The 68,692-nt window shown below is 38.7% G+C and overlaps 1 protein-coding gene across 1 annotated transcript; it reads left to right on the top strand.

Annotated features, from left to right (window-relative positions):
• Window positions 1-27,211: 27,211 nt before the first annotated feature.
• Window positions 27,212-62,483, top strand: ELP2 (elongator acetyltransferase complex subunit 2). Its single transcript, XM_048079584.2, has 22 exons — window positions 27,212-27,433; window positions 27,551-27,629; window positions 27,869-27,954; window positions 29,744-29,894; window positions 30,934-31,011; window positions 33,925-33,989; window positions 37,248-37,314; window positions 38,252-38,386; window positions 39,314-39,409; window positions 41,281-41,381; window positions 42,553-42,684; window positions 43,173-43,322; window positions 45,911-46,099; window positions 48,370-48,439; window positions 50,063-50,158; window positions 50,288-50,345; window positions 55,533-55,605; window positions 56,014-56,197; window positions 57,793-57,914; window positions 58,435-58,577; window positions 59,123-59,236; window positions 60,176-62,483. The coding sequence occupies exons 1-22, from the start codon at window positions 27,227-27,229 to the stop codon at window positions 60,330-60,332; spliced, it is 2,553 nt and encodes an 850-aa protein (XP_047935541.2). The 5' UTR covers window positions 27,212-27,226; the 3' UTR covers window positions 60,333-62,483.
• The last annotated feature ends 6,209 nt before the right edge of the window (window positions 62,484-68,692 follow it).

Below are 68,692 nucleotides of genomic sequence, written 5' to 3'. Positions count from 1 at the left end.
TAAAAAGCAAATTACCCTTTACAGCTTTTACAGGGCTACATCAGGTAGTTCCTACACTGATGCAGTGAAATGAAACAGCAAGTTTCAGCCCCCAGTGCCACAGACAGGTTTTGTGGTACAGGGCTGCATTTCTCAAAACCTCATTTGTTCCCTTTGAATGCATGAGGCTGGCACCTCCAGGCTATTAAGAGCTGAGGACTGTGTCTCAAATTTAATATGACTTCAAGGAGTTTGAGAAATCTCTATCTGCCCATTCCTTGAGCAGGCATATCCACTACTCTGTCTAGGTGCTTAATAAGTAACAGCCTCCTTATCGGGCTTACTTTCCTGAAACAAATTTTTGAAGGCAGACTCGTCTCTTCTGCTAATCTGTGCTGCCCTGTTCACAGGCCTGGAGGGTTACCAACCCTCTCTGATCATATGTTAATGAGTCATTAGTAGTGACTGTCTGTTAACGTGAATAAATCACCCCTTCTTAGTCACTCTCTGTCCAAATAAAGAAATCTGCTCTGATAACAAAAACGTTACAACTAGCCAAGAACCAACGTGATAAAATTAGAACAGTTCATTCTCAGGCCTGCCACAAAAACAACGCTTAGCTTGTTCTGACTGATCTTCCCTACAGCCTTTTTGTTTTTTTCTCCTTGTTTCATTTAAGTATACCTATTCAATTCCCAACACTTTATGTCTAAGACTGCATAATTGCATTTTGGTAAGGTTTTAATGTACGTGGATGGCTAGGAACAAAAGGTCGACACTTGTTAGCTGCGTAGCTTTACTGAACTGTGACTTTCCACCAGAAAACCGGCACACGTTGTTTTAAATTTATTTTATTTATTTATTTATTTACAGTTTCATTACCGAGGGGGAATTACCTCCACTTCTGGGCAAGGTTAAATAGCTGACAACAGCTACAGGTTAAATATTAAGCCGTTAGTCCTTCATTTCAAGTAAGAAATTGCAGTTGTTTTCAAAACCACTTGAAACTTCAGGCAGCATCTTGGCACCAGTGCAAGGAAAGACCACTTTTAATCAGCACGGGGGACCATACATGGCTTGAGCCAGACCCTACTTTCTTGCACCTTCACATAACCTTGCAAGAGTAGGAAAGGCAGCTTTCTGCCTGCCATATATTGTGGTCTGAAAACTCAGCATAATTTTTTACCAGTGTTTGTGTGTGTTACATTCAGCAGGACTAACAATGCAATCACATGAGATGACTGAGCTGACTTCACAGTCTGTTATTGCTAAAAAAATAGGTCTTTTTCTTTTTTGTAAGTTAATTTCTGTCATTTCCATACATTCAGCTATCTCTTTAAAGGTCATATATTGCCATGTTTGCTCAGAGAAGATATTGGGACCATTGGGGTGAGATGGAGGGCATCAGTGACAAAAAAAGAGGAGGAGGAGAGGAAGAAGTACTGCTCCTTTCATTATCCTTGAGCTGTGGGATCAGCATAGTCTGTATGATCAGCCTGGACCCTTGGTGCTCTGCACTTGATTGACAACAGACCAAAGTCTCCATAGCTAAGACATTTAGACCCAGACTTACAAAACATGTGAGCTCCTGTTATTTTATTAAACTTTTAACTTCCTGCTGATTTAATTGCTTTTTTGAATTTGGTAATGGTTAGGATCTACACCTTATTGAGTTTGGGTCTATGGGATTGCTGTTATGGTGGTAACCTTGACGATATGAACCAAGTTTATGTCACCCATTTGCTTCCAGCTTGCAATAATAGATACCATAGGGGGGTAAAAAAGTCATCTGCATTTCAAACAGGAACTATGCACTTCTGGAGTGCATGATTTTGACTTATTTATTTATTTATTTATTCTAAGATAATACTGAACTCAGTATTTGTACCCTAAAACCCACCAGGTTGTTGCATTTGGCCACCAGCCATTTCTCACCCCTTTGTGTATCCAGGACGTGCTTGCAGCTGAGTTTCCCTTCCTGGTTTTCCTCACATGGCATTTTGGGCTGCCTGAATTACAGCACATGACTCCTGAACTGCTAAACCTTTACTTGAGTGAAAGCACGTGCCCTAATTGACTGCCCAGCCACACCACCAGCCCTGGACTGTAGCTCGCTCTGGCTTAGCTCTTGAAATGCCCTTGGGGATACGGTTCAGAGCAGAGGCAAGAGACGCAGCCAGCATTTCTATAGGTGGCCACGAACCACATTCTGCATGCTGCGTGGCTGGAATGAGCAAGTCATGCAAGCATGGAGGCTACAAAGCCGTGGTCAGTAGCTGTGAAGAGTGAGGGTTTTTTTTTTTTTTTTTAACTGCACTGAACTCATGAAAGCTCCTAATTCACATCATCTCAAAGTTGCATACATTACCTTACTACAGTTGTGTTCAGTTTTACCTTCTAAAGGACTGGAAAAGTTTAAGTGGCCTGGGGAGGCCAAGAGGAAATTTAAGAAGGCGAAACGCCTCAGCTCATTTACATGGCCTCCCAAAACAAATGTGATATGGACATTATAAGTCCTTCTAGTGTCTTTTAGCTCGAACTGAAAAAGATGCTTTCCACACACGCGCTTCAAACTTGTGCTGAGAAGGAGAACTTCCAAGAGATGTGGTGACTGTGCAAAGACAGTTCGCAAGCTTTCCCCAGTGGCACATCCCATGTTAGTGGTGTTGGCTGAGGAGTACCTGCCTGCACGTTGATGTGGCTGGAGCATTGTGGTGAGGCAGCACATGGGGAGAAGCTCTGGTCCAGACCTGTCCAGTGCTGCTGCAGACTTCGTGTAGTGGGGAAAAAAACACTGAAAATTCATTCTTGTAATGTTTTATAAAAAACATCCACCGTAGCTTTGATTTTGGTAGCAGGTCCTTGGATATTAATGTTAAATTCCTATTGAGGCCTCCCTTATACTGTGTTTTATAGACTCCAGCGCAAGTCTGATGAACCATGAGAGATGAGGATGCACTTCTTTCCAAACTGTGAGGTACCTGTAACGTTTGCCAGCTGCATCAGCCTAGGTTCTGGGGTGGCGATCACAGCTATGTGGCTGCTTTTTACTAAGTAATACTCTAATTCATTTAATACTGCAAATGCAGTCCCAGCAGTGCAGCTTTATTGCATAATGACTAATCTCTGCCACAGCAGGGTGCCGAGAATGAGTTTCTCTGGGAAGATGTGGGTATGCATAATGAGCAGCTATCCCCAGTAAAGTCTTTTTTAATCAGGAGTCCTTCTCAGATCAATTCAGTTAAATGAGTTTGCACTTTGTAAACACAATGGTTCAAGTCTTTGACTTGGGTAAAACACCACGTATACTCTCAAGTCAGTCAACATTGAAACAAGATGACGTCCTGGCCCTAAGAGTTAACTTTTCTCCTCATATGCTTGACAAGGAAGCCCGTATAAATCTAAAGTGCCCCCTGTTAATGTACTTAGAATATGTGGTATTGCTTCATGTCTGTTTCATTTTCCCTATAGCAACTTCTGAACACAAGTCACAGCCAAGGTCAACATATCTGTATGGATATTTCAACCAAATTTGAAAAAGCAAAAAGACAAATGTTTCAGAGAGGTGTGTTTCCTACAGGTTTGAAGAAATCAGGTGAGAAAGGAGAGACGCTGTATATACGGAGAGCATTCTGACCGCACTTTTGAAGAAAATTTCCCAGTTGCCCGCTCTTGCTGTGTGCCATTTCATGTCATGGAGTGGTCTCTGTGTACGAACAGGATTCCTCTCAGATGCAACTCAACTGGGAGATGCTCTCCAGAATGGTTTTTAATGCACTTCAGTCTCATATGGGCATATAGTCTGTGGGACTAGGCAAGCCATGCTCAAAGCTCCCTGAAATGTTGATAGCAGAGACTGTGATATCCTGTTGCTCTCTACAGACCCAGCACTATTTGTCTGCAGTTCCTTGCTAATACAGACATGGTCATCAGTGCCCCCACCTTATTAGATGCTGGGGAATCTAGCCTGCTGCCAGTGTGTCTTTGAAAACTGCACCTCAGCGGGGAGATCAGATGGCTCCCAGTGCAAATTCAGGCAAAAACATTGGTCAGACCAACAACTGTTCACAGGACTATGTGTTTAATAGAAACAGATCCGCTTCCAATGTTGTATTTATATAAGTACTACTGCTAGAACACTCTGGCCTAGGAGAATGGACCTTTGCAGTTGTTCTTATGCATTAAAAGTCAATTCAGCAATATATTTTTGTGTTTGGGAGCCTATATTCCCTCAGGGATTTGCAATTGATTGTTGTAGCATTATAATTAGACATGTAAATCAGTAAGTAAAAATGACAAATTTGCCTTTGAAGGCCATCCTGAATGTCAAGACCCATCCCATAACCTTTTAGAAATACAGGTTTAATTCAGGTATAATAGACTAATCTTTTATTCATAAGATCCAAGGAAATAAATTTGTGTATCCTAATATGGCCAACTGACTTGACAAGATTTTGCAGGCTTATCCTGCATGTAGGTGTATCTTTTTCTTATTTTTCTTGTTAAGGACAAGGTAAGTTTCCAGCAAGAATAATCATCTAAATTCCGAGTACAGACAGACATGGGAGAGTAAGGTATTTTTTTCCTTGACTGTTTCTATGTAGGTTATAGAGGTCAGAGCAGCCAGTCACAAAAATTTGGATACTATTGTGGTTAAAGTCACTTTGTAAAAGAGGCTGGTGGCATCTTCTCACATTTTTTACCTTTTTAAAAAAAAAAACACTGCATATTTAATGAAGTAAAAAAGATAAACTATTTTTATGCCAAAGATGCAAAGTAGATAAGCAGAATCTGCTAATAATTTCTGCCTACTTCTAGCACCATTTGCAAATACTATCTCCCTAGAATTTCATACCAAACAGGTTTTGTAAAAATCTAAGTCTCTAAATCTCATCTCTTCATTTTTTTATCAAATGCTATGTGTCTGGGAGAGGGAAACCCCACAGTGGAATATCACACAGGTTGTGCAGTTCTACTGTACATGCACAGATCCCACTTTGGTGTGGAAACATTCCAATCTTGTCATGAAAATCAAGCATAGAAAATTTAATTATTCTGTTAAAAACATTTTTTTTTTTGCCTTTATGTTATGGCTATAACGATGTTATTCATTTTTTCTCACATACCAGTCCAGTTAAAATTTTAATTATCATAAAACCATATCTGGGTCCCCTGGCCCTGGAGTTCCATAGAGCAAGTCACCACTAGGATGGGAAAAATAAGATGGTCTGTTGAAGAGGTAATAAAAAGTTGCCTAAATTTTGTAACACACAAATTCATAAAAGAAAAACAAAGGGAACCCTCCTGGTTTACCTTCTGGATTTCTTCTTCTGATGCTTGGTGGCAAACAGAAACCTGGGGACTGTTTCAGAAGGCCAGACCTTTTTGCCTGAAGTTTTGACCAAGCCATCTGGAACTAGACTTCCTTCCTGTCATGTTATATGAGAATGTATATGAGAACCACAGTGATGCGTCACTAAATATAATGTGGTGTCAGTGGGCAGCAAGAAAATCTGTGAGGGACTACAGGATAATACTAAGAGAAGAATTAACCATAGATTATAAACCTTTTTTTTTTTTTTGGCTATAAACCCTTTTTTTTTTTTTGGCTTACTATAAAATCAAACGTGGGATATTCACGATAGGGAAAATTAGCTCATGAATAGCATTAGTTTTTGTATCTAAGAAAAACTGTTATCCATTTATTTAAATGTGGAAAAAAATATGAGAGAGAGATAAAGGGAAATTATTTCTAGTTTCCTCATTCAATCTTTCCGCCTACCTAATCTGAGAGACTTTCAAGGGAAAATAGACTTAAAATTGCTATTCTGTGAATGTGATAATTGATAAACTGGTCTCAATTTAATAACCATTCTTAGCTATCTGAAAATGAAATAGGGTGTAAGGGATATTTCTCATAAAGAGATCACATGAATTTTGCCACTGGAGTTAAGAGAGCTAAATTAATTTGTTTGGAAAAGTGTCAGCCAGTGCAGAATCATTTGTAAGTTGCTATTTTTCTGTTCACAAACCTATACAAACCTACCATCCATGTAGCTTAAATTGTCACTGCAGCATAAATCAAAGGCATTAGTATATTTCTGCTGAGGGTAGTGTATATGTCAAATGTCTCTGCTCAAGCACATTTGGGCTTTTTCATCTTCCAGGGCCTATCCCTTCTGCAGGTTCTCTAAAATAATCTCTTTTACGTAATCTGTTCTCTAAAGTGATCTGAAAACCATTGGCCAAAGGCTGTATAAAGAAGACAGCACAAGCACAGTAGTCCTGCACATCGATTAGTAAAATGAGAAAAGAGACCTACATTGTTAAAGCGTTCACATTATTTTAAAAATTGTCCCCAAAGTACATTAATCTCAAGAATTATAACATGGCTGTTCCATTTAACCCTAAACTACCATGAAGTAGTATCATACCCGACCCACCTGTATCACGTGTCTCTCCATTATGGACACAGAAATGTGAATATTTTCAAATTGCCACACCCCAACAAAGTGAACACAGTCTGTCTTAACTTTTATCAAATCCCAGGAATAGCATGTGTTTGCTGCATGCAATAGAGTCCTAGGTTTTAAATTAAGTGTACCCACTATGTGACAGAACGCATAACAATGGGCAATAGTTCTAGGTGGGAAATGGTGTTTGCCTTTGAAATACTCCAGACTTGGTATAGCTTTTTCAAATTCTATCACGAAAGCAAATAAATGTTAGCACTCTAAAATAGCTTCACTGTTTTACTGCCATAACTCATTCTTACCGTATTCTTTTTTGTTGGATATGAATTGTATGTTTTATATAGAAAGCCATGCTCCTCAGGAGAGGAAGCAATTTCCAATTACATATTTCTCATAAGGAAAACATTAGAGTGATAATGGTTCCTGTGTTTAAACTGTCAAGTAATTTTCACTGTGAGATTAAAAAAAAAAAAGAAACTGTCTGTAAAACTGGGGGGATGCTAATACTTGACACTGACCTCAGGCTGGGATGTGTAAGACTTCGCTTAAGAAGAAGGGCTAGTGATGAACTTGAATATGTGTGCTCTTTGTTTCCAGTTCTCTCCATGTTGTAGAGGATTGAGCGCTTGGAGTGGCACTCTCCCTTTTTTATACAGTTGCACCCAAAATGTTCTGCAAAGTCTGCAAAGCTTAACACTTTGAAAACTCAGTTCATCTCACATGTCGTGGGCAGTGAGTGAGTTACATGCTACAGGCTCAACTACAACCACACACTCCTGTGTCTCTATAGAGCTGATTTGGCCACTCTGTTCCTCATCAGGGAAGGACTTGGCAAGAGCATTGTACTGTTTCTTACAAATGGGAAACCAGACAAATCTTACAAAAATAATGGGAGATTTATTTCAGGTAATAATATTAGGAATGGATAAAGATAAAGCGTTTGAAGTTCTTCTGGTTTTCCACGTGTTTATAGTAGCAGATGGTGTAAATCAATTTGCCATTAATTTACTTTCATGTCAAACACTCAACATAATTAAGCAAAGTGTCATCTAAACTCCGATTACTTACTTTCAAATTAAAATTATGTGTAAAACAGACTCCTAATTATCATGCTAATACCTGTGAAATTCTGTTTTCGGTTTCAAAGCTTCACAGCCTTTATAGTATCAGACTTCAAAGGCTCCTGACAGGAATTATGGGTAGGAAGGTTAGGACTTAAATCTAGATTTGTTTAATATTATTCTTCATGTGGGAGCACTTGTTTCAGTTGTTAATGCCCTTTTCTAAATTTCACGTGTGCAATGAAGCATGACTATCAATGTTATACCCAAGGGTACCATTTGTTCCACCTGCACCCATAAATAAAAAGCGGTATTCTCCCTAACACTAAAAGAAATTGTCCAGATGAATCATTGACATGATTTAAAACCTCAGTCCAGTATACATCTTTGGTTTTATTCTGAAACAAAACAAACCAACAACACCACAAACCAAAAAATCCAACACCTATTTGTGTTAGTATTAATTACAGGCAAATTAGAACAGAAGAACAAATCTGACTGAGGAAAACACAATGCATGCCACTTGCTTTGTAACTGTGCCCACACCTAATTGCCCTTCCATAGATGTGAGACATCAGAAAGGACTTTCAAGCCATTTTGTTTATTACCTGCATTGCCACAACATTCTTCCTCTATAAGCTATTGCATCCAACCTTGTTTTCAACATTTCAAGCCACTGGCAAGCTTTTGTTGTTGTTGTTGTTCTTTTTATTTTTTTTTCCTGGAGAAAATGTTGTTTAATCTTTTACAGATGTTGTGGTTTTACCCAGCTGGGCAGCTGAGCTCCACCACAACCGCTCTCTCACTCCCCTGCCTCAAAGGGAACGGGGGGGGGGAGGAAAATACGATGGAAAGGGCTCAAGGGTTGAGATGAAGACAGGAAGATCACTCAACAATTATTGTCCCAGGCTCAGCATAGGGAGATTAATGTAATTTATTACCTATTACTAACAAGCTAGAGCAATGAGAAACTAAAAGCAAACTAAAAGCACCTGCCTCCCTTCCACCCTCATCCACCTCCTCCCCCTGAGCAGCACAAGGGAACGGGGGAATGGGGGCTGTGGTCAGTCCCTAGCGCTTCGTCTCCACCGCTCCTTCACAGTCACTCCCTGCCCCTGCTCCACGTGGGGTCCCTCCCACAGGATGCCGTCCTTCCCGAACTGATCCGGCATGGGCTTCCCACAGGCAGCAGCTCTTCAAGGACTGCTCCCACACGGCTCCGTACCACGGGCTCCATCCATCCCCCAGGAGCAAACTGCTCCAGCATGGGTCCCCCACGGGCGGCAGCTCCCCCCAGACCCCTGCTCCTGCGTGGGCTCCTCTCCACGGGCTGCAGCTCCGGCCTGGGGCCTGCTCCTGCGGGGGCTCTCCATGGGCCGCAGCCTCCTCCAGGCCACCTCCACCTGCTCCAGCGGGGGCTCCTCCACGGGCTGCAGCGTGGAGATCTGCTCCGTGTGGGACCCATGGGCTGCAGGGGGACAGCCTGCTCCACCAGGGGCCTCTGCACAGGCCGCAGGGGAACTGCTGCTGCGTGCCTGGAGCACCTCCTGCCCTCCTGCTGCACTGACCTTGGGGTCTGCAGGGCTGTTCTCACTCCCCTCTCCTAGCTGCTGTTGTGCAGCAGTTTTGTTTGTTTGTTTGTTTGTTTTGTTTTTCCCCTTTCTTAAATCAGCTCTCACAGAGGCACAAACAACATTGCTTATTGCCTTGGCTCTGGCCAGCAGCAGGTCCCTTTTGGAACAGGCTGGAGCTGGCTCTGATCTGACATGGGGCAGCTGCTGGGTGCTGCTCACAGAGGCCACCCCTGCAGCCTCCTGCTACCTAAACCTTGCCGTGTAAACCCAATACAACAGACTGACCAAGAAAAGGTTTCCTGATACACGCACAGCCTTTTAAATCTGAGTCATCCAACCACTCCTGTTTCTGCTGCTGGACTTCAAAGTACTGACCTCAGAGACTCATTTGTGGCTTACTGACTGCAAGCTGGACATAGGATTAGTGATTTTAGCTTGATCCCACCTGATAAACTGGGAAAAAACAACAGTATGAGAAGATAAGATTTTCCAGGTAATATTGTTTCCATGTAAGTAATGTCTCTTTAGAAATACTGGTGCCTCAAATAACAGGAGAAAATGGTAACAACCACTGTGAGTGGGAGGGAGGATAAGCCATGCAAAAATTCTTTCTCATTAAATTTTTTTTCAAAAGATTTTAAAATCCTTGCCTCAGTTGAAGACTAAGGAAGAAAATCAAGGAGTAGTGCAAAGAACAGCAAGGCTATCATACTTCATTAGCAGAAAATGTGTGCCTTTGTAGCACAGCAAAAAGCAACCACCAGGCTCAGCTTAAGGCTCATCACCAGGCTCATCACCACCAGAAGCTCATCTTAATGGGAATAAATAAGGAGATCCACATGCCAAATTTTAAGAAAATAGCCCACATAAGGTTTTGACCAGCCTGTCAGTGGGAGGCCAAAGACAGCCTGTGTAGACTGTACAGAAGAAGCTCTGGAAAGTTTCTAGAATGTGTCATAGAGAGTTGGGTGATCTGCATTTTATGTAGCTGACAACACTGAGGACTGGCTCTGCAATTCCTGAAACCCCAACTTTTAAACAAGTGAAAGGATTTAGGTTCTACTTTGGAGACTAAATGCAGTTAAGCTTTGTCATTAGCAAAGTTACAACCTCAGTATACTACCATGCTGAAGGCTACACAGCTAGTGCCATACACACAAGGTATATAGTGTAGCTTACACAGTGGCCATACCCCCAGATGTAGGGCTCAATGTATAACACATTCAGATATCTTTATTGCCTCCTTCCAGGCCTGTATAAATGATGCTCAGCTAAACAAACCAAGTGTATTTTAAACCAAACTACATATATAAAACCTGCACTTCTTAGGTGCTACCAATACGATTTGTATCATTGACAGTGTTTTTTATTAGAGATGCAAATGTTAAATGTAAAAATATTTGCTGGACCCTGGAATGGGACCAAAATACTTTCATGTCGGAGCAGTAGGTGTCCAGGTAATGCAGATCAGAACTGTATCTTTCACTTGCATTTTTGTAGGAGGGCAGTTGCTCAAACAGATCAAACATCTCAGTACTTAAAATAGAGGAGAACATTGGTGTCACAGTTATTACCTAAATGACGCAGAATGACAGAAATCAACCACTGCTTGAAAACAAGTGATGTTGAAAGGATGGAGCTACTTTTGAGAGTTAGGCATGCTGGTGCAAATGTGTGTTACGTGTGAGAAGCTACATAGACTCTGAGACACAGGGGCCCTGCAGTACCATTCTGTGAGTAGTACTCAAATACCTGGACCACTGAATGCAAACCAGACCAAAAATACATTATATCTTCTTCACTTCCAACAATGAAAACAAATGTATGATGTTGTGCTTTAATGGAAAACATAACTACATCTTGCCTCAAAGGAACTCTGTTACTTACGTCTTGCTTACTAGATGTAGGAATAGCACAATAATTCATGATAAAAGATGCCAGTTCTGAAACTCTGGATCTTATTATGAGGCTGCTGAAGAAAAAAACAGTACAAAAAATAACAACATTTCTGACAGATAAGAAGCTTGACATTTAAGAATCTTGTGGCTTGGCCTGATTCTTATATTAGCTTTTGGGGCTTAGGGGATTGATCAAAAAAATCAGGCAAAACTTTCTGCAGCAATTTAAGAAATAACAAAATGTACCAACCCGCTGTACAGCTACAGGCAACAGTTCTCACATGCAGAGCTGACAGGGAAGAAATGTTTGCTCAGAAATTTGGTGCAAAGCCTGCCATCTTAAGCTGCATTTAAGTTATAAGACTTCGGGTCACTTTCAGACTCATGGGTTAGTGTGCAAAACCCTGACTACACATCAGGACAGCCTTGTAGAACTGGGGAAGGCAGAAATGTATTATCTTCCATTGTGATCCCAGTGCTACAGAAAGGAAATTTGGATGTGCAAGTAATACGGCAGGGATGGGGCATCTACAGCTTCTCTGGGCAACCTCTTCCAGTGCCTCAGCATCCTCATAGGAAAGAATTTCTTCCTTGTATCTAATCTAAATCTGTCCTCTTTTATTTTAAAAAAGGAACATTAAGACCTTTTAAGGGTTAAAAATGTTGGTTTCTCAGAAAAACAAAATGGAGAACCCCAGTTTCACTGGTAAGAGCTGGAGGCTATCCGAAGAAGGTAGATCTGATTAATGCTGCCACCATGAGATGCTGGGGTGTTAAGCAGCACACAGTTCAGTGGAGTATTCCTTGCTTTCAAAATACTTTAGAGTGAGCTTTTGTTTTCTTGCTAACTACAAGATGTAGTTTAGTTTAAGAATGCTGATGGTCACCAACTTGTCACTGACACCATAAGAGAAGGACTGCAAATGACCAAACTCAATCAGATTTACAGGATGGAGAGCATTTGTCATGGATTGACACAGGCAAGTGCTTAATCAAGTATTTGCTTAGACAAAAAAGTATGATAGTCTGGAATAAATAATTGTCTGTAAAGAAGTCAAAATGGAAAATCTTTTTATAGAAAGAGAATAATGTAAATCTCTACAAAGGATATGTGAGGGGGAAATAAATAATACACCATGGAAAAAAAATTGAGATTATGGGAGGACAGACTATGAAGTCATGGTTATGTTTTACTATGGTCATGGTTATATTTTACTTGCTGGCTTGACTTTTAAAATTCTGCATGGAATTTAAAATGATATATAAGGATACCGAGAGTTTTGCTGAAAGATTTTAAGGAGAAGAGAGGTTTGGGGTCAAAAATTGAGGGAAGAGAATCCAGTGAGAGAATGGATGAGCAGAGAAGACATGCCACACGTAATACAGAGCAAAGAGAACAAGACATGAGGATTTTTGTGGGACAGCGTGATGAAGAAATTGTCCTGAAGAGCACAAGGCTCCAACACCTGAGTAGAAACATCTTATGTCCACACAGGCTAGGAGTTAGCACCTTTACAAGGGAGGTCACCTCTGTTTTATGGGGATTAACTTGGATTTGGAGCCCAGCTTCACCCTCCAAAGATGCAAAAACTTAAATGTCTTTAACCTGCCTGTCCTATACCTCAAAAAGACAGTTTATCTTCAGACAGAGACCTTCTTGTCAAGAGAAACATAAACCAACAACCAACAACCGAGCAATGCACAAAGTGTAAATCCTAAAACAGATTAACTCAGACTTGAAGATCCAAGAGGACTGTTGAGTTAAAATGTGATTCTCCTTTTATGACTAAATGATTGCCATATTACTCAATTATGTAGGTTAATATATTTTGTAACAGTGCGTATGATTTGGTTTGCCACTAGATGTTATTTAGAATTCAGTCATACTCAGAATGAAGCAGATTGTCAGTAAAGCAAAATGCACATTAACATATTTAATCCCCTTAGACACAAAAGTAATTTATAAAGTTTTGAAATGCCAAAGTATACACAAGCTAAAAGCAAAGGATATTCATGTACTGAAAAATAAAATATTCACATGAAAAAGTGCTTATAAGAATCAAGGTAGGACATAAAATAGCTAGAAAGAAAGGAAACTACTATATAAGAAAATATGGACAAAAACACAAATGTTAGCCCTACTCTGCTTATTTGAACAAGCCAATAGGCTGTTCGTACAAATAACTTCCATAATATTTTCACTTGGAAGATAACAGTGATATGAAATAATGGTAAAAGCCCTGTTAGTCATCTTTTATTTACTAAAGCTTCTTCCAACATATTGTCAAATTGTATCTGATAATCCCTCTTGAAATAAAGAAGAATGTTCTGGACAAAAGCAAATAGCAGTATCTAGAATAATATTGATGCAGAAAGCAGGAAAAAAACAAGTATTTTACACAGATACATGAAGATGAGATATTTTTTTCGTATTTAGAAAGATTTGGATGCAATTATTTGTCACAAAATAGGTAAGGCAGATCCTGTTTTTATGTCTTAAAAAAATATGATTAAAAAAACCAAACCAAAAAAAGCACACACACACACATTAAAAAAATTAAAAAATCAGCCAGTAATAGAAAGGAAAAACACAGCCCACGAGGCCTCTGATCCATTTTTCCTACTTCATGAACACCCACCTAAAATATATGTCAATATGCCAATTGTTTTTAAACTGCAGCACTGAAAAAGGTAGCTCATACTCCCAGAACTCATTAGACGTTTTTATAATATAATCTGGCTACAGCAAGATATCAAAACTGGATGATGTCATATTTTACCAGGAATACCGAACACTTACTAAAACTAAGAATACAATGCCATTTTCTTTTCACGGTTCTAGAGGCAAGCCCTCAGAAGATGTATGCAATTAAAGATTTGCTCCAATGCAAGTATAACAATTTATATCAACTCTTATATGCCTTGCATGTCTAGAGAGAGATTAGGTTTATTTTAGGAATTCTCTGAGTCATGAATTGATTGAATAAGGGAAAATAACATTTTCCCATATGTGATGGAAACAGCGAGAAAGAAAACATATTCTCTTCACAGATCTCAGAAAAAAAAATATTTAAAACATTCTTTGGCATTTTCTAGAACATCTCTCGTATGGTATGAGAAAATCTGTTTGCTTCCTATCAGAAGTTACGTATTTAAAAGGGAATCAGCAAACACTGTTTAGATACAATGTTTGATATAGGAACTGGCAAACATAAAAAACAGAGATCACAATGACTCTTATCTATGCTAATCACCACCTCACACCATAATTTTTTATTCACACTGATGCCTTTTATCAGGAAAACTTGGGGCAGGTTATGATAACCATTCCATTGGTATAAATGTGGACAAAAAAAACTAAGCATGACAGAATGATGACAGATTATGTCATTCAAACACAATGAGAATCTGGCTCTATGGTTTTATAAATTACCTGCTAGTATTTTAGTTGTTTTTATACCATATTACAAAGTAAGTTTGTTGTATTTTTTTATAATTATATTAGTCATTCCTTTTACTAAAAGCTCGATAAAGATGACTAATCTTTGATGCAGTTGAATGCAAGCTGTAATAAAGTCCAAGTAAATAACACAAAATGTTTTTTGGCTCCAGTAAGAATGTGCCTGTTCCTTTTTCACTTTCCCTTGAGGCTAAAGTTTTATCCTTTATTGCTCTCCTTGGTATTACGCCCCGGTGTTCACAAGGCAGAATTGTGCTACAGGTGACAAGACAGTCTATTAAGCCCACAGTGTGTGCAGACTGTTACAGACTACCCAAGGGGCTGTGCTTTTCCTTTTTCCCAATATGCTGCCATACCTCGGTGACCTTGGGTTCCCCTCAGTCCTGCAGAGCATTCCTTTGCTGAAGAGCTGTGGTTAAATAAATAAATAAATAAAATCCTCATTAAGAATAAGGTTTTACCATCTGTTGCAAGTCTTGTGGAAACAGCTGAACTAAAATGCCTTGGCTTCCTGGGGTTCTGAATGCTTCCAATACAAGTCAGGTAATGACTAATGACAGGCAAAAAATTAGGCAAAAGGCCTTTGGAAGCAGAAGAATGTAAAGCCATTCTCACAAAGTGCAAAAAAAAGAAGCAGAAAAGAGGGCGGATAAAAGTAATCTCAGCAGCTCCCTGTTGTTTCTTGCTTTATATATGCTTTGGGGTGACTTGACATCATTTATCAAGCACATGTACTACTCCTAGTCTGGGAAAAATATACAGCTCCCCAGCTCAGTATAGCTGATATTTGTGTGAAGAACCCATGCAACTTGTCAGCTCAGATCTCCCAACTTCTGTAAGTTTTTTTTTTTTTTTCTCCCTCCAGTATAAATACTACTAATTCACAGCATTTTGGGAAGATGGTACTATCTGAGAAATGTAAATGCAACGAATGCTTCTTGAAGTGGGTCATGGGCTCTTTCAGCCCATGGTTCGTAGGTCAATTCCATGCTGGGTCATGAGCAGCTTTACAGTCTGCACTAGCTCTTTGGGCTGTGGCATGGAGCCTGAACTAAGTATGTGTAAATGTGGAGGGCTGAGAAGGCAGGGCTGAGGAATCTGTCATTTGGGATGAGGAAAACAGAGGAGGCTGTTCTGCACCAGGATAGAAGAGATAGATGTAGATGAAGAGGGATGGAGAAGGGCTTTTCCTGAATGTCTGTGAGAAAGGCCCAACAATAAACGGATTAATAAAAAAGCTGTTTTAGGAAAATAGAGTAAGAAGAAGCATATAGACTGTGAGTAAATCTTCTGGGGAAAACCCCTTATTCATGCAGCAACAGATGGAGCCTGGATGGATTTACCCACTGCAAGCTGTTCAGATCCCATCCATGGAGAAATCCTCCTTTTTGGTCATTTGAACTATTATGTGTTGTTCTTACAACACAAAAGCTCTGTTCATCATTTCTAACATCAGACAGAAAGGACGTGCATGTGGGAACTCCTTGCTATGTTGTCAGATAAAGGCAAGGCCACGCAGGTGGCATCACCACCAGCACTGCATGGGAGCTGCCTGCAGGCTCCCCTGTTAGGAGAGCTGGCTGAGGTGGTTCTGTGGTCCTGGGGCTTGGACCTGCAGCACTGCACAGACCTGTGCCAGCACAGCTTAACCATGATATGGTCACTGCATCCTCAATGTGCAACAACCTCCCGGTCAGTATCCACCCCTGCATTCACACAGTTTATCTATCTCAAAATTACTATAAGTTACTCATTATATTGGTTGGCTGTTCAGCTACCAGAAAGTTTCCTGGCAGGTTGGGAGGTTATCTCGGTGTTAACACCCACTGGCACAGCTCCAGCAGCGTGGGGCAGCAGGTTCCCATACAGCAGCTCTCATGCCTGAATGCAGGCTGCAGAATATAGGCTGCTCAAGCCCCAAGTACGAGGCCCAGTGGAGCAGACATGCTCAAGATCACTAGATCCTTGTATAGGACATCTTGTATAGGCTCCCAGTACAGAGGCAATGGGGAAGGAAACGAATGTGAGAAGGAAAAAATGACCGTAGAAGGTAAAGACAGACTAGAACTAGTAAGATGTAACCACAGGGAGAAGGTGGCATAGAAGAGATGAATAGACTTAGGATTTAATGGCTGTAGAAAATACAATTGGCTGTTAGGACAGCTATGAGAAGCATACGATGGCTTAGGCTGGATGGGATCTTTGGGGGTCACCTGATCCAACTGCTGCTATTACAAGAGGGCCTACTGGAAGAGAGGATAAATTGCACAGTCAGGAAAACACTTCATGAAGGAGGTGACAGAAGCATCAAAGAGTTGCAGCAGTTTGTGCAGAAGGGGCCAGCAATTCTGAACAGCACCCATCTCCTCAGCTATGGTGGTGGTGCACAGAACAAGGTTCCCAGCAGACACTGGAACAATTTCCCTGTAATGTCAGAGGCCTCGACCCAGACAGAGCTGTAGGAGGATGCAGCTGTCCATGTCTTGGGATGCAGGGAAAGCCTAGGGCCTGCTGAGGAGGCTGGTGCAACAGAAGACGGTCTTCTAGCCTACTGAAGATGTGTGCTCATGTTACCAAGTCAAGGGACTGCAGGAGATCAGCAGGTGTTCAGTATCAGAGGTGATGGGAAAAAGATAGACTGGATGTTCTCTGATATCCTGCAGCTTCAAGTCAACTCACATCTATACCAAAGGAGGAACAGACAGAGTCTACCTATCAGATCACCAAGTGGAGACTTGGAGACTCCCCTCGTGGTGAAGGCCAGAAGCTGTTGATTTCTGGCACCATGAGGGAGACTCCCTCTCCATCTGAAGATCTGTAGCTGCAGAGTAGTTTCATTGCCGTCATAGCTGATGAGGAGCTATGTCTGCTGAAGCATCTGTGCTGGCTTGGTCTGAGCCTCACTACAAGTTAGTGACAAGTGTTAGCAGTGGGAGACTCCTTGCTGTGGGTGATGGAGGCACCTGTTTGCTGACCTGACCTCTTGTCCAAGTCGGTGGACCCAGGACTTTGACAGACTGCTGAAGCTTGCCCCTTAGGCTGTTATCCCCTGCTGTGCTTCTCCACGGGCACCAGCAATACTTGCAGGGGAGCCCTGGAGCATATCAATCATGACTACAGGGTTCTGGGGGTGATAGTCAAGGACATGGGGCCAGGTGGTCTTCTCTTTTATCCTCCCAGTGAGGGGAAAGAGCTTGAAGAGAACTGAGAAGGTCCTGTGGGTCAATAATTGTTTGTACAGCTGTTGTTGGCAGGGTTTTGTTTTCTATGACCCTGCATCCCTCTTTGAAGATGAAGAATGGCTTGGAAGAGATGGGACTCACCTGGTAAGTTGAGCACAAGAGTATTTGTTATTAGCCTGGCCAAACTGGTAAGAAGATCTTTAAATTAGGGATGATGAGAGAGAGTGAGGATAACAATCAAGTGAAAAAGTAGAGGACTCGGTTGGCAGATAAAGGTTTGTAGGGTGATTTGATCAGAAGGGGCTGAAGTGGGTTTACCCCAAGCACGTGCTTATAAATGAGGAACTGTCTAAGGACAGCATTATGGGGAAAGCTCTCATATCCATTATGAGAAACTAGTACAGCAGGATGCACAATGGGATGGCAGGTGACCACAGAAAAATACAGGCATGTTGCCCAAGTATGCAGAGGTAAGTTTAGGAAAGTCAAAGATCACCTGCAGTTGAATCTGGAGAGGGATATGAGGGGCGATAAGAAGGACTCCTACAGGTCCATCAGCAGCAAAAGGAGGGGAAGTGTGGGCCTGCAGCTGAATGGGGCAGGGGGCTGGCACTGTTTTGGCATCTTCTCTTTCTCCAAAGCCAACCTGGCCAAAAAAATGGTTTAATAATACTCTTCTGGTGAGCTGAATTGACTGTCATGTTGAGATTAATCCAAAGCTGGTGCAAGTAAGAAGCTGGAGCAGAGGTGGTGGATGCAGGTTTCCACATCCAGAGAAGGTGGTCTGAAGCAAAAGAAAAGTTCTGCTGTTGCTGTTTGGAGGGGAGATGGACTTTTTGGATGGAGGAACCGAGGAAAGATCTATGAAGAATGCTGCAATCCAATTTGCCAGTATTACTCTGTGAAATGACAATTTTTCATGTACTCAAAATGAGGTAAAAATTCACTCTAGCCTTGCCTAAGTTTGGTTATGTTGCAGCATGAAAGGTAAATATCTACTCCTTAAGTACTATTACTGCTGACTGTGCAAAATTTTACCTCACATTGCTTCTCGTGAGTGAATTTCAGTGTGCGCTGCAGGCTGTATTTGGCATATGCTGCTTCTGCTTGGTTCTTTAATAAAAAGCTACTTGCAAAATGCCTGGTAAGGTTTGCTAGTGCAGAGATTGCTTTTGCCCCCATTTTCTAGACACTCCTGCTTCACTGTTCTATTTCTTTGTATTTGCCACTGAAAATGTAAAGAAATATGAAACAAAATAATTTGCTTCAAAATGCATTAGCATATGAGAGTTAAAGCTCTCATACCTGGAAATGCCAGCCTGAGTTATGTTGTAGGCAATTGTCTAAATGATTAACCTGCTACTTCTTTCACTGTTTCTATAAAATGTTTTTTCACAGTTTCTCCATTTCATGGTGTTTTCCTGATGCAAACTCACTTTTTTTTTTTTTTTTTCCCCTGTTTCATCTGGTAATTCAAAATAACTATGTCACTTGCAGATTAAGCTAAACAAGGCAGGCATGGATCCTCAGAAGCATTTAGGAAATTGAATAGAAATTAGGTTCCTAACTTAGTTTGGTGATTTGGAACTTGGTCACAACAGTTCTCTTCACATCTTCAACAGTTACTTGGACAAATCAGGCAGGTTTCATCTCTTGGTGGAAACAGAATGAGATGCCTAGTTTGTGGCTTTCTCCATTTAGGAGGCGGAAAACAATAATAAAATAATGAAACGTCTTTGTTCAATAATTATGTCTGATTTGCAGTGTACTGTCTGGCTGCTTGTTGTTTAAAGTTATTTTACCTGTATATTTTCACATGTGAAAAATACCTGCATTTTCATAAACAAAGCAGTCCTATATAAAGAAAGGAAGAACATAGATATGAAATTTATTAATTGATGTCTTATTATTTTAACTATTAAAACATTTAATCAGTGTTCAAAGGCTATGTTTTTTAGAACTTTTAAGCCTAAGAGGGAGGCTAAATTCCAGCTTTGGGTGCAAAGCAGAACTTACTACCTTAAATCTGAACATACATCAAGAACTTCTATTCAGTACACTGAAGTTTCCTGTATCTGGAGTAGTTTGATTTACAGTTGGGATTTTTTTTCCTCATGTTCAGTCAATATTTGTCATTTCTAAATTTTTTTCTCAACAACTATTACTATTCGGTCTCAAGTTTTTGTAAGAAATAATGCTTTTCTTGTTAATGTTTTCTACAAACTGGTGTGGCATGAAGTCTGCTTTTGAGCTGCTTATTTAATCTGGGCCGTATTAAACGGAAAACACTTCCCAGCTCTGCTTCAAAACGTAATTCCTGAACCCAGGAACCATTTCATAGCCACCATTTATACCCAGTTTCTCAACCTCCTCCTGGCACTGAGCTGCCTAGCATTGAATGAAGTGCAGTCTCAGTTTATCGGTATATAAAAAAGGAGTCATTATGTCGCTGTTCAGTAACACAGTGTCTCTGAGTGAAGCCCCCGGCCTCTTTGTGCCAACAGATTGCATTACAGATGTTGCCAAGTCCAGACCACTTGGCTGCAGGCAGGCTATGCCAGGAACTGCTGCGGCCGGTCTTTTGGATAATAGCGTGGATGGTACTGCCAGCTAGGAGGGGGGAATGTAGCCTAGATAGATGCAACGTGATGACAGGGAGGAAATAAGGCCAGGCACCTGCAATTCATGCTCTTACTTTAATGGTTATGGTCATTTTGTGACCTCTGTGTGGGACAGACTCGGACACTCCTTACAACCTCACTTATAATAGGTGGTAAATCAGTCCAAGAAATTCTACAAATAAACTACTGCCTACTACAGAGACATTGTATGTTAATATTCCAATGGCAAAAGAAAAAAAGTCATTTTTAAAAAGAAAACTGTATTTTGACAGAAAATGGGGAATTTCTCCATTACCTTTTTTGGGAAATGAAGATTTACCTAACAAAGGCAGGCTGTTCTGTGACAGGTCAATATCCTGTACAGTATTCTTCTTTCCCCTGTAGCTCTGGGGTTCATTAAACATTTGTCTTTCTGCACTTAACACAGGCAACTGGGCTTTTCTAATACAACTCCATCATGCTGTTTGCATTTCCCCCTAACTAAAATCTGTGAAAGATCCAGACTTGCAGGCTGGAAGTGTACTACTTTCCATACCTGTATTTACTAAGTTACTGTAAAACAGCAACAAGTAGCAAGGAAATTTGAAATTATACAGATACATTAGGCTGCCAGCATCTAATGTCAGTAAGCGGGTGCCCGACTTACAGCTTGATCAAATAATGGACATCTCTTTGACCATTGAAGGCTTTGGATCAGGCTCATTCTTCTGGAGTTTATTATATATCACATAATTTGCGCAATGATCCTACTTGATCAAAGCCATCATAAATACACATAGAGTGGATGTGGTTGCATGCATGCGTGTGTACAGATAAAACCCCCGTATTAACAGGGTTTTTTGATGCCTTTTTTTTTTTTTCTTTCTTTTTAATGAGCATGAAGGGATGTGTCAGGAAAATATTATATATATATATATTTGCAAGATGTCCTTTTATAGAGTGGAACAATAACCTATCCAAGTCATACAAAAACTGCTGCTAATACAGAATTTAAGTGTAAAATAGGATTTTAGCTACTAAAGATTGCCTGATTTTTTTATTTATTTTTTTTTTTTTACATGCCCTCTGGAATGCATGCTTATTATCACATCTTCTTTTAGACCTTCTGCTTCAAAAACATAATGTATAATCAGTTTGATTGTGTGACAAGCTGTTTCATCCTTTTTTCTGTTTTTCTTTCTTTCTTTCTTTTTTTTTTTTTTCTTTCCCAAGTAATTTTCTAGGTCATGTTTGCATCACATCTTCCTTTAAAAAAAAAAAAAATCTGAGATATTTTCTGTGGAATTTCTTTCCGCAAGCAATTACATTCATTGTTAGGAGAGCTAATTTTCATGATATTTCTAAATAATTAGTTTCCTTTTTCCTCAGAAAATCAGAAATACATTTAAGCAGTCAGAATGTGAGGCATTCATAGAATATTTAAAATACATTCTGAAAAAAAAATGGAAATAGCTATAGTTAACATTTGTTCAGTTCAACATTTTTCACCAGCATCATTAAACTTACAGTCTTCAATAAGATGAATTAAAGGAGAAATTGGGTCTAAAACTTATTCTAAACATTTTTCATGAACTCTATTCAAGCAATAATATCTGCTTTTTTTTTTTTTTTTTTTTTTTTTTTAATCTTGAGACATGAATTTGAAAAGGATGCCACAGGCTTATATTATGCTCAAGATACTGCAGCATTCTTAACTTTTATTGAATGTAGGACCAACAACTCCAGAATCAACCAATGGCAGTTAAAAATCAGTCTTAGAAAAATGAAATCTGACACTGAATTTTAATGGACCCAGACAGCAATGTTGCGAATTACATTTGTCCTTGATCATCTCTTCTGGCAGTGAATCTGGTAGCTGTAGGTTCAAGGGAAAGAAATTCCTTCAGAAGCACATCACGTAGCTGGAAAAAAGGGAAAGGCTGAGACATCTATGGCAGTGGAGTTGTTATCATAGAATCATTAAGGTTGGAAAAGACCTCCAAGATCATCTGGTCCAACTGTCCCCCTACAACCAATGTCACCCACTAAAGCACGTCCCTAAGCACCACGTCCAACCTTTCCTTGAACACCCCCAGGGAAAGTGACTCCACCACCTTCCTGGGCAACCTGTTCCAATGTCTGACTACTTTTTCCAAGAAGAAATGTCTCCTAATTTCCAACCTAAACCTCCCCTGGCACAACAAGAGGTTATTCCCTCTTGTTATTTGCTGTTGTATAGGTATCCTATGTGAAGATGCCAAATAATTTAAATTCATCTTTATGTTTTTGGTCACTGCTGTTTCTCATTTATTTTCGCAGCCCTTCCAGCGCTGATCCCTCAGGTGAAATCCTGGCCCTGCAGAAGCCATGAAAAGTGTGCCAGCTGTGGGATCTGTTTTCCAAGTTTTGAACACTTGCAATCACAGCCAAAGCTGAGGGGTGCTGGGTTCCCCTAACCTTTCTGTGAAAACCATTCTGTGTCTTCCACATTGGGCACTCATCACTGAGTAACTATTGGGCTTTTGTTAGTAATTCTAGTCCTAGGAAGAAATTGTAGCTCAGAAAAGGAATATAATAATACCCCTTTGCCTAACAGTTATATTATATAGAAAAATATAGTTCACACAGTTTTTCTGAGACATTCAGGCTCTGCAGTAGCAGAAATCACACAAATAATAATAATAATAAAAGTCTATGAGGGAAAGGATAATTCTTTTTTGTCTACAAATGATGTATAGCAAATTAGGCCTAGGGCCACAATATAATTAATGAGGAGAAATTGAAATATTGAATAGCTGCCTCATTCGCCAGGCACTATTCATCCAGGTTGCTATTGGAGGCAAGCAAACTACAGTAAAAATAGCAGGCAGTAATTTGAGTACGAGGTAACTTCATTAATGATTACTTCATAAGGCATGTATACCATGAAGACAGGTTAACACAGGTTAAACACAGACAGGTTAAGTTCAACAGCTACAGGAACAACTAGGCTGCTAACTTTAAAGTACTTGGCTTTGCTAGTGTAACAACATTTGAACATTTTTTTTTCTATAGAAGTAGACTGGATATAATTAAACTTTAAACCTAACATACAATTGTTGCTTTTCACAGTATCATGCAGAATGATCTGTTAATACATAAGCCTTTGCACCAACAAAACTCCACACGATAAAAGCACAGAACTTTGATTTAATCTACTGAAGATCAGATTTCTTAACACACATTCAATTAACAATGCGTATAATATATACCCAACACTGTTTTCCTCATAAGACACGAAAATAAAGATGAGGCTAAATATGCTGTTTAATAGGTTGGAATGAATTCTGCAGGAAGTGAAAACATATTTAGACAGAAAAATGTTTATATTCACGCTATTCCTCAGTTTTTGATGAATTGTATTTTCTTGATCTCTGTATAAAAGCTAAAAACAAGTTAATCTAGTGTAACTGGTGAATTTGTTTTAAGCTAAAAAAAATCCTCTTTTTTTTTTTTTTTTTTTTTTGGTGTAAGCAGTAACTCCCTTGTTGGGATTTGTCACTATAACCCCTGTAACCCCATTGGCAGAACTAAACCAGGACATGTAAAACATGTAAAGAAGGCTATAGAGTGACTTCTAAAGTCTGCTTAGGCATCACAACCTTTTCTGATATTTGGTGAATCAAATTCTTCCTGTACCAGAAAATTTACACCAAAGAGGGAAAAAAAAGAAAAAACATTTTTACTTATACTTCTGAAAAATGAAGAAGTTATTTTCTAGGAAGGAAAATAGCAAGGACCAATTTGGATTCAGTAGGAACACTAGATATGAATGAAGATCGGCAGTTGGCCCGTAATATGACCTCTTCCACTGTTGTACTGACCATCAGCAGTACTTTCTTACAATGCATATGTTCTTAAAAAGGGTATTGGCTCTGCTGTAGTTATCTGTTCTTCTAAATTTCTCATATACTATTCCATAGAGTAAAGTTCATATGTCACAGAGGAGCCCCCAGCCCAAATCTGTCTTGAAGAACATCATGCTTATGCCCACTGTTGCACTCAGATCCAGATTCATTCCCACAACAACAAACAAAACTCCGACAACGTGCCCCAGCTCTTTGGCAGCACCAGGCCTCCTCCTGCTGGAGCCCTGACTCTGGCCTTGGCAGGGCACGCTGAGAAGGGATGCTGCAGCACAGCCATCCTCTGGACAGCATTTGTCAACTACAGCACTTCGATGACTGTGTCCATACATTTTTGTTCAAGGAGCCATTTCTTCTCTTAGCAGCTAACGTTTCCAGCCGCATATTGTATGTGATCAGGCACAGATTCCTTCCTCTTGCACCCACTGGCAAAAGCTGTGCCCAGCTGCAACAGTGTTGTGTCAGGTTACAGCTGACAGCCAGTATTCATGAACATGCAGGCACACGGGGAGGGAAAAGCCACGCACGGGTGGTTTAGGGTCCAAAGTATTCAGTGTGCAAAGCAGAGGCTGCCTCCCCTGCATGCCTGCTTCTTTGCCTTCTGCTGCTTCTCTTCCCACCCATCCCTGTTCTCTGCACAGCCATGGAGAGCTGTCTTTTCCCTCTGCCATGGGCTTTCCAGCTTTTCCAGTTCAGAGCAGCTTCACTTATTTCAGGATGTGGCAGGTACTCTTTGGGGACAGAGGCCAAGGACACCTTTAGGCAGTCGCATCTGTATTTCTTATCCCTTTTCTCACTTTCTGTCTCAGTGTAGTTCATTTACACTCTGCTCCAATGATTCCATTTTTTTTAAGCCAAACACTGTACAAAGAAAACTATAATACTAAGGCAGTATATATATATATATATATAAAATATGTATATACATATTTTGGATGTCACTTGATTAGGTTTCAATGTCTTGGGCAGGGAGGGCAATAAATGTAAATAAATCAAGAAATAAAAATGTAATGGATGGAATTCTCTAATCTACTATGATCTCATCTTTTTTCTTGAAAAATAGGTGTACTCGGACATATTCAGATCACTCTGTTGTACGTCTGCTGTTGCTTAGTTGCAACTTCCTGTGATTTCTATGGCAGTTATTCCAGGACATCATAATAAACTGCAATATTAAACACAGTCTGTACCCAGTGACTTAATTTGGTAATCCTTTCTTGGAGGGATGCTTCACAAGTGACAGGTTTGATCTGTAATGTGTTAATGTACATCTGCAAGGACAAACAGGCCTGGAACACTTTAGAAGCAGGAAATCACAGAATCACAGAATGGTTTGGATTGGAAGGGACCTTAAAGCCCACCCAGTTCCAACCCCACTGCCATGTGCAGGGACACCTCCCACCAGACCAAGTTGCTCAAAGCCCCATCCAGCCTGGCCTTGAACACCTCCAGGGATGGGGCATCCACAGCTTCTCTGGGCAGTCTGTGCCAGTGCCTCACCACCCTCTGAGTAAAGAATTTCTTCCTAATATCTCATTTAAACCTACCCTCTTTTAGTTTAAAGCCATTACCCTTTGTCCTATCCTTACACTCCCTAACAAAGAGTCCCTCCCCAGCTTTCCTGTAGGCCCCCTTTAGATACTGGAAGGCCGCTATAAGGTGTCCCTTGAGCCTTCTCTTCTCCAGGCTGAACAAACCCAACTCCCTCAGCCTGTCTTCATAGGACAGGTGCTCCAGCCCCTTGACTGTATTTGTGGCCCATGATTTCCAGTGTCCAAAATATGAAATACTGGGAAAAGGACACTTCACCAAAACATCTGAAATAGTTCTGAGAAGGAAAATGAGAAAAAGAGATGGTAAGCTATTAAGCAGTCTGCCAATTAAAAAAAAAAAAAAAAAAAAAAAAAGGATAATAACCACAGGAATATGATTTCAGATATTCAATTTAGGTCTTTCCTAGCACACATGGCATTAATTTATATGCACAAGATATCCAGTTAATCTGGCCCACTGCTGGCACTTTGTATACCACTTGTGGATCTGGTAGTCTGGTAGACTCCAACCTCTTCCCCTCTTGCACCCATTTCTTCTTCAATTGATGTAATTTATTTCTGTTGGCATAAAAAATGACTTTACAGAATGAAAACTTTCAATCCTAGTCAATCCTTTGTACCTATTTATGTACCCATTTTGGCCATCTGATGGTGTGCAGGCAGCCACAGTGATACTTAACCAAAAGGACATACAGTTCCCCCCTTTTTGATAGAGCAAAATTTGAGATGCTTTATGAGCAGATAGATCTAACCTTTGCTATGTTTAGTTAGACAGAAGGAAGTTTAGAAACTTTCTATTACCTTGCCAGCTTTGTCTGTAAGAAAATACAGACTTGTATCTCTAAGTGAGAGCAAGAGGACCCAGGCCTGGAGGATGTGTCATGCTGTGCATATGTCCTTGGATGTGTAACCAGCTAAGCTCAGCATGCATGCCTAAGTAGAAACAATAAGACAAGAAAGAATGAGATGGCTTGAGCATGCACAAGAACTGGGTTCAACCAGCGAACACAGTGTGGAAGACTATCGATGACCACCAGAAGACCCTCAAAGACCACCAGCAGAAACAAATGCACACGCCCCAGGAACATTTGCATATTTTAATGAGTTATGGGAAATAATATGAATATGTCAATTATTCCTTGGAAATCTAACAAGTATGTATATTTTGATTGCATATAACCTTTGCAGTTGAACAATTCATTATGTACACTAGGTGGAGTGATCCCCTGTGCATCTGGCACTGCAGTTAAGTAATGCCTTCTTTATAATACTCCAAACTGAGTCTTGGAGAGTTTCTTTGACCAACTTTTATGGTATGAACAGCTCCTGACCGTGACGTTAGGCGAGGAGCCAGGCAGTTATTTAAAACAAACGAATGAACACACAGAAACAAACCCAGAAAAGTTTTAACCTTTCACAACTCCGCAGTAACGCGCGGGCGTTTAATGAAAAGCGTAATAAAGGCTACAAGAAAGAGCAATAGTTTTTATTTTCAAGCGGTGCCCGGCTGAGGGGAGGAGGAGAGCGGAGGCCACCACAACATGGCGGCCCCCTGGCGGCGCGGGGTCGTTGCTATGGGAACTGCGTGCGGCCGCGCACGTGGCCGGCGGGGCAAGATGGCGGCGCCCGTGTCGGTGTGCCATGTCGCTTGCTGCGCCAACCGGGCGGGCGGCGGGGCCGTCTCCTGGGGGCGGCGGGGGCTGCTCGCCTTCGGCAGCTGCCGAGACGTCGTCCTCTACCGGCCGGCGGTGAGCGGCCGGGGCCGGGGGGAGGCGGTGTGGGGTCGGGCGGGTGGTAACAACAACACCGACAACGGCACCGGCGCTATGGCGAGCTGATGCTCGGTGCTTTCTTCCCCCCCGCAGGCGAGGCGGACGGTCGCCGCCCTCCGCGGGCACACCGGCAGGGTGAACTGCGTGCGCTGGGTCCGCCGGCGGGACGGAGGTGAGTGGCCCAGGGTCTCCGGGAGCGGCTGCTTTGAGCTTCCTGTTGCCTGAAAATAATACCTCTGTTCTCGAGGTGTCGTGTATAACGCAACTCGTATTGGTCACGCTTTATTTTAATGGAAACTTTGTTTACAATTCATGGGTGTGATGCTGTGCAAGCGGTAACCGATGTCACTGGTATGTGTTGTTGGCTTCTGTTACAAAGTTCACAAAACTAACAAGGATGCATATTTCTAGCAACTGAAACGGAGTTGGTTTCTGGTGGATCTGATAAACAGCTCATTCTTTGGGAATGGAGTGGGACAGGAGTGTGGAATGATCAGGTAAGTAGAGATAGCATCCTTTTAAAACTTTTTTCCCCCATCTTGTTTCTCATGTACCAAAAACTATCTGTGAAATGAAAGTATTTATTTTATCTGTACTTCCTATTCATGCCTCTTCATTGTTCCATGACTGTTGAATCCAATGTGTATTTACTCCAGATTGTTGTCTTGCCATGTTTTAATCTAAAATGTTTTTTATTCTTGTGTAGTTTATCTTTTAAAATCAGACTTCAGTAAGATACTAACTAACCAGTCATCATCTGATTTGTCTACCATGTCTAAAGGAACCTCTTTTGAGTCTTCAACTTTCTGATCTCATGTAACACTTTTCTTTAAATGGCCTTGAAATCCTGATACTATGAAGTTCATTTTTGGTATATATTTCCTTAGTTCTTCCTCATTTCTTTATATACATGTCTAGTGATTTCTGGTCAATCTACATAACCGTATAGTGTTTACATATAGGCAGTCTACAGGGATGGAATACAAGTTGGAGTAGGTGTTTAAAAGTACATGTGCAACAGTTGAGTTTTGTCAGAAAAATTGAGACAAGCGACTTACCTAACTTATTACTCATACTGTAGAAATAAATAAAAGGGAAAAGATGCCGTATGGCATAAGAATCTTCAGAATAAACTGAAATTTAGAAAGAAAAAGATGCTTTATATAATTATCTAGTTTTTAAAATATTGATTATTAGGCATTAGCTTGTGAATGGCTGTGTAGGTAATCCATTTTACAGGCTATCTCAAACTAGCGTAGACTGAGTTTTCAAATGTGCAAGAGCAGAAATGTACTAGGGAAAAGCGCACATACCATAATCATCAGGCTTGTTTGATGAAGGAATGTTCTTTGAAACAAAAAGTTCCTGTCCTGTTTTAAATCTTTGCATACTTATTTAAAATTACTTACGTATTTCTTTTTTAATTTTTTCCACTAACATGGTACACAGCCTCATAGCAGTCTTTGAAAAAGGATGTGACTAAACTTTTATACTTTAATGACACTTCTATACTAGCTTATATACTTAAACAGGCAAAGTTCTGCATTTGACCAATTGGAAAATGGCAGTGGGGCTTACGAGGGCTTTGTTTTGTTTTCTTTTTTGAAAGAGATGTCAAGTGCATTTAGGACAAAATCTGGATAAATGCTAGGCATCTTTTAGCCAGAGAATTAAGATCTTGTTTTGTTGTTTGTATTTATGACAAACAGATTACAAAGTGAATCACCTGTATTCATTCACTGAGAAACTTAAGTTTAAGTTTAGAGGTTTTAGGTTTTGTGTCAGTATTTTAAAAGACAAAAAGGTGTTCTTGCAAATTAAAATATACTAAACAGAGCTGCTATAGTTGCCATTTATTCCATTGTGTTCTGCTCAATCTCCTTCACTAAGGTTCTCCAAACTTTTATGAGATGTTCCTTAGGGTTAGGGGCAAGAGAAGGAGAGAAAGGAAGGAAAACTACTCTTCCTAACCTCAGTACTGTTTCCAGCTTTCCTCAAGGAATTTGTATAGTGTACACAGGAACATTTAATTCTGTTCAGCTTTGATTCAGTCCTGTCAAGTTAATGCTTACTACTGCTGTACCCCTTCTCTGCACTTTCTGGAATGTGCTTTAGATTAAGCGTAGTTTGACAGAAGCACCACTACCACAAACATACAACTTGTTTTCAGTACTAAGTGTTTTTTTCCCCTTTCCTTAAAATGTCTTTAAACTCCATTAACTTTTCTGAGAGAATTTTCAATTTTGTTAGTTTTTATGACTTTGTAAAACTTTCTGATGTGTTCAGCTTGTGAAAAGCATTACTCTCGAAGGTCATACTGAAGCTGTTTGTGCAGTGGATGCTGTCTACCAGTCAGATGAACCTGATTTAGATGTGTTAATAGCTTCTGCAGCGTCTGACTCTACTGTGAGAATCTGGTCTCGGCATGGTTCAGAAGGTAATTTTTTTTTGAATGTAGCAACAACATACTGGCTTAATAAAAATGATATATTTAATAGCTTTGGGTCAGATTTGTTCCTCAGAATATTTTATCTTTATTTCTTGTCAGTGATATGTTGGCTGAAATTACCAGTTTCTTTTTAATGTGTTCAGAATCTGGTACTCTGAACCACTGTTTGTCCTTGGTAACTGGGAAGAAACTAGTTCTGGGTCTGCTTGTGTAAAGTGTGGGATAATAGATCTTGACCTTCTGTTGAGCTAGTCCCTTGTATGGACACATCGGAGAATTGCTCTTTGAAATACATAAGAAATAATTAGGACAGATAATCTAGGTTTAAAGTGTTATTCTAGTAGTTGATAGTTGAGTTGTACTGACTACATCTCTCATGCTACTTTTTGTTATCTGTTGTACTTGAGGATTTCCCCTTGCCCTACCTAAGTGAGATTAATAGATGTGAGTTGTCAGTCTTCACCCCCATGTTCTAGAAGGCGTTTCTTATGCTCCCAGAGAAGTTGTCCTTTCCTTTCCATTTTTTTGTTTTAATTCTACTTCTGTAGGAAGGTTGTTCAGCCATCTTGCTTGTTACTCTGATCTTGATGTGTCACCAGTTTAATTACTTCTAGGGTCTCAAGGGTGTTAAGAGGAGGTCTGTTTTTTGCTTCTATCTCTGTCTGCTCTTGTAGCCAGTCCAGTTTTAGCTTTCTGTGTAGCGAATGCTGTTTGCCACAGGATGTAATTTGCAATACTCATTACTTCACCAGAGTGAAACTGTACAACTTTAATATTCAGTGAAGAATAGTGACTTATCTTCTAACTCAGCTAACTGTGGATGGATTGCCATGACCCCTTAAAAGATAACACTATTATTGAGGGTTATTTTCTCTCTAAAAATCAATGGATTCTGAAAAAATGTAGAAGTTTTGCAGCTCCTTAAAATAAAATTGAACGGGGAATTCTAACTGGATGATGTAGAAGGAGATGACAATGTAACAGTAATATGATGAACAAGTTCAACACTGTCTGTTCTCATTTTCAGCTAAATGCATTGAAATTCTGCAATTTGGAAATGGATTTGTTATGGATGTCTCCTTATCCTTCTTGCCTGGCAGCAGTGGTAAGTACAGCTGCATATCTTGAATATCAATGCAGGAAAAATAAAATCTAAGAAATCTTCCAACTGTGTAACAGGATTTTCATTTAACCAACTCCAGACCCTTGTGTCATATGTTTTGTTTTTTAGGGAATTAGCCTAAGTTGGTGCCTGTATTTAAATATTTCACGTGAACGTTTCATAGGAATTAGAAAACTACTGGCTGATTGTAGCATTTTGAAAATGCTGATCAAAGTTCTTTAGTTGAACTATAAGACAGCACAAAAACGGGGTAACAGAGATAGAAGTGAATGGGATAGGCTGATACAGATGGTTTCACTCATTCCTTGTGGTGCTGCACCTTACATTTTTTGTTGTTTGGGTTGAAGGGCAAGATACGTAAAAAGAATCTGTAGGGCTGCATTAGAAATTACATGTTAATGAGCAGTGTTAAGCATGTATCCAGTCTTAAACATGAAAAAACGGTGCTGGACAAGTTTAACCTGACTTTTCAGTATGGCTTACAGAGTTTTCTGCTAATGTAAATGTTCAGAACTGAATCTTTTTTTTTTTTTTCTCCTGATAGTGAAGCTGCGTTCATGTCCTACCAGAGACATATTCTTCTGTTGGAAATCTGTAGAAGTCTTTTTTTTTTTTTTTAAACTAAGTGTATCCTCTAGCAAAATGCAAGCCAAATACTTATGTTCAGTTAGGTTTGTGTTTAAATGTCATTAGAGCCCCTCATTTGGATGGAGGAGCGAAAGGCTCCTAAGAGGAAACACATTGAAACTTCTTACAGTTTCTGGAGTTCCATCTACTTGCTGCGTGTGTTCCACACTGATGTGTTTTCAGATTGCATGCCTCCAAGGCAGTTACAGCTAATTTTATTCTTTGGCTTGAGATAATTCTGGGAGATACGAAAGCTGTTTCAAGATGTGTTGTCCCATTTGGAAATACTTATCAGGCATGCTCTGGAAGCAGATATATCAAAAACAGTGTCTACACTGGTGGTGTCTACACTTCAAACCTCTCTCTCTTATTTTTCTTGTAAATATGCTAGTAAGTGTTTGCTGAGATGATGTTAAAAGGCTTAGGTTAAATCATACTAACTCTAGTGTGAATTTTCCTTAGAAGTGAGGTGTCTGTGGTACCAGTTTAATGAGGATAAAATTCATACTGTGAAGTATTAGATTATTTCTTCACTTACTGTACTGAATCTTCTTGAAATGGTGGAATAGCAAACACTTTGCTTCACTGTGGAAGATCTACTGGAGTCCCCAAAGCCCAGTTTTGCCTAAAGTTGCGTTCAAAGCAGGGCAATCCTTTATTATGGCCTCTTTCCCATCCTGACTTAAATTAGTTATCCAAATAGCACAATGCTCATAACCTGAAAAAGAGTACTTTACTTTTCTGAAGAGATGGAACTAGTTTTAAATCACAAACTCTTAACTTACTTTCTATAAGGAAAATTAACAAAACATTAAACAAAACAAAAAGCCTCTGTATTTCTTTTGAATACCAGTTTCAGTACAAATGATTTGCGTTGCTAAGATTGTCCAGAAACAGTTTAAATTTTGAACTGTAAATATATATTTAGAAATATTTCCCCAGAAAAGAAACTTTTAATAGAGCATAATTGTATTCTGTACTTTACCGCCTCCCCCAAAAAGTCTGTGCAATTGAACTGGTTCAAAGGATTGTTATGTATGATTATGTATGAAATTAAATAAAATAGCTTAAAACATTAAAAATCTAATTGCTGATCATTTAGTCAAACATTAATATATAGTGGCAATTCAGAAGTTTAATGAGTTTCAGGAAAAAATGATGTATGATAACTTTTGGAGTTGCTCTGAAATCTTTATGAAAGCTATGCTGACACCTGTGTTAAGATTTAGAGAAGCTTTCATGTTGAGGGCAACCTGCAGCTCTGAAGTCACGAATTAAACAAAGAATTAATTTTCTAAAAGTCATAGGCTACACTCCTGATCTAGAAGCGTTTACAGGAAACTGATTTCACCAATCAAAGAAATTTAAAGCTCACATTGAAAATTGATTCATATGTAATGGATGCTTTAACTTTCAGAAGACATTGAAGTTCATGATGCCTAGTATTTTAACTGACTGTTGCTGAAATATATTTAAAAAAAAATGTTGAGAACCATTCATCTCTTCAGAATTGAATTGCAACCGGTGAAAAAGAGAGCAAACTTGAAAAAGCATTGCAAATCATCTTGTCTCCACTACAATTGGACCTCAGTTTCCAACTATTATTTTTTCATTTTCTTTTGCAGGACTTCATTTCATTCAATGCAAATTACATTACTGTAGAGCATTTTTGCGAAAAATGTATAATAGGCCATTTTTGCCAGTTATATACTTCTTGATAAGTCTTGATAGAACTTTCTGAACGAGTACATTTGCATTTGTCTGATACAGCGACTAGATCACAATTCTCTTTTTTTTTTACTCAAACTTTTATTCAGTAAGTATGTAATTACTTTAATGGCCAATAAAATGTATTCCTCAGGAAAGCAGGATACAGGCTTCAAGAACATGTATTGTGTTATGTGGAAAGAAAACTCACTGTTGCTGAATTTCTGTGGACCTGAAACCAGGTCTTCTTTCAGAACAGTTTATTACCTCTAGTTCAATGTTTTCAACCTTGTGTAAAGGCAAGGGCTCCATAGCCTTTGTGTGAACAGGGAGCTGTGTTTACTTATATGCCAAAATAACTTTTGAGTTTTGTGTTCCTGAAATACTAGTTTATTTTAAAAAATATAAGGTGTGTGTCTGAGAAAACAGTTTTTAAAAAGTGATATCATGCCTTCCTATAAATTTATATTATTGTATTTGTTTTTTATCTATGTAGTTTTTCATATCCTAGAACATCAGATTTTGTAACTTCAGTAATGGACTTTTTTTTTTCCATTTCAGTACCAATACTGGCTTGTGGTGGTGATGACTGCAAAATACATTTGTTTATACAGCAGAATAGTCAGGTAATCGCAGCTTTCGTGTCTTGCTCAGAACGTTACACAGTTCTGCTTCTTTTCTTTTCGTATGTGCTGCTGATTTTTTTGAAGTTCTTTAATAGCTACTGTCTCCAGATAATCATCGCACCATACCCCTGTTCAAATAGTTCATTCATTTCCTTGATAATGCTGAAATGCTTGTACAGAATGCTGAAGTGTATTCTGTTTGTAAAAGTGTTATTTTTCCTTATTTTTTCCCTACTTGAAGATACCCTGTGTTTCTATCCCCACTGACATGAAATAACTATGACTCTGTCTTTATTCAGTATCCATGCACTGAGTGTTTCACATGGAAATGTTATTTTCAGTCTATAAATTGTTACAGAAAAACTGGTACGATTTTTATTTATTGAACTGTATTTTTGTTAACTACGCCGTTTGTGCTGAATGCTTCTGAATGTCCAAACAAATACTTGAAATAGTATCTGATCTTCTATAGCCATACACGTTTTTCATGTATTATTTGGAAGCTGACAATCTTTAGTTTTTCATACAGTTAAATGTTCCTGTGGTGCACTACAAAGAAGTTCTGCTCTCTCTTGCAGCTGTTCTTTTGTTAGACTCTAAGGAAGGTGTTGCATGACTTGTCTTCCAAAACAGAAGTCAATGTCTCTTATCAGTCCCTTTAAAAAACAAACGAACAGGGATTCCACCCTTCCCCTCAACAATGCACAAATGAGCTTACCAACCAAAAACCCCTACTGAACTAACATGTGTAGGAACCAATTATTTTTCTGAGTTTTCTGAGATTTTGAAAAATAGGTGTTCCTTTTTGCTTGTTGAGACAAATGAATGCCTCTTACAGATTATTTTGCTTGTTCAGGCTGTTATGTACATAATAAGACGTTTTTTGTTGATTAAAAAAAAATGCCTCATCCTATTATCTCCTATGTCAGCGATATCTCGACCGCTAAGCAGAAAGGGAGGGTTGGTTTCTTAGCTTTATTTTTTCCTATGAAGGAAAAAAGGAAGCTCATGAGTTAAATCATTTTAATGACATTCTCTAAGAGCTAGCAGTGGCAGAATCCCTCTCATGATTCGTAGTGTGCAGTGGTGCTGAAGAAAGACTTCTATCTCTGCCAATGTGCAGCTGATTTTCCAGATTCAAAATCTGGAACTTGTTTACTTCTGTGGTCCAGACCAAACTTTCAGTTTGGTTCTCCTGTTTAGTCAGGTTCTATCAGATCTGTTGACACCTTTTGTGGCTTCTGTAGCTCTACTTTTAGAGGTATTTGAAGAAATTAACATTGTCCTGCCACTTTTCAGTAAAACATGATGTAGGAGAGTGACTAGAACCAGAACTTTTGCCTTCTTCCCTCTGTGGTAAGGTTCCATAGCTCTGTCCTGTTAACTCTTGGAAATCTCTTCCTTTAGTTCATGATCAAAGACTGTAGGAATGCAAAGGTACAATGTGAGTTTGTGGGAAATACAGTGCTGTCTGAATTTCATTAGTTATACTTAGAGGAAGGATGAGGTATTTTCGGGTTTCTTTCACTAACTGATTCAGGCTGCCTTTTGGGTAATCTCATGAATCTTACAGATGAAATATATTTATTCATAAAAATGGTTTTGAAATTCAGAGGGCAAACTTCACATCCGTAAAGATAATTTATTTGAAGATCCCTTAAAGCATTTAGTAGAGAGAAAAATTGTTTCTCTCTTTACTTTTCTGCATTCTTGAAAGAGGGTATTGATTTATAAAAGCACTCAGGGAAAAATCTTAAAAAACCATTCCGTCTTCCTGCTAGAGATATTATGGCCCTGTGAAAGGGAAGCAAAGCAAACCAGACTGTCAAAATATAGCTTTAAAACAACATCTGTATGTTGAGCTTGGCTTATGTAAGAAGATTTTGCTGCGTATGTTTGAGTATGTCTTCCCTGAAATAATTCAGTCTAGTTGAAAAGTGAAGTAAGAGAGTCAGGAAAATTTGGGCTTTTTCTAATTCCACAAAGATTGTTAGCTGTATGGAGGAGGGAGCTCACATCTAGTGCCTGGCAGAGAAAAGCAGTAAGACTTGGACCTCTGCTACCTATTGTCCCGTCACTGGACACCACTGAAAAGAGCCTCTCTCCATCCTCTCTGCACCCTCCTTTCAGATACTTGTATATATTGATGAAATTCCCACAAGTTTCCTTTTTGACTGAACAGATGTCTCAGACTTTCTTCATAGGAGAGGTGCTCCAGTCCCTTTGTCATTTTTGTGACCATTGGACTCTCTCCAGTAGCTCCATGTCTCTGTTGTACTGAGGAGCCCAGAACTGGTCACAGTACTCTACATGTGGCCTTACCAGCTCTGAGTAGAAGGGATGGATCACTTCCTTCAACCTGCTGGCTATACTTTTTGCCTAATACAGCCCAGAATGCCGTTAGCCTTCTTAGCAGCAAGGGCAAACCGAATCACATTCAACTTGGCATCCACCAGGGCCCCCATCTCCTTCTTTCAAGCTGGGTGGCCCTGAGCTTGTGCTGATACCTGGAGTTGTTCCTCCCCAGGTGCGAGACTTTACACTTCCCCTTGTTGAACTTCATGAGGTACATGTCAGCCCTGTTTTCCAGTCTGTAAAATGGTAGTATTACAAATGTTACAAATGAAAACATACTATTAATGAAATTTCTCAAAAGAGAACCTGGACTGTGTGTGTGTTCTGGTGTTTATACAGAGGTTTCCATCTGCAGATACAGTTCTTCATATATAACACCCTTTGAAACTTAGTAATAAATTTAAGAAGCACAGGGAATATTTCTAGTCTCATAAGTTGTAATTCTTAACAGTATCATATTAAAAAATAATTATGGAAATAAATTAAGGTACATCTAGCCTTTTATGCTTGATTTTTACCTGTATTCATTCTTCACATCTACAGTAGCATCTGCTTTGTCTAATACAAATTATTTACCGTGTTGTATTTGAATTATGTTATTCTTTGCGTACCACTGTCAGCATGAAAAAGCTAAAATAAAATACATTCAGCTCCTTAAATTCTTATGCTTTCCTGCTCATATGTAGGAAGTGCCATAACGTAACATGTTTACACAATCGTGACAAAACCAGAAAGGCCTATTTAGAACCTATCATTACATTACAATCTTTTGTAACAGGTTATTTTTCCAATTTCAAATAATAAAAGCTGTAAATATAGAAGACCTCAAAATCCAAAGCTAAATGACCCTATGTGCATGGTAACTAAGTCTATTTCTATGATCTAACAGGAAGTTTTATTCAGTTTCAGAAAACATTAATCCTCCCTGGCCATGAAGATTGGATAAGAGGCATTGAATGGGCAGTGTGTGGTCAGTATGAAAGATAAATAAAGTGGAATACTGGTTTAACAACATTACTGATATTTTACCACTCCAGCAGATGTTTTTGATGCACTGTAGCTTCTAAGCTCTTGTGATTGAGCATTTATTTTTTTTTGAGTTGGTGATATAAATATTAAAAATCAAGGTAGAACTTTGTGACTTCTTAAAAACAGGAATTGTTGAACTTATACTGCAACCATTTTTCAGTTCTCAAAATTACCACTACAGTAAGATTGAAACAGAAACACTCGTGTTTGCATTCCTCATTTTATTTTGCTTGCTTCAAATGTATTTACATAACTGCTGCCTAATGCAAACAAATAGGATTTTTAGCAACTTGTCTTTCTCAGTATGGCACGTGTCTATATCTGAATGAGGAATACTTTGCTGCTTCTTCAAAGGGGTAAAAATAGAGTGAAAGTATTTTTCTTCTTCCCCCCCATGCATGTTTTTTTTTTTTTTGTAGGAATAGGAGATTAAGAAGAGAACCTATTCAGACATTAACTAATCAAATATTTATTGCAATGGCAAAAATAAAATAGAGAGCATTAGAGGATGTTACAGTCCCAAAGAAAGAAATGGATTAAAGTTCTTATCAGTATTAGGTTACTCGTTGTGGATGTTGGAATTGGGAGAGCGAAGGCCATAAGTAACAGGGAAGCTCATGTATAGTGTTACCATGAGACATCTTTCTATCTAATAGGCAGAGAAATGTCTATAGTCAGTATATTCTAAACAAGTGTAGAGTTTGAAATGGTAGAATAAGTTGATGTTGAAATAAAATAGAAGTATTTATAATATGTGTAAAATGGGGAAAATGAGGATAATGCTGTAGTGAAAGTTTGGAAAGATAGTAGTTTAGTCATGGTGTTGGTTGCAATGAAAATACGGGTCTTTAATTATTATCATGTTTTTAACCAAATAGATGAAGACCTATTCTTAGCAAGCTGTGCTCAGGATTGTTTGATAAGAATTTGGAAAGTGTGTATGAAATCGAAGGAATCTTCAGAAACTGAAGATTATTCCATAAGACTAAAAGAGAATGTTTTTACTGTTAAAGGTAGGTATCAGCTGTAAAATTCTCATATATGGCTTCTTGTGTATCTGTTAGTGGTTTCAGGGGGGCTTTCAAGCTGGTTACCATCTAATTTGTTTTGTTTCTTGTTTTAAAAGAATCAGAGACCAGTTTGACTGTATTATTTTGTTCAGCTGTTAGAAAAAATAGAGTTACTGTTGTAAAGCAATGATTGTGTAAAGTTAACAATGTGTTACAAAAATGGTAAAGCAGTGAGAGAGCTTAATATCAACCTGTACTGTTACACATATTCCAAATGCAGTACGCAGCCAGGAGATATATTTGTCTATGGGAGGTATGCTGTTAGGCAGCTCTCCTCCAGTTTAATAACATACTTCTTGCTTTCTTTTAAATTCAACGCATTAAGAGGTACAACTGTTACTTAAACCTTTGGAAAGGATTGGAGGCAACAGATAAGTATGTGCAGACTTACTTTGTGGTTATTTAACATACTATATGAGCACTGTAATGTCAGGGCGTCGCAATTTTGACATAGTGAGGTAAGTTACTAGACAACTTAGGTAATATAATGAGATTTGTATGATGCGTGTAATAAGTGCTCATGTTACTTTCTCCGAATTCTAATGGATCATTGTTTTTACAGTTGTTTGGAGATGTAAATATGTCTAAGAATATGGGCAGAGATGATGTCAGAGAGTTTACTTCAAAATTCCTTGAGAGCTCTACAGGAGTTCTGTGATACCACTTTGAGGCAATAGGTGACCTGTTGGTGTCAACATGGTATGCAGGGCTTGCAGCAAAGTACGTTTTCAAGGACCTGTTCAATGTCAATAGGCTATTGAAATACTGATAGATGATGAAAGTAGTTGCTTTCATCACTGAAGATATCAGAAATGGTCTGTTTTTTCTTGGCTTTTAGAAAGAAATGTGCTTTTCTCTGATTTCTGGTAGACACTGGTACAACATACGCAGTTACTTTGGAGTCTGTGTTGGCTGGTCACGAAAACTGGGTGTATGCAGTCCACTGGCAACCTTCCTTTTCCAAAGGTAAACCGATGCTAACCACCGTAGCAGTTATATTAAACATTGTACGCATGACTAAAGTCATGTGTCTTTTCGTTGCGTTTGCATGTTCACTTGTCACTGTGGACTATGAAAATGTTTAAATTCTGCAAATAACATTTTATAAGTAAGTGGATTATTTTGGCTGAACGTGCCAGTAGCACATCTGCTGTTCATGCTGCACAGGCTCAGTCTGTTGCAAGGTGCTGTATTCTGCTTGCTTCATTGTAATTGATTTATTACAGGATAAAAAAAATAAATCAATTTATAACTATGAATTAATAGCTGCAATATGTTCTCGTGATATATGTATTTGAAATGTATGCTTTTTGGAAGGTCATTATTAACTCAAGAGCACTCCTTTTTCTTGGACTACAAAGGAACAAATAGCAACATTCGGAAGATTAATCTCCAGTCTTCCATGCATTAATTTAACATGCCAGGAATTCCTTGAGTATCAGTTTTCTCTAGCTAGCGTGTAGCTTTAAGGCATTAACACAGAATCTTATTGAAAAATTATTTAGTTACTTTAATTTTGCATCTTGATCTAGTCTTTATTTTTCTTTTTAAATCCTTAAATTCTGACAGCCTTGTTTGCAGTACTGATTTGCTGGTGCATGTCTGCCTGGTGTGAAAGGGATTGAAATCCTTGACTTGATACGCTTGCATCATCAAAAGGCCCCTGTGTATTGTTATTGGCAAAGCTGGCTCTTTTTTTTTTTTTTTTTTGAGATGTCTTAGTTGCTGGTGGCAGGTGACTTAACCAGTACAAAGCACAGCTTTGACAGTATGTATACAGCACTTGAACAGTAGAGTGCAATTAGGATGGTTAAATATCTGTAGTGAAAGACATGGCACTTGCTTTAGAAATGCTGCCTTAGTCTGTTTTCCCTACCCCACCTTTTTTTTTTTTTTTTTTGTGGGGGAGGACAGCGGGGACACCAGTCAATACAATACAATATCAGTCAAGACAATATAAGGTTTTGCCTCATAAGTCAAGGTTTAGGCAAAATATAGGCGTGCAAATCTTGCATTGCAATCCAAAAACCTTTGTCATTTTAGGCGATGAAGCTTTCCAGGTATCTTACACCGCACTTCTACGTACATACAGCTGCTTGTGTTCTGTGGTCCTACCCAACCTTGCATTCCCCAAAATAGGTTTTGTTGTTCAATAGAGGCAGGCTGAGTGGAGAGACAGATCCAGGGCATTGCTTACGACTTCTCAGTGCAGCAGCTAGGAGATCTGGTGCTGACAATAGATACTGCCTCAGGAGATGCCCACCAACGTCTCTGTTCTGAAGGGCTCCTCAACAGTTGTCCTAGGTGTTTCCCCAATGCATGGTGAACCACCTAGCTCCCTGGGGAGCTTCACTGACTTCTGGGAGCTGTCCTTACTGCTGTATTTATTGCAAGGTGCTATAGTCAACTGAAATCCGTTAGTGAATCTAACACTGAATTTGAAAAAAACAGTGAATATTGGCATAGAGATTGTTTTAAACTGGAAATCTCCTGGTAAGAACTTATGTGAAGAAAAGAACCGAGGACTTCTATGTGGTCTCTCTGTGAAGCTCTAGCTTTTCTTCTGAATAAGTTTTTTCAACATCTGTTGATGATGGAGTGAATAAACAGTAGAATATGGTTGTTCTCATGTATGTATTTTACACTTCATTTGGGAGATTATGGTTTTAAAAAATGCAATACCTTCTAATGAAGGCCTATAAAGAGTGGCATTTAAGTGCTGCATTGCACGTCCCCACTGCTGAACTAATTTCTTAGCTTGTTTGCATTTCAGTATGAGCGAATTCTTTTAGAAAGCATTCTCATGGTGTAGGGTAATCTTTTTCCTTGTACTGTAGGTGGCAGCATACAACAACCAATGAGGATATTGTCTGCTTCAATGGACAAAACTGTGATCCTTTGGGAACCTGATAAGGAATCTGGAGTTTGGCTAGAACAGGCAAGTGCCAGTCTTCCTCACAATATATAGTGTATTAAAAGTGGCTTATCAGCATTGTATGTATACGGGAAGAAACATAAACTCTGTACAGTGCTGGGAGAGAAGGCAACAACTTTTTTCTTGAGGAATACTCATTCTGACACTGTGTTGCAAGTAAAACTATGTTTATCAAAAATGATGTGGTGCAGTATAATTTTTATCACTTGCTTATTACAACAGTGGGGAGTTTCTGACAACAGTTTGCGCTCAACTGTCATTCACAGAATAGGAAGTCAGGTGCTATATGGTAACGCACACTGTGTACTCAGACAGAAGAGGAAGAAATCACCCTGAAATATTTATAGGTAATCCTTGTGGGAACATGCATGGAAGCAGTTTCTCCAGAGCAGCTGACACAGAATTCACGATCCGTGTTTTATTCACAGTAACTTGTTCATGGGTTGTGACATGAGGTTTTTCTTCCATTTGAGCTGGGTGCTCGTGTTTCACTGTATTATTTTGAATGCTGTTCTAATGTGGATCATCTTAAATAAACAAGTAGTACAACCAGATTGATTTAATGCTTTGGTAGATGCCTTTGGAAAAGCAGATTAACTAAAAACATATAGCAGTGTTTCAGCTGAATTTGTTTGTGTTGGGTTATGCCAACCATTGTTTATGACTTCCGGTCACAAAGAAAGTTTTAATACTCTCTCGAGGGAAAGAAGAGAATTAGAGGAGTGGATGTATTTTTTCCCCTGTTCCATCGAAAAGTCCATGTGCCTTTCTACTTGAAGTATAAGTTAGTTCATAATAGAGTGATTATACAGAGACTCTATTTGTTGTCTGTGTTTGTGCCTAAATTTACAAGCTTCTAAAAAGCAGTTGTGCTGTAAAGCTTGTGAGTCGTTACTTTCTTTTTAGATTCCATTTGCATTGATTAGACCTCAGACTGAGCAAGATCCCCCTCCTGAGATGTTTATGAAGGGAGACTGTGTGCAGCAGTGGCATGCAGCTTTAATTCCCATGATATTTTAGTGCTCAACTTTACAGTTACACAAAATACGCTTGAAGAATATTGTATAATGTAAACTCTTGCCTATAACTAAATTTGCATCTCAAGAGATTAGGATGAGTTTATATGAACAGAAGGCAATTTTCATGGATATCTCACTTCTGTTCATTAATTCAGGTGCGGGTAGGTGAAGTGGGGGGCAATACCCTTGGATTTTTTGACTGCCAGTTTAGTCCAGATGGTTCAATGATCATTGCTCATGCTTTTCATGGAGCATTTCACCTTTGGAAACAGTCTTCAGTTAATAAGGTACGTTATTTATTTATTATTATGAATGCTTAAAAAATTACATTTGTCACTTCAGTTGAGTTGTATTGTTAACAGAAAATATCAAATGTAACAGTGCAGCTTAAAATTAACAATAGAAAAGTGCACCCTCTGAATACAGCATTCTGCAGGAGCCTCACTCCTGCATAGAAGGGAAGTCGGAATTACCCAAACTGTAAATCTTATGCCTTCTTGCAGCAACCACTAAGTTGGTGGAGTAAACTAAGTACATCCGTAGTTTTGCTTTGCTAATAGCATCTAAACCAATAACACTAATTTATTCTAAATTGGAGCAATGAATCGGCATATGTGTCCTTGTAGGCACTCTGAGTTCTATTACAACTGTTTGCTGTTTTCATTCGTCCTGTTTATTTCTTTCCCAATAAGGTCTTTGTTACTTCTTTTGGTTAGAATATGCTAATCAGTCAACTGAAAACTTTTTGCTTCTTTGGTGACTCTAATTTTTATAGAAAGAATGGACTCCAGATGTTGTGATTTCAGGACATTTTAACAGTGCAGAGGATGTAAAGTGGGATCCAGAAGGAGAATTTATCATCAGTGTTGGATCTGATCAAACTACTAGACTATTTGCTCCATGGAGGAGAGAACATGAGACAGAGGTATGGTCTTCAAAGACTTCATGGGGTTGTTATAGAAGTCTTGCCTGTCCTGAGTTTGGAGCAAGTATAACTCTTACCTCAAATTTCCCTAAACCTTCTCTTCAAAACTGCTTGTGTAAATGTTTGGTTTGGTCATTCAGTATGTGTTTTCACTTTAAAAATACTAGTGACAAGTTTTAGTTTCAAATGACTTGACTGCTGTTTAATTCTGAGTTCACCTCTGGGTTACCTTCAGTTAGTGTTCTTGTAGGCTCTTAAAAACCAGCCTCTGCAATAAGGCAGGAGGAGGAATACCTGCCTGATTCTAGTAACCATTTATTGCCCTCACTTAACATTTGGTTTAGCACTGTGGCAGGGAATTATAAAGATACTTCTTTTTTCTCCCCCTACCCACATGCTTAATCTAACCAAACCTCTCACTGTATTTTTTTTTACAGTATTTTGTTTATGAATGTGACTGTTTTATCAGAATTATTACCTGCCACTGAACTGCATTTGGCACTTATGTATGCAACTTTTCAGGAACAGCTATTCCTAAACAACTTTGTTACAAAAGAAGTCTGAAGTTTGATGTGGGAAACCCTGTCTGGGAATGCAGAACTTTCTGTTTCTGGTTGGTCATGCATTTTGGTAGTCTACAAGTATGTTTTTTTTTTTTTTTTTTTTCTGGCAAGATTGTACTAATGTTCCATTTAGGCAACTGCCAGAAACTAGAGTGGTTGAAGTCACTGTGCAAGCTGTGCTATTAGCTGGGGAAGGTAAAGGGTAGCTGTTAAAACTGTCTTAGCAAAGCTTCTGTAGTGTAGACCAGCACAGGGTGTCTTATGTTTCAGGGAAGAGTGAATTTGTCACCAGTTCCTTGATTTACTTCCAGACCACACATAAGTGGTAGCAATCCCAGCTCAAGTTCTAAGCTTTGCATTGTGTTTGTAGGAAGGGCATCTTAATTTCCTTCCCTGCCTCTTCCCCTAATCTCCAAGCTGGAGGGTGCAACACCTCTGTGGAAAAGATAGTATGTTGGATTTGACATACGGAAGCCAAGTCCAGGACTAGCACGTTATGTAAGTTGGCAGCGTTCAAAAGAGTTACTGATAGCACATCCTCTGTGACCTACTAAAGTACCACTTTTCATTATGTGTACTGTTTGATAAATTTTTATCGGGAAGAACTGAGGTTTATATGATTTACTTGTGCAGCTGTTCCTGCTGTCCCTGATTTTTTAAAATTAATCAACTAATGTAGCAGAGTGATGGTAGTCTTCATACCTAAGTGGTCTGAATTATTTTACTTCCCCTTCCTGTTCTGACAAAGAGCAGCCTTCTGGCTGGATGAACCACGTGAAAAGCCAGGTAGTGCCAACACTTTGTGTCATAGGGTCTGGGGAAAAAAATATAGTATCCTGTAGGTGGAGTGAGGTGAAGGGTTGAGGTAGAAATGGGTCATTTGAAGGGGAGTGGAGATGACGTAAGCTTTTAAAATGCCTGCCTTTCTTTACCATACAGAGTTTAGCATTTGAAAAAATTGCAATAGGTAACACCTGATGTTTGTCTTAAGATACAATGGTTCAGATATCTATGAGAAGTTAGTAATAAAGCTCAGTATTCAGGATTTTTTTTTAAGAGTGCTTAGAGTTAAATGAGAATTACCCCTTCTTAAAATTCCAGTTCTCATACTGTACTGGGTTCACATACCAGAAATAAGGCATAACAGCTAGCTTCAATTTGTCATGAAAACTTGTACCAGGGTTGTTCTGGATGAAGTTTATTGTACAACTTAGGCAACCCTCCCTTGGTTTTCGTGTCTTTTTTCTTTTTTTTTTTTCCTGTTTGTTTCATTCCTATTGTGTTCTGTGTTCTAAAGTATGTGAAGATGCATGTAATGAAGGGGAAGAAGGGTTATTGTACTCTTATTTTTTTAATCAAATCACGCTCTTGTGAAAAATGAGGTTTTTGTAGGTTTTCTCAAATACTCCATTCATGTGGCATGGAAGTTTAAAAATGAAACTCAAATGAATTTTTAGTGTGGTATAGGCAGTTTACTGTAAACATAATGCCTTTTCTTATGTTTGTATATTTAGTATAATGTAAATTCTGTATTTATTGCAGTTTTTCAAACTTTAATTCTGAAGTAATATAAAGTAATTCAATTTAAATAACAACTAGCAGAACTAGAATTAACTCAGAAATGCACACTGTATTGTTCCAACTAAAATACCGCATATAAGTAGCAGCAAGTAACACTTCGTAAAAATCTTTTCATGAAGAATCATTTTTTTCATGTGTAGAATAAACTATTTACATCATTTTTTTTTTCTAAAAATCTAATACTCTTGCTTGGTTTTCAGTAACAAAGGTAAGCAAATGCCTTGGAGCACCTGGGCATGGACACCATTTACTAATTATAAGAATTGTTTAATGGAAGAATGAGATTTAACTGATGTATGTGTGCATACATCAGTAGAAGGTTGTTATTAACTTTACTTGCTGATTTTATCAACGTAAAGAGAAGTATTAGTACTTTTTGCAACTCGAAATCTTGCTGCTTCTCTGGTTAAGAATTGTACTTTAACTGCATTTTTGTTTGTTTAGGTAACCTGGCATGAAATTGCAAGGCCTCAAGTACATGGGTATGACATGCGTTGTCTGGCAATGATTGGCCGGTTCCAGTTCGTATCAGGAGCAGATGAAAAAGTGCTTCGAGTTTTTCGTGCTCCCAAGAATTTTATAGAAAATTTCAGTAATATCACTGGTATTCCAATGGAGAAGCTGTACTCCCAGGTAAGTGTTTTACAGCAATACAAAATGAAGGCAAGCCTCTTCCATGTAGATAAAAATCAATGCTTTAGAAAATATCAGATTGCACTAAATTCCATAAAAATGCTTTTAATGGTTCTGAAACTTAACTTTATTTCTCTTTTCCCTTCTATTGGCTTCCTTGTATGTTATTTCAAATGTATTTTTATGGTGCTGTCTTATAAAACAGGTTGTCTTTGAAACAAAGCAAGGCCTGATGTCTAAAGATTGTAAAGACCATTGGTAATTTAAAAAAAAAAAAAAAATCAGCCCAAGTAGACTACTGTATGCAACTGGTGATTTGAAAACAAATAATAAAGCCTGGAAATGTACTTCTCCTTAATTTAAGGGTGTAGTAGACTTGTCTAGATGTAATTATTATTGTGTGGTTATGTGTTGTTGTTTTTTATTTCCAAGCATCTGATTAAAAAAAGCATAAAGCTTTCAGCACTGTTTTTTGTTGCTATATATATAAATATTTATAAATATGTACTTGTTCATGCTTTATTTCCTCTTGGCTGTGGAAATTTTCTTGTGCGTCCTTTAGATTTCAGTTCTTAGGCCTATAGCTGTTTGTAGATAAATATGCTTTCCTACTTTATGGAAAGATAAGACTGCAGCATTGCCATCCTTTGTTTGCTACCCATTCACTTTAAGGTCTAATTTTGGTTTTCTCTGAGTTTCGTAGAGCAACCCTCATTCAGGGTAGCTACCCCTGTACAGTGCCTTGTGTGCTCTTTGCAATTCTGTCTCAAAAGCAAATGTTTTCTGTGTAGCTGCTTGTTGGTGGATTAGCCCTTCCATTTCATTTAACAATTGAAATATCTGGGAAAGAAATCGCTTCATTTCTGATAGCAAGAAGTTACATAAGTAGCTATTTATTGCTTTAATTCCGTAAGTCTTTGTAAGCATTTGTGTTAATGACGTGCAAATAACATTGTTCTATTATAATGCTGGCAGCTGTCATTATTTTGCTTCTATGTAGACTTTCCTTATCAGCTCTTCCTCTGACTGCTATTTTTTGATCCATGATATCACAAAGTGTTTCACATGGACTTCGTTTAAAGAGGAAGGCTTCACGAGCTCTAATGATATAGATACTCTTAAATACAGGCACCAAGCCTGTCTGAATTTAAGAAGAGATTGGACTGTGCACATAGTCATGTGGTCTAAACTTTTGGGCAGACCTGTGCGGTGCCAGGAGTTGGACTTGATGATCCTTATGGGTCCCTTCCAACTCGGGATATTCTATGATTCCATAGCTTTATTGAAATAATTTTATGTGAATGCTTTTTTTGTTAGTGCGTAAGCTTTTTCTTAATTTAGCTCATGTGCATTCTCCCCCCAAAATTTACTTAAAACCAAAAAAGCCAAGTTTATATTCAAAAGGAGATGAATAGGATTTTATTCAGCTTAAATCCATGGACTGGCATTATACCTTGGGTTGTTATGAAGAAGCACTTTTGTTTTAGAAGCCTCAGACTGGTATGTTTGTATCACACATTGTCTCATCAAATTATGAACATTTAAATTAATAACATTGTTTTTCCTAATCTGACACTTAAATTATAAAAGCAGTTATGTAAAACAGTCTTTGAACTTTCCAGACTCTTGAACAAAGAGGGTTTATAGCTGTTAGATCAAACCCTTTTCCATCTCTACACAAAGGGCCTCAATCTTATTTACCCTTTCTGATTTTGGGCTTTTCTACCACATCTTTATGGAAATATTTTCTGATTATTTGTCTTTCCTATTGGCTCCTCTAAATGGGCACGTATTCCAGCCACATCTGTTATGTGCTGGATTGTGTTATTGTGTTTGAAGTTATGAGCAGAAACACTCACCCTCTGTGTACGTTTCCAAAATGCTTCCTTCTTATTTCACCTCAGAACAGACTGTGCCCAATCTTACTGCATTTAAAACTGCAGTGCTCTCAGTTGAGCGCTTATCATGTGCATTCTAGGATAAATTAAATTGTGGTAGAAAACCTTTAAGTAGGAATGAAGATGCATGCTTGATGGCAAAACTCTTGTGCTGATGCCTTAGAGAAATCTTTTTTTTTTTTTTTTTGTGGAGTAGCATTCTTCATTTTGTCTGGGGTGTGCTCTGGATGAGTTGGGAGTGTTTCAAAGTGCCTCCCCTTTACTTCTCTTTAGAAAAGTCTGTTATTATCACAGGGATTCATTAACCTGTGCCTTTTAAAACTTGATCCTACATGACAATCTGTGAAACCTCTCTTTTTTTTTTTTATTCAGCAATCATCTGACCTTCCAGAAGGTGCAACTGTGCCAGCTTTGGGTTTATCCAATAAAGCTGTTTTTGAAGGTATGGTTAATGAGAAATAATGGTGATGGTGCTTCATGTGTAAAGTTTTTTAAATAACTGCTTTAGTGTTTGTCTTTTTTGTTAGGTCTATCATTGTGGGCTTGACTGCAAGTTTAGAAGCTAGAAGCGAAGTTGTGCAATGTGCTTGTTTGTCTGGCTGCGCCTAAATCTGGTGCTTAACAAAAATAGCACAAGTGAGAATCCTTCCTTGAATCGTCCCTTTATCTACTTTTCGTTCCTCCCCTAAACATCCCGTAATAAGCCTTGTGCAAACCCCAAATGTTCATTCCCTGCCTTCAGTACTAGGACCCATGCCCTAGAGGAAGTAACCCCACTCAGTCTGTGCAGTGCTCCCAAGAGCTTCTCCTTGTCAATTGATCTGGATGGGTTTCATACCCAGGCGCTGGGGCTCGTTGCCTTCCTGAGATGGACTTGGAAGTGTCTGGGGCAGGCTATTATTTGTATTCCCCCATCTGCTGTTCTGTTTCTTTCCATGCTTCTCCGTATCCCCTAGATGAGAAGTGGCTTTGTTGTACGTGAAGTAATTCATAAAACGTAATTTGGCAAAACCTGTCTTTTTTTGCTCTTTCACCTCTTTCAATCCTTCCACTGACAGAAGGAAATAAGTTCCATCTTCTAGAGCATCTTCATGCATACAATAACTAATTGCAACTGATTTCATGTGGCACATCCAGCAGTAGCACTATAAATAGAAAAACTGTCAAATTTTCCCTTATTGTCTGTTATTGTCAACCAAATGCTGTCAGCATTGATGGCTTAGGTTAAAGTGCCTTATAACTTTGTTCCTGCTTACCCTGCAGAGGAATCTTAATGGTGAACGATGATCTCAAATTAGATAAATGCTGGTATATTATTTTTTTCAAGTGGAGAAGGCAGGATGGATAAGGTGATCTCTCCTCTGCTGAATTCTCTGTACTTTATTTTTTTTTAAATGCTGTATTTAAAATGTGCTTTTGGCAAAAAGGCACTATTCCACGCCTTTGTATCTTTTTCTTAAATAATACCTTCAAAGTGAAGGATGGAGATGAATTTTAACATAACTGAGTAATTTCAGTTACTTTTAGTACTTTTGCCTAAAGCTAAAGGCTAAGCTCTTGGCAGTTTTGCTGAAGTTTGCACACTGTCGATAGACTTCTACAAGTATGGCTTTTTATGTAAGTGTCTACATCAAATCTGGAAGTTCTTCACTTGTGTCTGAGATTTTTGCTTAAAATTTTCCAGTGCAGAAGGAAAATGTTTTAACTTTGGGAAGCACAGTTTCAGAGCTCTAAGTGACTGATTCTTTCAGATATATCAAAATCTCTTCAGGAATCTCTAAAAGAGACTGTGCCAATGGAGAGGTCAGTACCATACTCGAATTGGTCCAAAGGGTGTTATTTTAACATAAATTTTTTTTTGTCTTAGTCTCATGTCCATTAAAATAACTAGATTCTAATATTTGTATTATTGTAGCTCTGGAAGTGGAGAAGCCTAATTTCAAATTTTAGAAACGTATTTAGATTTTAGAAATAATAGAGGGTTTTCACTTGTATAACATGTGCTCATGTTTTCCACTGTGCCAAGTATGTTCTCTATAGCTAATAAAGTCCTTGTTTTGAATAGGAGATATGCCTGTTCAACCAGCTGAGGATGAAGAAACTTTTAATACCATTTCTAATCAGTATCCTGAGATTTATTTTCAACCTTTGATCCTTACAGGTATGAGATTAATTTAGATTTTATGAAGTAGAGAATGAGATTCATTGGATATTAACTTTGAAGCATTATTTAGCTGATTTTAGATTATCTAGTACCAAATTTTGAACGTGTTGTACAAATGTCTTTTAGAACCTCCCCCAGAGGATCACTTGCTGCAGAATACTTTGTGGCCTGAAATTCAGAAGTTGTAAGTTTTCTTTCTTCTTTAATTTACTTTTTTTTTTTTTCTAGAAAACTATTGTAACATTGATTTGATTTGATCTGGTCTGATCTTACAACTCTGCCTGACTTACTACCTGATTTGACTTCATGCAGTGTACACCTTGTTAAATAAATACATGCATCAAAAAGTTAAGAAATTGAAGAAAATGGCAGTTAGGACTTGTGTGTCTTAAAACTGTGTTTCACTAGTTGTACACGTGAGTTTTTTCATGTTTTAGCACAAAGCTATTCTTCTGAATTTGTAATGATCAGACTTGTCCCTTCGGGTTTTTGTCTTTTGGAGGTCTGCGTAGGGCACAGATCCCTGTTTTTCCCTCCTTGTACCAAGAAAATAGTAACTTCTCTAGTCTGCTGTAGGGAGCTATTGCTCTGGAATATGATACGCTCTTTGCATGCTTTAACCTTGGTTTATGTCTGTCTGCTCAGTGCATCTACTTAAAACGTTGCCCATACTGAAGGTCTCACAGTGTAAGGAATTTTCTGCTTCTTTCTGCTTCATGGCAGACTTTGCAGATCAAGTCTGTCTTTCTGGTGTGGATGTAGTGCCACTGCTAAAGGTTGAAGTATCAAATAAGGAGCTTTCCCCTAAAGGCTAACAAAGTTATAAGATGCAATAGGTGGAAACAGAGCTGAAACAGGTTGTGGCTAGCGGTGGAGCAAAGTGATGAACGTTGAGTAAGATGTTTACAGACCCAGTTTGGGTGTTGAATGCTGACAGGGTAGGTTATGGATTGCAAAGATAATAGGTCCTGCCAATAATTGTTTTGAGGTGGCATGGTTTTACAATTCTTCTACAGTTTTTTGTTTCTTCTATTCTGAGATTCACCTTAAGTAGTGATTTCATAACAATTTGCAAATGAAGATTTGTAACCTGTTTGTTCATTCAGGGTCTCAGTAACATGAATTGCAGTCTTCAAAGTTCTCGTACTTGCAGGCCTCACCCAGAAGAGCTGGTCTTAGCTATGTGTTGCTGCCTCTAACCTTTGCCAGCTTAATCAAATTTTTTTTCTTGTCTGGCTCTTGCTCATATCAGTTCTTTGAACCTCTCAGTGCGGTTGCAAATGGCAGTGCTAGGGAGTTGAGAGGAACTGGAGGGGATAATGCAAAAAGGTTTTTCAACTGCAGCTTTTGCAAGACAGTTTTAAGAGAGTTTAGTTAGCAATGCTGCTCTGGAAGCAGAGACGTGAATAGGAAACTGAATATTTATATGTATTGGGCAGCATTCGTATTTCTGATCTTGATTCTACAGCACAAAAGCATGAATCATTTCAAGCTCTTACAGGTTTACTTATGCGAATCTCCTGAAACAGTGGTCCTGAGCAGAAACAAAAATGTTGAGCCTTTGCTGATAACTACATTTACCTTTGTGCATTTTTTTAAAAAAAACTTCTAGCAGTTTTATGACTTTATTTGGAAGGGAAATAAAAAAAAAAGGGGGGGGGGGAACGGGATGAGAGCCTGCAAGTTGCTTTCATTTGACTGAATAGGAGGTTTTGTAGGAGGTCAGCTTTACCTTCAACTGGGCATTTAATCTTCTTTGAATACTTTTAAACACTTCTACTGCCAGGGAAGCTGGCCAAAATTAGACTGTATCTGTACATTTTGTAATTACCAATTGTTCTGTTAAATGTCTCTCCTGTGCATGCTGTGGCCGCTAATGTGGCCGCTTACATAAGTAGTGAAAAGGGGACAAGGCAAAAATTTTTCTTCATTTGCCTTTGACAGTTCTCAACATCTAATACGGTGTTAATCCTTGATACTCTGTTACAGGAATACTGGCTATCAACTCTTCTATTCTCCATTCAGTAAAATATCCTATATTTTATGATTGTCTTCAGGTGACTGATTTGAACAGTTTTTCCTCTGTTTTTAGAGAAACTGCTAATGATAGCAATTCCTTTGTGCAAAGGCAACAAGATGTAGAATGTCTATAGACTTTCAATTTTTTTTTCCTCAGGATAATCTTGAAAGAAGTAACACGAAATCACATAATGCAGATTTCAGGTTGCCATAGCAGCAGAAAAACAGCATGAGGAACTGACTTGCTAAAAATAGCTTGTTTGTTATTGACATTTGTGTATTCCCAGCTATAACTCAACACCAGATTTTGAAGGATTAGTGTTTGGTGTTGATAACTGGTTGAGTGGGTTTTAGTATGAAGAACTTGATGAATTTTTTACATAATCTGATAACTTTAAAATAAAAATATGATAAATCCTCTGAGAGTATGCTAATCTTTATCCGCTTGGAAAATTACCATTGAGTGTTTATATGCAGTATGTACCCCTCATATGATACACTGGGAAGTCTTGAGAGATCCTTTTCAACAGTAGAAAATTACTGTAATCATTTGTCTGGAAACTTTGAATGTCCAGTCAACTTACCTGTGCATAAAAAACGTTATGAATTACACATTGCTAAGGCAAAATCGCTTGTGGCTGGAAATGTCACATCATTATTCATTCATGCAGTTGCTTCTCTCTCCATTCTGAAGCTTTTTTGTGCTGTGTTACATAAGGGAGAGATCAGATTGAATGCGTGGGGGCGGAGGATGGGGCTGTACTGGGGCTTCTGTACTTGCAATCTTCATCTTTAATGAAGTCACACTTCAGCGATCTCTCAAGTGAGCCCCTGCTTTTAGAGATGCATGTTATAGTTCAGTTTGTTATTTACGTATTTACTTGGGGGTGGGGGTTGTATCACCTTCAGCCTTCTAGGGATTGCGTGAAACTAAATGGCGCAAACTGTCACTTGTTCACAGCGTTGCTGTAAGCTTTGGGGATTGGTTTGGGGGAGTGAAGCTGTGGCTGATGGTGTCCAACCATCGTAGCAGTGGGAGGCTCCTTCCTCTCTTCTCTTCCTTTTCATCCCTTCCCCCGGTTTGCAGGGTTCTGCCCTCGAGGCTTAGGAGACAACTCTGTTCTGATTTAGCTCTACAGAGGTGGACAGTTCTCAGAATGACTTCCTTGGTCAGCAGCGTTGCAAAGACGTCGTTACATGGGATTGATGTTCATGGGATTTTACTTGCAGCCAAAACAGCCATCTGTTTAAATGACAAATTACTGTCTGTATCTGTTGAACGGAGTCCAGAAGAGTAGCTGCTGGATATATCCCACAGACAGACTCCCACACTCGTGTCTGAAGTTTGGGCATGCGCTGCCTTTTTATGAAGAGTAACCGTGCCCAGACTGTCTGGGGGGAGAGGGACGGGTGGCTGTGCTTAATTGGAATGTTAATTTGCTAATCTGATCGTGTCTTATAATGATGAAGTTACGTGCTTCTTCCTCTCGCCCTGCTACCAGTAGGAGTTTTATCATAATGCTTACCTTTAAGGCAGATTTCTGGAGGCTACTGTGTATTGAAAACTATTAAAAGTCTGGTTCCTTGAACAGAAAAAAAAACATTTCTTCCATGAAAAGTATACTTTCAATGAAATTCAGTGAAGGAAAAATAACCTGTGGAATAACTTGTGAAACAAGTCTGCAGTTGCTTTGCTTTTATCTCATGTAATGTAGTACTGCAGAGCATTTAACAGTAACATTTTGAGCTTCTGCACACCGCTTTGCTCTTGTTAAATAGAGGCATTAAAATCTAATCTTTCTCCTTAAAAGAAAATAAGACCTAAGATAACATCTTTTTGCAAAGTCACACGGTCAGGACTATCATAGGTCAGACCGAGAGCCTATATAGATCAGTGTTATCTCCAGTGAAGACAGTGGCAGTAGGAGATGCTGTTTGCAGGGGTGTAGGAGCACTATTTACGCTGCCTTCCGAAGAAGGAGAGGACAGCTGCACGTAAGCAGGCACCCAAACAAAAGTTGTTCTCTGGAGTGTTCTCCCAGCTTAGCTGTTTTCAGTCCAGGAGCTTCTCAAGCTGAATATGCATTTTTGTCTTGTTTCAACAACACTCACTTGTTTTCTCTTCCATACACTTTTGTAGGCCTGCTTGAATCAATGTAAAATTGCAACTCTCTTGATACCCTACCTCACAGAGGTCAGCAAGTGTGAAGAATCCTCCTAGCTATTTTTGGTAGTAGAAAAACCAACAAAAACTTGGTTTCCCATCCAACCCTTGTGTTTTTTGCAGATCAGCTTTGTTACCCCTGTCATATTCTCCAGGCAGAGGAAGTCTAGCCTACTTGATTGCTGCCTGTGCAGAAGTAACAATCTCTGAGTATAAGGCCATGAGGAGAAATAACCAGATTCTGGTGCCTCTGTACTTGATGACACTGAAAACAGTGTCCTTACGTCATCTTTGTTCAAGAAGGATGCTGGAAAAGCTAGAAAAGAGGGAGGAGACTCCATGTGAGACTGACCACGTACAAAGGTCATTTACCTCTTGTTAACAGGGATTTCTGTATTATTCCTTGCATATTTGTGTAGGCAAGTTGCATGGTCTAGATTTTATCCTATAATTGTTATACCTTTGCTCAGAACAGAAAGGGAAATGCTTCCATAGGTGCTAGAAAGCAAAACCTCTCTGCAGGAACTAGTATTTAGCCGATATTTTTCTACTGTTTCTAGATGTTCGTAATTTTATTCTGCTTCCAGCCTGTTTTGTGACTAATTGCAATTTTTGTTAGCCTGTGTTGTTTTTCTGTTTATTAGTTAAACCCCATTCTAAGAGAATTTGTGTAAAGATCTTTGTGAAGCTTTTTTTTTTTTTTAGTTTTCTTCTTCTGATGTGATTCTTGTCCTCTAACTCAGAAATCTTTCAGTATTTCACAGAGCAGGCATCCTTTAGCTGAGTGTTTGCGGTGTATTTATTTTGTGATCTTCAAATATGTGGCTTCTGATTTTTATCAGTAATGTTAAAATTGCTCTACAAGAAAATAAGAATGCATTAAATGCTGTCTTTGTCTGATTTGTTAATCACTGCAGTAGTGTCTGCATTGTTGGCGCTTTAGGACTGTGGAATAGGCTGGAGAGATTGTTCTGTAGACAGTTCCTAAGCATGAAAGAATTTATGCAGATGTTTAAATTGAATGCAGAGCATTATTAGGAGTTATTTCGGATGCAGTACAGAAAGTGGTGGGATGCTCCTGGTTTGTACCTTTCTTTTTTGCAAAGGGATTGAAATTAACATAAAAGCCTTGATGCATATTACAAACATGACTGTGATGTGTTAGATATCTTTTCACATTTATTTCAGATATGGACATGGATATGAAATTTTCTGTGTTGCTTGCAATAATTCAAACACTCTAATTGCCTCAGCATGTAAGGTAAGAAAAGATTCTAGCACCATCTAGTGAAAAATGCTGTCATATTTCTCAGGCTGACAGAGCAGGTGTCAGAATTCAGTTTGAGCTGAATCTGCTCTGAATGTGAAAGATTTTGTATAAGTAACAGTTGCCTTGCAAAGGTGAGAGCGAATACAGAAATTGTATTATTCATAAATGATATGTAGTTCATTCGGAGATATTAGTAAGATGAATTCTAACAAATACAGGTATAAAACATTTTTATTGATATGTTGTCAACTCTGATAGAAAGTAGTGAAACAAAATTTTGCAGAGACAACATTCCAACTCCGTTGTAAGCCTTAAAGTAAGCCCCTTAATATTTTAGTATATTGAGACGTGTGATTCTTATATTTGCTTTCTTTAATTCTCACTGATATTTTTTCAAAGGCTTCTAAAAAAGAACATGCAGCAATTATTTTGTGGAGCACTACTTCTTGGAAGAAACTACAGAGTTTGTCATTTCACAATCTGACTGTTACTCAGCTGGCATTTTCTCCTAATGACCAATTTTTATTAGCAGTTTCTAGAGACAGGAATTGGTCACTGTGGAGGAAACAGGACTCAGAGTCAGGTAAGTTATGTGAAATGGATATATTCATTTGAGAGTTCTAAGATTTGTTCAACATTTTTGGCTTAAAATATTTGAAAGAGACTTGGTTAAAAATAAATAAATAAATAAATGGACGTTTTCCTTACAACTTTTAAGAATTAATAGTGGTATAAGTTCCTGTGGTTTTAGGAACAGCAATTAATGGTGTGTAGAAACGCTAGAAAAGGTAGAAAAGGATATAATCAGGCAGTAAATGACATTTAATTGATGGACATAATGAGGTCTGCTGCTTGTCCTCCAGCCTTCTGCTTGTGATTGTGCACTTCTGAAATCATGTATACGTGTCAGAGCGTAATGTCTGAATTTCAAACTGGTATTCTGCCATGCAAAACCTTTGCCTTGGTGTTCTGTGCAGGCTAGGCTAGAAGGTTCATAATTATACTGGTGTCCCACATAGTACTGTCTTATCCCTTTTTGCAGGGCATGACTCTTTGACACTCTTGACAGGATTAATTTCTATCTTTGGTGTGGGTTTCTCATAATCCTACACAATTGATTAATTTGACTAGGGCTGGCTCTGTCTGTAAAATAGAGCAGACAGTAAAGATTCCATTTACTTTGTCATTAGGACTTTCAGCCTTGTAAAATCATGAGGAGGTTGCTATTTGAACACTTCGATGGATTCCTTGAACAGATGCTTGTGCTTAAACGATTATCATTGCACTGTTGACTTAGTAGCGCATAAACACTACTGGGCTCTTATAAGGTTACTGAGCTCTGTAGATTTTTTCTAGACTTGGCAATGAGTTTTGGCCCCATCAGACTGTGTCTGGTTGTGTTCTGGCTTGAGATTTCTGTTCTATTCATGCTTCTATTCTAAAGCCTGGCATATTGTTCACAGTAGTTACACAATGTTTTGGGTTAAGTAGTACAAATTCATGTAAGAAGTAGAGGAAACCCTCTTTTCATCTGTTCATCGATAACTTTTCTGTCTACAAAGAACATTGTTATAAGTATAAAGCAAAACTGCTTCTATTGTCATCCCAACAAGTGGTTATTCAACGTCTGTGTTCCAAAATGACAGTACTTCCTGCTTAGGAAAAGCTTTCCTATTTAGTGATCTGCTAATCAGATTTATTGCCTGATTGTATGTATAGTGAAATGGCAGCCAGTCTCTCTGGGAGCAGATTAGGATTGTATCATTATGATTTGAGTTCTCGGGGTTTTACTGGTAAATAGTAACTGTAATGAGATTGTTGGTGTGTATGTGTACACACAGTAAAAGTTACTCTATACTAAGGCTTTTGAAGTCAGTGTTATTAAAATCGTCCAAAGAACCTCGATGTCTTATGCTTGGAATTAATTTCTTTTGAAATAGCTAAGTGTGTAAAAGATACTGTTCCCACTGTTTTCATGCTGTAAGGGCTGAGTGGTGTGGTCTTAAACCAGTAGTAATTATGGTTGTGTGATTAACGTACTCCCAATTGCTTTAAAGATGAGTGGAATAATGTCCAGCTATTCCTTCAGTTCTCACTATAATAAGTGAGGGTAACAGTTATTTTTAATAAGCAAAGTAGTTGAAGCAACGGTTTTTTCCTCTCTGTGCTTTATTCCAGGCCCAGTTTTCAGTTGCTGTGCATACACAGACAAAAATACAGCTGTTCACAGTCGAATCATTTGGTCCTGTGATTGGACACCAGATAGCAAGTATTTTGTTACTGGCAGTCGAGACAAAAAGGTAATTAATATAAAAGAAATGTTAAAAGCCCAGAATTATTTATATATAAATATATATATATATAAATATATTTTAGGTTAGCAAATACTATGTTCTCATGGGCCCATAATTTATAAAAACAAAAAGCTTGTAGTGTGTGTTACCACAAAGATCATGGAGATTTTCATATGCTAAATAAAGTGCTTGAATATGTATGTACAAAACAATGGGCTGTCAGTTGGACTTTCTCCCATCTGAACTTCACACAGTAAGATAAGCATATGTCACATAACTCTTATGGGACTCTACTTAAGGTTTTCTTTTTTTTGTAATAGAATGTTTGTTATTAGTATATTTAATACAATCAAGCAGACTTTCTAAAAGTTGAATTTTCGTAAACATAAATTTGTGACTGTTTTAGTAGTCATCCCCTTTTTTCTGTGCTCTGAGAGCATTTAACTACATAATTACTTAATTCCTTTGTGAATACATTTACAAAAAGAATGAGGTGAAACTTCCTAGATGATTCTCTTTCTAACAGGTCATTATCTGGGGCCAGTGCGATTTATCTATGACAGCTGAAGGGAATATGCTGGATTCAATCAAGCCTTGTTCAACAGTACTGGATGCCAGGGATTCTGTTACTGCCGTTAGTATCAGCCGTGTGCTAACTCCTGATGGAAGGTATTGCTGTTTTCTATAATGCCATTTTACATTTAACTTGAAATTAGTATTCATGTTTTTTTTCCCTTTAGTCAATTTTCTGTGACTAAACAGCTCCTAAAATTTAACTGTCAAATATTTTGACCATTCTTTTGGATTAATTAACTTTCCTTTCTTCTTTCCCGACCTTTTCCAGGTACACAGTAATTTCTTCAAACAGTGTAACAAGAAAGGGAGGGGAGGGCAAGAGGGAAGGGCTAATGCATCTGAAACACATTCATTCTTCTACAATATTGACTGGTCTGATGCTGTAATGACCTCATTATGACTGTTGTATTTTTTTTTTATTCTAACCAAATATATTTTGCAGGTTTCTGCTTTGTTCATTTTTATGAAGAAGCTCTGATTTAAACTTTTTTTTTTCATGAGAAACTATGTATTGAATTGAAGGGCAAGGTGCAACACACCATCTTTGAGTGCTAGGTCTTTCTGGCTTGCATTAGAGCAAGCTTTGCTGAACTGCCTACTATAGTCTCTTAGAAATAATGTGTTTGTTCTCTCGATAGGTATATTGTTGCAGTAGGTTTAGAGAATGGGAATATTATCTTGTACACATGGAAGCAGAGTGGGCAAGAACCAGCACTAGCTGATTGGACTAAATGCACTGAGATGGATAACAGGTATGTCTTTTGAAGTAACTTAGCAGCAAGGAAGTGTTCCTATTGAGACTGGTAGTGCTGGAGTTCTGTTCTTATATCATAAAATTATATGAAACTGCTTTACTTTTATATCAGAATTTGTTATCCTTCTAGGAAAAGGCTGATCTCTGAAAGCCTACAGGTGTTTTTATCAAAACCCAGAAAAAAAAAATAAACAAACATGAAACACACAAGGGGGGAGGATAAACTCCAGAATACTTTGTGCTGTGTAAACGGTCTGAGAAATATTACCCCTTCATTGGCTTAAAGCTCCATTTAAAAAAAAAAATGTTGTTAACCATAAAATAAGATGATAGAAAACACTGAAGGGGGAAGAAAGATTCACTGTCTATGTACGTCAGTAAAGCATTTTGGAGTGGATGACAGAAAGTTTTCTTTAGCAGTTTCTAGCAGAAACCAAAGGAATGTTAAGCTGTATGTGGTGCTGCTATGGTGACAGAGAAAATCTCTGCGGAGAGACTTTGAATATTTCATTTGGAGCATTTTCTTAGATTCTTTGTGGCATCTGGCATTGATAGTACCAGAAATGAAAGTTGATGGTGACTTTGGCCTGTGTGTACTTGAAGTGAATTCAAAAGAGACACCAAATGACAGGAAGTTGCAGACGAAAAGCCAGAAATCTGTCATATCTCAATAAATGAGATGCTAGACCTGCAGCTTAATGTGGTAAAACTTGAAATCAATAGCTGTTTAAATTATTGATGAGTGAGAGGATAAAATGTCACTGGTACTCGAGGCCCTACTTATTTTAAGAACTTAATACCTGCTGGTTGTCACAAGTCAGTTTTTTCTCAGTTGGTAGTGTTAAGAGTACTAATTATATAAATGTTGATGTTTACAGTCACATACCCAACTGTGCTTGACATTTTGCAGTTATGTATGGATTTCTTTTTGTTGCAGCCAAAGTCATGCTCTTGCTGTGAAACGTTTGTGTTGGAGACATCATGAGGGCAGAGCTGGACATAATGATCAGAAAAACAGCGAATGGTTGCAGCTTGCAAGTTGTGGAGCTGATCACTGTGTTAAAATATTCAACGTCAACAGATTTGCTCTTTAGAAAAAACAGCAGGCCTGTCTGTGCAAAATGGGTTCACAACATTTTATTTCAACTTTGTTTAACCATATTGATTTTTGAATTCTGTTTTCTGCTGTGGAGAGTGAAACATCTGAAATGTAACTTATTAAAGCATTTTTCATGGTTGTTTAAAACGCCAAATATTTTTCTAATTTTGTAGTTCCAGGAATGTGAAGTATTTGATATAGTTTGGTTGGTGAATATCTTGGAACTCAGAGAGAGAAGGTGGGCTAGGGCACAGAAGAACAATAATGAGATGGCTTTGTTCACTGTGACTCTGGGGTTGATGGGAAGTTGCTAGTGCTTGGGTTCTTCTGTGCTTGAGGTTATAAGTGGAGTACTGAATTGTTCTGAGCACCTTATTCCTATTAAATGCAACTGTTGGTTAGCCTGCCAGTGCTGACACTGTGTGTTTAAACATCTGTAGTTAACCAGAGATAAGAGTTATGCAGCTTTCTTCAACTCTTAGACTAGCCTACTCCTACTTTAGAAGGAGTAGATTGTCTTTATGCTTGGAGTGGTCTGCTTGTTTGTTTTTCCTATCAAGTGGGGCTTAAAGCCTAACTTGCAGGCAACTTAAATCTTCTTCTATCTCCTCTGTGTACCTGTGAACCTTTCCCATGCAGACGGCTATAGAAGAGCCACCTCTTTCGTTGCTTCCTCTACAATTTGGGCTGGAAAAGCTTACAAATATTAGTAGGCAGGAGCTGAAAGGTGGCAACTGTTCCCTTATATTACCTACTACTAACTCTTCCTGGCTCTTCTACTGACTCTTCCTGGCTTTTGAGAGTTCTGTTGAGAGGCTGAGCGGGTTAACTTAACAGTCTAATTGTACTGTAATTAGCATAGAATGATGGTAGATGGTGAGTACTTCAAAAAGGATGCCTTTGCCCTCAGCATGTCTGTCTCTGATTCCAAAGTCTAATTAGAAATTAGTTAAACTTTGGGGTTGAAATGATTTTTGTTCTAGAACCAATTGCTACCCAAACTGGTAGTGCAGAAATAAATTGGAATTGTGTTTTACTGTGTTGCATCTTTAGCTAAAGAATACAGTGTGGGCCAAACTCTTTTCAGAATAATTATAATTTATGTTTTAAAGGGGTTTTATATTTTATCTTTTTATTTTCAATTCTATTTTTCAGCATTTAACAAAAAAAGCAATTCTTTAAAATGTCTTAGGTGCATTAAAGCCCTACACCTTAATAAAGATGCTTTGCTATATTCATTTTATTTGTGGTACCCAGTGCTTACCTCACATGCGTATTTTAAACACTTTATTAAAGTATCTTGTCCAAGAATTCTTAAACCCAGACTGTATCCTGACAAAAGCAAGATATAACTTACTATTCATGAGGCTTCATAATGTTGCCAAAAATGGAACTTTATGTCACAATTGTAATTCAGTATCTTACACTTGGTACTTGAATTTGATGATAATACTAGATAATAATTTTCAATACTTGTTATGTCTTGCCATGAGGCTTCTCTTGCCTACAGGGAAAAGCGAATCATAATATAATTGTCCCTCACTTGTATTTTGTGCTGTCATTAAGCAAACTGTTTTTACCTATACCAATGTTGTTGTTAAACAAGCATCAGCTATTACATGATTTAGTAAACCATTCCATTATACCTGGGATTTTTGTGGCTCAGTCGTATGGAAGAGTATACCTCATTTTTCCAACTTTAAATATATCAGATCAGACTTCATCTCCACAGTTTAACTGTTTGTAACAGACACTTTTTATTTTCAGTTGTTAGAGGTTATCAGGAGAGTTGCACATAATATTTTTTTTAAAAGTGCAGCTTTCTTTGTTTACATTATAACTTTCCTGTGCATTTAGTTGGCCTGACTTTTATGTATGCCTTTATCTTCTCAGCAAATCAACTGTAGTCTTCTTAAACCAGCATGTAAATCAGCACCTGGTTCAGATACTGATTTCATTATCTCAGCTCATATCAGAAAACTATTTGGATCAACATAAGCGTGATACAAAGGAAAAGTCAGTGTAATTTTAGAGGTCATTTTGGGGATAACACTGGGCTGCCTAATGAAGAATAGGGTTCTTTATGAAGAATAGGGTTCTTTAAACAGCAAAGTAGTACGCTTTATAATAAAGTCCCTAAAGAATTTCTGGTTTGCTTGGTTTCTTTATTTAAAAAAAAAAAAAGAGAACAGCAAGCATTTGCCAGACACTGACTGTAGTCACTCTATTTCATTATTCTTGTTTTATTGATTTTGTAAATACTGCTGGAATAAAGTGCCTTCTTGCTATATTTCCTTCTTGTTGCAAAAATTCAATTATTTTGGAAGAATCTACTGTTGGTTTTTGTCCACTTGAGTGGCTGTCGCTTTTATTTGCTATATTTTTCCATTTATATGTTTTTTCCTTTTTCTATTCTTGCTGAGAGACACATTTTCATACGTTAAAATAGTACATACAGTCATGAATAATTTCATACACTTTAAAAAAAAAAGTTATGGCTTTAGTCATATTTACCTTACTCACCTGATCATAGTCTCGTTTACCTACCAACATCTCCAACCAGTATATGTATCCATTTTTATTTCTGCATTTTCTTCACTGTTGCCCTGGTCACTGCTGTTCCTCTGTTGTGAGGTGCCATGCCTCTTTCCATTCCTACACATCCTTTTTTCTTAAAATTCATTTATGGCTCATGGCTTTCCTTAAATGAAAGCTCTTGTTGGTCTCAGGTGTTCTTTTGGAAGATGGAGTTAGCCTCTATACTTTTGCAAGTTGCTTGTATCTCTTTATAGCAGATAGTTTGATGTCATACAATAAAATAAGAAGTAAATTTGATCTTCTTTCTTCCAATTTACCTTCAAGACTGTCATATAGGCTCTGCCAATTCTAATCTTAGGAGGCTCCAACTTTTCATGACACAGCCTCCCTTATTTCATTTGTTTTCCCTTAACAATGTGACTGTGTGCAGTGGTCAGAGGTAAAAACTTGTCTGGAACTCATGGTGCTCCCCATCTTTGCATTACTTGTTCCTGCCAGCACTTAAATAAGGCTTAGTGACACTGTTGCGGTGATGAAAAGCCAGAGGCAAATGGTACGTGACAAAATGCAGCCATCTATAGCAGCCTAATCCTCCATATGAATTTTCTAACTCTGGTTACAACTTCTGAGTTTCTGTTTTCATTTCTGTTATCAGACTGGACAAGGGCAGTGTGCTTATTTTAAATCCCAGTGGTCTAGCAGCATACAAAGCTAATGTGACATCCCTTATAAACTGAGGCTTTCCACAGTACTACTTATAATTTATTGTCTTTTTTTTTTAACCAACCCTCGCATCTGAAATGTGCAGAACTGGGTCTGTGCAGGTTTAGAAAGCTAAGCTGCTTAGTGCCTCTGCAGTGTTGAAATGGTAACTTCCTGAAGTACTGTGGGCTGACTGATGTGTAGCTTACCATTAAATAATACATGTTTAATTAAATGTTACCGTAAACACTAAGGCAGATGAGGCCTTGTTTCCCCCAGATTTGGGTTCTCAGCTAATTGTGAGTTTTCATTAGTTTTCTTATGATTAGTTAGTTAGGACACCTTTATGTGTGGATTTTCGCCTCCAGCATGACCTTAAGGTGCCGATTCTTGTCTAGACACTGAATTTGTTCTCTTCTGTCTCAAGCCTATAAAATTGGTGTATTTTTACCTTTAAACTTTACATGTTTAAGACAGACTGGGGTTGAATTGATCCAGTAGATTAAAACAACTTATAAGAATATATGCACATGTGTAAACCATGAAAAAAGATTGGTGTACTCTTAAAAGGCCAGGGTAATCTTAAACCCATCTACAAAAATGTAAATGCACTTCTGACAAAATGTCAACACTTGCCTCATTTTTGTCCCTTTGTAATTAATGCTTCTTTTCCTTTCCTTTTCCCTGTGGTATGGCTTGCATTGGACCAAGAAAGCAAACCAGCTTACTGGTTTGTTCATATGGGTGCTGTTGAAAAATACCTCAATAGCAGTATCAGCTTTTAGCCCAAAATCTCAATTCTGGGAAGCAAATTGCTTCCTGCATTGAAGTTGGTGGGTAAGTTTCCAAATATGTGGCTATTTTTATTATTATTATTATTATTTATTTTAAAGTATGGGTTGTTGCATCTTTCTGCATCAACTAAAGCCATAAATATATTTCAAAAGTCTGTAATAGTCTGAATCTCTGTGGCATCTGCTTTCAAATGCTACGTACCCTAGTGCTTCTTATCCACTTATCCCACTCAAATTTGAGTTGCAAAGTTAGACTGCTGCGTTGTCTCCTACCTGATTCAAAGCCACAAAGAAATGTAGCCAAGATGGTGCCATTCACTTCTCCAAGGTATCCCATTAAGGAACACCTGGAAAACACGTCATTAAAAATGAGAGCGGCATGTTTTGCAGTGGGAAATCTCGATTCTGCTGTCTTCATGTGGATGGAAAATAATTGTGTGTTTATCACAGAGCAATGATCTATGAAGTCTTTAAACTTATAAATTAAGAGTTAGTATACAGGAATGACAAAAGGAGAAAGCCATTTGTAGTTTCTTGAAGGCCTTTTCTTTATTTTTGTGACCGTGTAATAGCCCTTACGTACATTATACAATATGCTCATTGTACAGTGCCATTGAGAATAGAGTTGTAAAAACTGATGGCATGAGCTGAAATTTATAGAGAATATTCTAATACCTTTTGATATACTTGAACTAAAGCCATCCCATTAATATTTTGGACGAACGCTGTCAAAAGTACTTTACTAGCTTCATGCTTGTTCTGAGGAGACTACAGGACCAAGGATGTGAACAAGCTATTTTAGGAAGTTAGACTTAAAGAAGTAGGATTAAGTCTTAAGACAGAGTCATCTGTGGGGGGGAAAAAGGGGGGGGGGGGGGGCAAGAAAAAGTGTGGATCTTGTTTATATCTGAGGTCTATAGACAACATCAAGTGGTTACTGAGAATATCCAAAGCCATCTTAAGTCTCTCAGTCCAAAATAAAGGCATCCTCTGGTCAGTTTTGAACTGAAAAGATGTGGTATCCCTGACTCATGGGGAGGGTGCTGCACCAAGACATGGAGAAAATGAGCTTGTGTAAAATGGAAAGACGAGAGGTGCTGATGTTCAACCTGAGGAGCACCTGCCTGGGCTCCACAGGGCAGGCTTGCTAAACAGTGTTGCCAATGGCGAGCTATCGATTGTGCCCATTTTTCAGTTATGAAGTGGGAAGGAAAGAACAGGTCTCACACTAAACTAAGCCTTTTTTTTCTTTAAAAAAAAAAAAAAGGAAAAATGTGTATATTCTTCTGTTGTCATTTGTCTTGTGGGCTGGAACTTCAGAAGCAACTAGAAACTGGTGAAAATTTCAAGGAAGTCACTTACTGAGCTCTCAGCTATTGAAAATATCACTTTGGCAACTGTGAGTAATCTCTGTTTTCCCAAATATTTAACGGGAAGAGATGAGGATGCTTGGAGGCTCGCTGCCGATTGCAGCTATTGCGGAGATGAGGGAAGAGGAGGAAACAGCTGTGTCCTCATTTAGACTCGAATCTCACTTTAAGGAAGAAGTGACTGTTGCAAATAAGAAAACTTTAAAATAACTGAGATGGGCAGCAAAAAAATATTGCTTGCTCTGTTTTGAGGAGCATCTGGAGCTGTACAAAGGATGAGACAAAATCTCTGACAGTACAAAAATCAGAAGTTGCCTTCAGTACACTAGGAAGCTGTTGGAGGTGGGAGCTGTTGAGCACAGTTTAGCGGTGCTCCACTACTACTTTTTTACCAACAGCAATTTATTGGGATCTACAGCAGCTCTGAGCAGTAGTTTTGAGGTGGCTGGGGAGGGTGTTTACCCAATTGCTTTCCCAGCCCTTGAGCCTCTGACCATTCCCAGTTTTGCCCTGTGTACTGCTACATCTTTGGATGATTGCAGGACCTTCAGCCGCTCTTCTTTACCCACTTTGATGCCTGTGCCAACCCCCAGCTTTCCCTTACCCTGCTTCTACCTTTTCTTACACATTTCACAACTCCATCCCCTTCAAAGATCACAGGATCAATGCTGTGCCACAGTCACCTGAGCTGCCTCCCTGCTGCTTGTCACCTGTGGTGAACTTGGCCCTGGGGAGAAGAGCAGAGCCAGGATGTCCCAGTAACACCTCCATGTACTTGCACCACCCCATGGCTGGAGAGCTCAAGACCTAGGCCGCAAATATCCCACTTGGATTGGAACTTTGCACCCTGCAGCACTACCTCCAGGAGAGTATCAGACCAAACCCTTGGAGACCAGCTTTCTTCGTATAGTGGCCTATAGGCTGCCTTTGCAGTTCCCTGATATTCACAGGGAATACACGTTCCAATACATCGTGCTCTCTCTCACCCTGTGTGATGAATTCTGGTGACTGCATTTGAACGGTTTGTGTTGAGTGGCGTTTTCAAACTTTGCCAGCACCGTCATTTTATTTTCTGCAGTAATTCATCAATGCTGTAATGCGGAGGTGAAACTAAAAATGGTCTCTCACTCTCCATGGAAGGAATTTAGAGTGGATCGTATGACAAAACACAATGCCTCAACATAGTGGCAGGGCTGGCCCCAGTACCCCAGGGTAGCTGTATACCAACTAGGCATGCCCTGGACTTGAAGTCCTCTAAGAAATCTGCTCCGTGTAATTGGTGCACGTGTGATTCAGCCAACTTTCATGCTGTACAGATGAGAAGAGAGAAGGTGTTATACCTGAGGCAATTGCCAAGTTACGATAGTGTCACCATTATATAGACTCCAGCTGATCCAAACTGAAATAACAAAGGACTCAGCAATCAATTTTCTCTGCAGAGGAGCTCTTTCCTTTTGAATCAATCGCTTGTGCAAACAAGGATTCCTGCTCTTGTGTTTTTTCCTAAACCTCTCCTCTCTTTACTCACCAACTCTTCTTTTAAGAAGGTGTTTTGCCTTCTCAGTCCCTTCTCCTTTCTTGCAGGCTCTAAATCCCCATACAATCCATACTTCTTTTCTCCACATCCTCTTCTCTCTTTATTGTTCTTGTAAGATAATCCTCTGCTTTTTAATACAAAATCCTAAGGGAGTGCATATATATCGAGTATAACATTCTCTTGGTATTTTATCTTCTGCCTTCTATGCCTCTGTGTACGATTCCTCTTCTGCTGGGTTTTTGGCTTTTGGTATTTACACAGGCTGTCCAGCCTCGTTACCTTCTTTTTCCCTGACAGCAAATTGGAAGCTGTGTATGTGCAAGCAGCATACCTTCCTCTCTTCCTAAAGCATAAGCTGTCTGCCTGCCACTGGGGGGAATTCTTCCCCTCAACAGAAGTGAATTGACTGCAGTCTCTCCAAGGGAAGCTCTCCTAGCACTTCTCAAGATAAAACAATTGTTATGTTTGCCTTTTCATTTCATAATCTTGGAGAGCCTCTATCCGAGGAGTTTTCATATAAAGATGTACATCTTTGAGAGAATATCAGTACTCTGCAGACACTCTTTTTGGAGCTTAGGAGCTTTCTACCAGTCAAACCCTTTGCTTTGACTTGGCAGGCAGACCTATATGGGCCTGTCACGTATCAATTCACTACCAGACGCTACTAGACTTCACTGCTGTCCGCAGAGGGCACTGAACTGTGGCACATATTTCTCTCTCTCTGTGCAGAAGAGGTTGAGCAGAGATGTTCCTTTCTGCAGGGAAGAGCCTGAAACTCCTGTGGGTTGATCCGTGTGGGTTTCAGGGTGAGGGTCTCAACTACGCAGGCCCTGAAGGTGTGATGTTCCTGCTGGTGGTAGAAACCTACCATGCATTGCTCAAGCTTCTGCTTCTTCGGTGTGTGCAGGTGGTGTCCCTCTATCTCAGATGTTGCTGTGCCTTCAGGAACAGTTCCAGTTCACCAAGCCCACTGGGATTGTTCGAGGTGGGAGCCCCTCTCCACCTGGTGAGTATTGATTCAGGCTGGCAGACTGCCACTATAGTTATAGCTACACAGTAAAATGGGAAATGAAATGTAATCTGGTAATTGTGTAAAGCCAATAAAAAGGTGTAAAAGCTGTTTTCAGTTGGCTGCTACTAGGAAAAGCACAGCTTCAACTTTTTGTACCCATCAAAAAGAATTTGGCTGTGTTTTACAATGTAAGAATTATTTTCATAGCTCAAAACAGGTGTTACATCTGGGACGTGCAATTCTGCAATTCCCATTGATTGCTAAAAAATACATTTCCATAAGTTGCTAGTAATGAAAATTGTTAGCACGTTTTTATTAATAACTGAAATAAAATATGGACTGCACAGTTCTGTTATACTATTGCTGTAAGAACTACAATTTGGAAAGGAGCTCAGGTCGTCT

Source organism: Anser cygnoides, chromosome 2, assembly GCF_040182565.1.
Source record: "Anser cygnoides isolate HZ-2024a breed goose chromosome 2, Taihu_goose_T2T_genome, whole genome shotgun sequence".
Lineage (NCBI taxonomy): Eukaryota > Metazoa > Chordata > Aves > Anseriformes > Anatidae > Anser > Anser cygnoides.
The sequence above is the reverse complement of the archived record's forward strand: the minus strand, read 5'-3'. Positions and strand labels throughout refer to the sequence as shown.

Coding starts and splice junctions, on each gene's coding strand:
- ELP2 (XM_048079584.2), top strand. CDS start 27,227: ATGGCGGCCCCCTGGCGGCGCGGGGTCGTTGCTATGGGAACTGCGTGC. Junction 27,955..29,743: donor CAGGAGTGTGGAATGATCAG/GTAAGTAGAGAT, acceptor TGATGTGTTCAG/CTTGTGAAAAGCATTACTCT. Junction 48,440..50,062: donor CAATAAAGCTGTTTTTGAAG/GTATGGTTAATG, acceptor TGTTTTGAATAG/GAGATATGCCTGTTCAACCA.